General features: G+C 35.1%; 2 protein-coding genes and 1 non-coding gene across 3 annotated transcripts; 1 reads left to right on the top strand and 2 right to left on the bottom strand.

The window, feature by feature from the left end:
- Positions 1–7,195: 7,195 nt before the first annotated feature.
- TRNAE-UUC (transfer RNA glutamic acid (anticodon UUC)) lies at positions 7,196–7,267 on the bottom strand. The gene has a single exon. It is a non-coding gene; the product is annotated as a tRNA-Glu (tRNA).
- A 32,335-nt stretch (positions 7,268–39,602) lies between these two features.
- LOC127086631 (probable calcium-binding protein CML48) lies at positions 39,603–43,264 on the top strand. The gene is made up of 5 exons (XM_051027418.1): positions 39,603–40,158; positions 40,250–40,296; positions 41,683–41,858; positions 42,278–42,296; positions 42,812–43,264. Exons 1-5 carry the CDS (start codon positions 39,777–39,779, stop codon positions 42,920–42,922), a joined length of 735 nt encoding a protein of 244 aa, XP_050883375.1. The 5' UTR covers positions 39,603–39,776; the 3' UTR covers positions 42,923–43,264.
- Positions 43,265–47,806: 4,542 nt separating this feature from the next.
- Positions 47,807–55,765, bottom strand: LOC127082189 (uncharacterized mitochondrial protein AtMg00810-like). The gene is made up of 4 exons (XM_051022424.1): positions 55,564–55,765; positions 55,219–55,347; positions 48,300–48,437; positions 47,807–47,823 (listed from the first exon to the last, which is right to left on the bottom strand). The coding sequence occupies exons 1-4, from the start codon at positions 55,763–55,765 to the stop codon at positions 47,807–47,809; spliced, it is 486 nt and encodes a 161-aa protein (XP_050878381.1).
- Positions 55,766–72,089: the final 16,324 nt, after the last annotated feature.

Raw genomic sequence — 72,089 nt, 5'->3', positions numbered from 1 at the left:
CTGAAGACCTCCATGAAGAGGCAATTGACGGATAAAAGGGATTAGTAATCAATCCCCTGTTATTCAGTGCGTCGTTCTTTAAGATCACACTACGTGTCAATGCTTCAGAACAAAAACCCCAGATCTTTTGTCCGGTCAGTCAGTGGAGAGGGTTCCACCTTTCTGAACCCCCACGCCTTGTCATGAGCTCACCCCGTCCAGGGTTAAGAGCTATGAGGTCTTATCCTCATTACCCTTTTTGCATGAGCGTTCCTAAAACGCAAACAACTCATTGATTTTTCTTCTCCTAAGAACACGTTTACTCCTTCTACTACAGGCGAGTAAGTCTCCAACGGTCGAGCATCCGGTAGATTGCGTAGTAACGTCGTTCATCCCAAAACTTAACCCGTAGTTAGCCGAACTACGGCTTGCTCTGATTCTCATTCTAGATGAGATACGTAGGCATAAGACGCGATGTCTTAGCGAGCACACTTCCCCTTAACCCATAGGCAGCCGAGCTACGAAGACTCTGATTCTCATGTTCAGATGAGATACGTATGCAGTGGATGCGACATCCGTGCGAGTCACTTCCTTTTAACCCCTCCTTTAGTAAATAGTACATTAGATAAACCCACACCCTTTAGACAAGAACTACAAGAATGGATCCCGTAGAGTACTACGGATGCGTAGGGGTGCTAATACCTTCCCTTCGCATAATCGACTCCCGAACCCAAGATTTGGTTGCGAGACCTTGTTTTTTCCTTTCCTTTTTCCAGGTTTACTTTGAGCGTTTCCTTTCCCTCTTTTGGGATAAATAACGCACGGTGGCGACTCTTCTGTCTTTTCTTTTTCGCCGGTTGTTTTTTTTCGCAGGTAGGTTGCGACAATATCAAAGCAATGTTCTTCAAATAATCTTTAATCAAATGAAATTATAGAACTACTGTATCATATCGTCTTGTATCTTGAAAGATCAATTTTGAATTGACAATACTAGCATAAGAACTTTCAAGTACCTACAAAACAATTGATAATAATTTCTAGGTACTTTAGGTCCTTGTTGGTTAGTTCCCTTCTTTACCCACATATACTCACCATAAGGCATACTATAGTTTCTTATTTAGCAATATTTGGGGGTATGTCCTTTTGACTTATAATAATAACAAGTAGGTCTAAAAACATGATTTCTTTTATAGATATAAAAGTTGTTTCTATCATAGGGTCTTTTATGATGGTATACAACATGTACTTTCTTTGATTCTTTATTGTTGAATTTGCTAGTAGCCTTTACAAAGATAATTTGACTTGTACTAAGTTTATCAAAATTAGAAAAGTCAAGTCCATATTTATTACTTGAATATCTTAGACTACTTAACACATTTTCTAAACCAATTTGAAATTTTTCATATTTCTTGATCACTTGGTTTAGTTCAATAATTTTGGATTCATGATCTTGACATTTATTGCATATAGAATTTTTGATTTTTTTTCTAATTCCACTTTTGTGTCATTAGCCACACTTTCTAGATTTAAAACATTTTTCTTTTGTTTTGAGCATTATCTAAAAAGTTTAAAAAATTATTCATGTAATTGATGAAAAGCATTTTGTAATTCATCATATGAAGGTTTATCATCAATTTGAGAATCACTAAACTCATGTTCTTCATCACTTGAATGATATAATACCATCAATGCCTTATTTGCATGATCTCCATCTGAAATGAACTTATTTCATTGTATGCTACATATGATTTCTTTGGCCTTTTGTCCTTCTTGCTTTTTAATTTATTATTCTTTTCATATGTAGGAAATTGACTCTTGACATGTCATCTTTTTCCACATTCAAAGTAAGTAACCTTCCTTCTTGGTGCTTCTTTCAGACTTATTTCTTGTCATTTCCTTCTTTAATAACTTTTCAAATTTCTTATCACTAGTGGATTGAGATCCATCCTATTGATCACTATCATGGTATTTGACTATACCTTTTAAGGTAATATTTTTATAATTCTTTTCTTGATCTTCATGCTTCTCCAATCTTTCAAGTTCTATATCATGTTCTTATAATTTACCGAACAATGTTGCAGAAGAAATTTTAGAGATTTTTCTTTTTTGATATTGCTGTCACTTTTGGTTGCCATGTCTTTGTCAAAGATATAAGAATATTGAGATAAAATATATCATTTGTAAAATATTTTCCTAGAGCCACTATAACGAAAAACGCCTTTTTCCTGAGTTGAAAAAGAGGTTTTACCACGGTTTCACACACGAGATAACAAATGACATCATGAAAAGTGCACACTTTATCTATCGATTTTAAAAAATCTGGGTTCGATCCCCTGGGAGACTGTTAGATACTCAAAAGTGCTTATTTGAGCTATCAAATATGGGCATCTTTCACTCCATTTCCTTGCTAAAGTGTTCGAAACCACCTTTGTTTTTGATGAATTGCAATACAATGATAAACGATCTTGGTACCTTTGATTTGTGTGTTATTGTGCAGGAATTAGGCATGAAATAATAGAAAATGAAGCCACAAGAAAGTTGGCAAAGGGACCAAAAAAAGGATGCATTCATCAGCTTGCTCGCTAGGCGAGGGCTGTGGCGAAGAGCTCGCTAGGCGAGCGCCCAGCGAGAACCCAGCGAAGAGCTCCAGTATTTTACAGTAGCAAACATCAACAAACTCGCTAGGCGAGCAGCCAGCGAAGGGTGTAGCGAACACGTCCAGACTTGGTCAAAAGCGCAGCCAACACTCACTCGCTAGGCGAGCCATTAGCGAGCTCCCAACGAGCAATTCCAGTAGCAAAACCTCCTAAGCTCGCTGGAGCGAAGGGTGAAGCGTGGGCTTCGTCTAGCGAAGGTTTTGTTCGCCTAGCGAACATGCCAATCTGGCAAAGGACATTTCGTTGGGCGCAGGTGCCTCAGGTGCCTCATTTTGGGGCTCGCTAGGCGAGCCATTCTGCTCGCCTAGCGAGCATGACAACTCAGTAGCAGCACTATAAGTAGCAAGGACTACTTTTTGGAGCCATACTCTACACCTCCATACTTTTGTACTTTTGAGATATTTTTCCAGCATTGCTCTAGAGATACTTTGTGACCTAGAAATCATTTCTCTTCATCTCTTAACAATCTTTCATAAAAAGAAGGTGGATTCCCATCCAATCTCGATTATTCGACTCGGATGTTGATCAACCTTCTTCCGAAACTTGTTGACCAAGCTACCATGAAAATGAGTAGCTAAGTTCTTCATTTTTGTCAAGGTTAGATGTAGATGATCATTAGCTTTGTGTGTAAATGGGATGATCTTCATTTGTAAACTCTTTAATGGTGAATATATGGTGAAAACTTTGTTTTATTGAAAACTCTTTGTGTTGGTTTATGATCGAGAGATGTTTACCAACTCTTTACCTAGGTTTTCATCCAATCTTGTTTGTTAGCTAGAGATAGTAATGAATGATTTTGTTCACCATAAGGTTGAACCAAAAAGTTGTCATTTTGATAGATTGTGTTAGAGATAAACAATGGATCAAAATGGGAAAACTCACAATGTGTGTTAGAGATAAACACATTGGGAGGACTTTGTGAAATAGTTTATCATCTATTGGAGTTTATAAGTTTTGTTGATCGAACATATACATGCAAAGTGATCGTCGAACCCTAACTTTGGCAATATTTCTCAAATATTAAAACCAAATCTTTTACCGCATTTTATCACACTTTTATGCAAGATACCGTGACTAAAACCAAAAATCCCCTTGTTACTACGAGTTAAGAATTGAAACAACTGTTGAAAGGCGGTGATATCTCACAATCCCTGTGGAGACGATAACAAAAACCCGACACTAAAAATACAACCAACAGAGACCTTTATGGAATTCTGAAATGGTGATAACATATGTCCCATCACTTTTGACATTTCATCCACGGATATACCAGATTTTCACATCGATTATCTCATAAAATCGACAGGTAAAATAACTTTGAGTTTATTAAATCTAATGTGGATTGCTTATTTCACTAAACCATATACTGAAAATATAAATTCTCAAAATTGGTTAGAAAAATAATTATATGAACAATTGTGTTATATTTGAAGAACGAATTACATTGATTAGTGATTTTAAAGCATCATGCAACTCATCATTCATCTCGCGTTTTTTTATGGTTAAAATCTATTCAATGTTTCATTAAATAACAATTTATTAAATTATTATATTATTTATATAAAAAATTATTAAAAAATAAATTATCCTAGTTAATAATTCCACGTAATTAATATAATTTTTAAATCGTAATCATCACGGCAACTTATGTCATCAAAATTAAATGACCAAAATAGTTTTGTAATACGAGGACCAATCGTTTAAAATGCTAAAACTAGAGGATCAAAAATATATCTAAACCATTTTAATTTTTATTGTAATTGTGAAAATGTCATGTTGATTATACTATAAGATAATTATTGTTGTAGTCGGGCTAAATTGGATGCATGTAACTGTTATTATCACCTTTATTACAAAAAAAAAAAACTAGTTAAAAACTCATGTAATCTGAACATGCAAGATTATTTATATTTTGGATAGTCATATTGGAAATATAATTTTTACCTGTTTACCACAGTAAAATCATATGAAAAATGTAAAGTTAATGAACTATTAAAGCATCTAAAATGAAATAAAGTGCCTCATTAGCCACACATGGCTAAAACAGCTAAGACAAGTAAAAGTCTAGCATAGCATTCTTCAATAAAAGTCCACAACTATATACTACATAAATACAAAAAGACTGCATGCTCGTTTAATTTGTTAAAACACTTCCTGTTAAGTTCAGAAAATGAAGTGGAAGTAGTTGATATAGCTTTCATAATCTGCAATATTAAGATACGAAGGAGTCAATATTTATAGTAAGTGTGATTTATAGGTAAATTGATAACATGAAAAGAATACCTCAGAAAAAGCTATTTTCAAAAAATAGGTTTGATTCAGAAATGGAAGGAAGTAGGTCGTACCTGCATTACAATATTTATTTTTTAGTCCTCGTATAAATATATTAGTATATATAAGATTAAAATATATATGTAATTGTTTCCTAGGAATACTTCTTTAAAGAGAACATTCGCTCTTTCAGTTAAGATGTATTTTTTCTTATTATGAGGTTTTTTATCCTTGAAATAGTCACATTTAATTGACTATGACTAAAATATATTTAGACAAATATAAATTTATATAGTTTAATGATTTTCCTTGAGATTTGTTTATAATAGTAGAAAATGAGACAATTGATTATGAAAAAATTTGAGTTTTTTTTGGAAGTGGTGAAGTTGAGCCACTTTGTAATCTAATTTTTTTATTAGAGGAACAACTTTCTATTGATCCAAATATATAAAACATTGATTGATGCATCAACAATATCAATTCTAGTTCTTCAAGGTATAATTGGAAAAAATTTCTTGAAATCATAACAAATACAACAATTTTTCCTCCAAAAATTTGTTTTTGTGCAATCTTGTCACCACTCACAATAACCTTTAATGATTTGTCAAGAACTTTAAAATAAAATTTGTGTCATGGGAACCTTGCCCCATATAATAATCTTGGTTAATTGCAAGAGCTCAGCAAAATTAGAATATTTTTAATGTTATAAATAGAAGATTCTAGAATTGTAATTAGAATTTTGAATTTGAAAAGAATTTTTCTAACACCTAGTAACAATAAAATTGTAATCCGTTGGATGTTCCAGACAAGATAATATGTCGTTTATAATACAAAGCAATAGAAAGAGTGTTGCACGTTAAAATTTTACCAATTCCACCGTAATCATATTATGGGTAAGTTTATTTTAATTTTAAAAAAATAAATTTTTTCTTTGTATTTTTTAAAATGAATTTTACAAAAATGTTTTTTAAAATATTATAAGTTTTTCTAAATTTATTTTTTATAAATTAAAAGATTGAATTGTTCATTGTATAATATAAATATACATTATTGAAGATCAAAACATAGTCAAAATCACAATTTAAAAAAAAAATTATATCTCAAAAATGATTTTTAGAAAAAGCTATTTGAAATAGCTTCAAATTAAGTGATTTTTTGAAATTTTGATATCCGAAAAAAGTTTCGATAAAATGACAAAATACCTAAAATAACATTTTAAAAATAACTATTCAAACAAAATTTTCATTCGAAGCTTTTATGAAAAATTTCTTTATAATTTTTTTTTACACTAAAATATATAACACTATAAAAATCATTTCTAAAAAAAGTCAAAACAAACGGGCCTTATACCTCTATTTTTTTTAATCTTTAACTCCTTGCATAATTTGTTTAAAATACCCCTCCTTTTCATCACTAACTCATTGCATAATTAATACCCCTCCTTTTCATCACTAACTCATTGCATAATTTGTTTTAAAATACCCATTTGTTCTTCTACATATAAAAAAAACTCATATGTAACCGAAATGCATGTTGTTAAATGAAATAGAATAAAATAAACATGTATGTAGTATGAAATTAATATTTGATATAAAGAGAATTTAAAGCTTGTCAGTGATTTAAACAACTGTTAGAAGATATCTTTTTGTGCAAAAGGATTATATTGTCTTTTTTGTTAGTGGAAACCATAGATATCAATACCTTTGGTATTTATATCGAATTATTTATTAATAATAAAAAAAAATTCTTTATTATGTTTGTCTAATAAAGTCCCTAGAATAGATAGTCCGTTTAATGTATCAAGTGTGACTTAATCATGAGATCACATTAAACATAAAGACACTATTCTTAAAGTATCTATAATCAAGCTTTATTGTCAAGTGGGATAATATTAAAACATTAAGACTATTATGTATATAGACTGATGATCACATCTCATGGATAATGGATAAGGAGTTATCAAGTCTTAAACATAGGTATGTTAAATACAAATTTAATAAAAATATTAATTTAAATATATATAAAAAAGTAGTACGCATGAGTGTCATCACAATCCCAACTTTAAACAATTATTCTTTCTTAAGAAACAAACTTATAAGAAGAGAATCGACAATACAATATTTTTGTATTAAAATGATTTAAAAATTTGAAATCTATTTATACATTCACTTTGACAAATAGAAGAACAATTCTTTTCATATTTGAATGTCTATTAAATCTAAGACAAAAATAATTTTTCCATAATACAATAACATTGTCAAAGTTTTATATTTTTGAAAGATAAAAAGTTCCATTGCCGGGAATCGAACCCGGGTCTCCTGGGTGAAAGCCAGATATCCTAACCGCTGGACGACAATGGAATACTGGTGTTTTGCCAATTACAACCACCCAAACCACTATTTCAATTTTAATTATTCTTCTAACTGTTAAGAGTAATATTTATACTGGATTGACCCGCTATGAGAATACTATATAGAATGTTATGCAAAGTGTCATAAGTTATTCTCATGGTGATAGTGGTGTATACCACCCTTCGACCTGAAACCACTATCACTACGCCAAAAACTGGAATAGACAGCGCCCCTTAGAGGGCACTTTATTACAAAAGCGCACTCTAAAGTGAAGAGAAAAAATAAGGAGCGAACAACTGGAATAGACAGCGCACTTTAGAGGGCGCTTTTGTAATAAAGCGCCCTCTAAGGTGAAGCGAAAAAATAAGGAGGAGATAGAGGGACAACAATACAGGGCGCTTTTTAGAAAGCGCCCTCTAAGGTTACCCTTAGAGGGCGCTTTTAAAAAAGCGCCCTCTAAGTCCATGTGCATTTCCAGTTTATAAAGCGCTTTTGGAAAGCCTTAGAGAGCGCTTTTAGAAGCGCCCTCTAAGGCCCCCTTTAGAGGGCGCTTTGGTAACAAAGCGCCCTCTAAAGTGAAGCCAAAAAAAAATGGAGGGACAACAATAGAGGGCGCTTTTGTGAAAGCGCCCTCTAAGGTTACCCTTAGAGGGCGCTTTTGAAAAAGCGCTCTCTAAGTCCATGTACATTTCCAGTTTATAAAGCGCTTCTGGAAAGCCTTAGAGAGCGCTTTCATAAGCGCCCTCTTAGGCCCCCTTTAGAGGGCGCTTTTTTTCCACAAGCGCCCTCTAATGTCCCCTTTAGTAAACATTAAAATTATAACATACTGCGCGTTTTGTTATTTCACTATCTGTTATTAGCGTTCTTTTTCACGTTAGGGTTCTGAGGCGTTTTCCTTCCACCTCTGTTAGATCTACATGCGCGTTTCCTCCTTCTACCAATCAAAGGTACACGCTTTTCCCAATTACTGTTTTATGTTATTGCTTTGTTTTAGCTTTGCCCAATTTCTGTTTTACCTTATTACTGCGCGTTTCCTCCTTCTACGTTTGTTTCGACCATGATAGCGGATGCACTAGGAAATTGACGGTTGGTTTTTAGTGACCATGATTGCGGATGCAATGGGTTATACGACCTATGAACATCTGATTTTGTGTCAACACCAGTATCATTAGAAACCTAGGTCCAAATGTGTTTGAACTCTTCTGAAATTGTTTTTTATTTATTCTAATTAGTAATGGATAATACATGGATGTCTTCCAATCGATTGTCGAGAGAGTACGAGAATGGGGTATCAGAATTCGTTAAGTTTGCCGTTGCGCACGCCGAAGACCCCAGTAGAATGATATGTCCTTGCTTGGGTTGTTGTTATGGGAAACAGGTTGACGCAGTTCAGTTGACATCGCATCTAATGAGGCATGGAATTGATCGAAGTTATACATGTTGGAATTTGCATGGTGAGAAAAGTAACGAGAATGTTGAACCGGGGGATAGTACGACCTATGCCTCAAACTATAGTGGCGCAGATACATACGATTGTGATCGAGTTGAAGAGATTGCAGAAGCACTTGAAGGAGATCTTAAGGATTGTCCCGAAATGTTTGAGAGGTTGGTAAGTGATGCAGAGAAACCTTTGTATGATGGTTGCACTAAATTCACAAGATTGTCTGCGGTATTAAAGTTGTACAACTTAAAGGCGGGCAATGGGTGGTCGGATAAAAGTTTCACAGAGTTATTAGCCCTTTTGAAAGATATGCTTCCTGAGGATAATGTTCTTCCCAATCGAACATATGAGACCAAAAAGATGTTGTGCTCTATTGGCATGAGCTATGATAAGATACATGCATGTCCAAACGATTGCGTTTTGTTTCGAAATGAGTATGCATCGTTAAATGAGTGTCCTAAATGCGGTGTCTCGCGATATAAGAACAAGTTGTCTCCAGCAAAGGTCTTGTGGTATTTTCCTGTTATTCCGAGATTTAGACGCATGTTTCGTAGTGAAACCGATTCAAGACACTTGACCTGGCATGCAGATGAAAGAATTATAGATGGAAAGTATCGACATCCGGCAGATTCACCACAGTGGTTGAAAATTGATAATGATTATCCTGAATTTGGAGAAGAATCAAGAAATCTTCGCTTGGCATTATCTACTGATGGAATGAACCCACACGGTATCCAGAGTATCTCACACAGTACATGGCCTGTGATTATTATGATTTATAACCTACCTCCATGGCTATGTATGAAGCGTAAGTACATGATGTTGTCTATGTTGATTTCTGGACCTAAACAACCAGGGAATGACATAGACGTGTACTTGAAGCCCTTAATCGAAGATTTAAAGATTTTGTGGGAGACCGGTGTGGAGGTTTATGATGGATATAGGAAAGAAAGTTTCAACTTGAGGGCGATGTTGTTTGGCACAATTAATGATTTTCCAGCATACGGAAATCTATCAGGGTATAGCATAAAAGGTCAATGTGCGTGTCCTGTTTGTGAAGATAAAACAGATTGGAAGCGCTTGGAGTTTGGTCAGAAGAATGTCTTTCTCGGTCATCGGAGATTCTTAAATTCAAATCATCACTACCGTGGATGGAGAAAGGCGTTCAATGGAGAGACAGAACAAGGCAGAGCTCCACCTATATTGACGGGTGATCAAATTTTTGAAAAGGTGAAAGATTTGGATACTCAGTTTGGCAAGCCTTTTGCCCACACACTTGTCAAAAGTGGGTGGAAGAAGAGGTCAGTTTTTTTTGAATTGCCGTATTGGAAGTCCTTGTATGTGAGACATTTTCTTGATGTTATGCATATTGAAAAAAATGTATTTGAAAGTGTTATTGGCACGTTACTCAATATACAAGGAAAGTCTAAGGATGGCCTTAAGGCAAGAAAGGACTTGATAGCGATGGGAATAAGAACTGAATTAGGACCCTTGAAGAAAGGAAAACGAACATATCTACCGCCTGCTGCTTATACTCTATCTAGAAAGGAGAAAAAAACATTGTGTAAGTTTCTAAGTGAAGTTAAAGTTCCAGAAGGGTACTCTTCAGATATTAGAAGACTTGTGTCTATGAAAGACCTCAAGTTAAAGAGTTTAAAGACCCATGATTGCCATGTTATAATGGAACATTTTCTCCCAATAGGTATACGTTCTATTCTTCCAGAAAAAGTAAGAAGCTCTATAACTAAGTTGTGTTCTTTCTTCAAGTCAATTTGCAGTAAGGTGATCAATCCTGCGATCTTACCAATGTTGCAAAAAGAAATCGTTATTACTTTGTGTGAGCTTGAAATGTTTTTTCCTCCATCATTTTTTGACATAATGGTACATCTAGTTGTTCATCTTGTAAAAGAGACACAATTGTGTGGACCAGCTTATATGAGATGGATGTACCCTGTTGAACGTTATATGAAAATATTAAAAGGGTACGTGAAGAACCGAAGTCGACCAGAAGGTTGTATGGTTGAAAGATACATTGTTGAAGAAGCGATTGAGTTTTGTACTGAATATTTGTCTAATGTTCAGTCAATCGGACTCCCCAAGTCTCATCTTGTCGAAAAGAAAGAAGGAAAAAATCTAATTGGAAATAAAATCGTGGCAGTATCAAGGGTCGAACGGGATCAAGTGCATTTGTATGTTCTGCACAATGAGAATGAGGTTGAGCCGTATGTTGAAATTCACAAGGATGTTCTCCGAGGTTTAAATCCCAATAGAAATGAAAATTGGATAGTACGAGAGCACAATCGATGTTTTATACCTTGGTTTAAGGATCATATTTATTCAAAGTATTATTCAGATCCCGCTTCAATAACAGAAAGGTTGAGATGCTTAGCATATGGTCCAAGTTTCCATGTTTTTTCTTATAGCGCATACGCGATTAATGGATACACATTTTATACCAAAGAACAAGATGATAAAAGTACTATGCAGAATAGTGGTGTCACCGTGGTAGCTGAAGCAATGCACATATCAAGTGTGAAGGACTTAAACCCCAAATTTGCAAATCTGTCGTATTTTGGTGTTATCGAGCGCATTTGGGTGTTTGATTATGAGAAGTTTCAGATTCCTATATTTGGTTGCAAGTGGGTTGAAAATAATAACGGCATTCGAATGGATAAGTCAGGATTTTTGCAAGTGGATCTTAATAGGGTGGGATACAAAGATGAGTCTTTTATTCTAGCCTCTCAAGCTAGACAAGTGTTCTATGTCAATGATCCGAAAAGTACGAAATGGTCTATAGTTCTTTTTTCCAACAAAGTAATTGATGAAAACACTGGAGATCAAGGTGATATTGATGTTGAGATTGAATCGTTTACCAGAAATGATCAAGATGAGAATATTATATCAAATGATTCATATATTAGAAATGATCATAATGAGGGTATTTGGATCAATCCAACCGTCCGTGTTGTTAAGAGACATGTAGAACATATTCCAACCAAGAAAAGAAAGAGAACTTAGTGAAAAAGGTACAGGTCAAATGATTTTAATTGTTTTCTTTATTACAGGTAAAATGACTTTTATGATTTTAATTGTTTTTACATTTGTCATCTGATTTTAATTGTTTTCTTTTTTACAGGTAAAATGATGATGCTGGATATTTGTTTAGATGGAGATGCTCTATTGTCGTCAAGCCTCATTCGCGTAGATGATGATGCTGGATATTTGAAAGTATCCCTCTACGACAATGGAACATGTCCATCTAAACATATATCAATTCTATCTTCAAAAGATAAGGGTTCAATGTTGGCAAGTTACATTGGTTTCCTTGTTCGACAACATATTCCGATTACATGTGATAATTGGAGAAGTCCGGACTTGAAGGTTGGCAAAGAAAAAATATGGTTGGAGATACAGGTACTTACCATATATTGTTATATGTTTTTTGTTGCATCAACTTTGCAGCCCTGTATTGTAGGCAGAATTTAGGACTTCTCAAAGGTGATTTCTTGTTACTTTGTCGTTCATAAAATACACCACTAAATTCTATGCGTTTAATTTTTAATTTTTTTTCATCAGGCTTGTGTCTCAATAGAGGATGGGTATCTACCTAAAGTTACTTTTGTAGTGGTCCAAAAGAGACATCACACCCGTCTCTTTCCTGTCAACCCCAAAGAGACCGATAGAAGTGGAAATATTATGCCAGGTTTTTTCAATATATTTCTCAACGCAGCTGGTATATATTATCATTTGAATTTATCACTTTTTGCTGATTTTGTTGTTCTAAATTGTCAAAGGAACCGTGGTAGACACCAGCATTTGTCACCCTAGGGAATTTGATTTTTACCTTAACAGCCATGCAGGAATTCAGGTAATATTAGCTATGTCATTTAACTTTATGCCATTGTTTACTATTTGTTGCTCAATCGCCTTTTGACAGTTCTGTGTTATTTGCATTTGGACGTGTTCTTTTTGCAGGGGACTACTTATGCTGCCATCTGTTGTTTTGGTTGAGCCTTATTTTGTATGGATGTGCGATAGAACTACTAGACAGCTTTTGGATATACAGAACATGTTTGCCACCATGGGTGGATGGGCGTTTTTGTTTAGTATTGGTTAGAACTACTAGACAGCTTTTGGATACAGTGGTCACTGGGTGTTGGTTGCTATGTTTTATTCTCTTAATTGTAGTACTTTGAGAATATGTTGTTGTATATTGTTGATCAAAGAATCATATATTAATGTTGTATATATGGAGGATTAATGTTGTATATAAATGGATTCATGTTGTATATATCAATGGATTAATGGTGTATAACATTGGATTAAAGGATGAAATCAATATGAATTTTACACTTTTGCAGCATGCGAACAGGTTACCAATTAAATATATATCCACTGTTTTTCAAACAAATTTTTTTAAAATAACTAACACTTTAGAGGGCGCTTTGTCCAGAAAGCGCCCTCTAAACACTTTACATTGACAACTTTAGAGGGCGCTTTTTCCTGAAAGCGTCCTCTAAACACTTTACATTGACAACTTTAGAGGGCGCTTTTTCCTGAAAGCGCCCTCTAAACACTTTACAATGACAACTTTAGAGGGCGCTTCTTCCTGAAAGCGCCCTCTAAACACTTTACATTGACAACTTTAGAGGGCGCTTTTTCCAGAAAGCGCCATCTAAACACTTTACACTGACAACTTTAGAGGGCGCTTTTTCCAGAAAGCGCCCTCTAAGGTGTCCCTTTATGGACCACTCCAGAGGGCGCTTTTTTCTTAAAGCGCACTATAATGTGGCCATTTTAGACAGCGCTTTCTCCAGGAGAACAAAGCGCTGTCTTTACCTATGCCAGCGCCAGATTAGAGGGCGCTTAAAAGCGCTGTTATAGGCCAAAATAAGCGCCCTCTTTTCCCTTATTTGGCGTAGTGTATGGACCCTAGATGTAGAGTCGAGTGCCTTATTGCTGATCAAACATTGTCCGTAACTGGATGGCCATAAAGATAGTTGATGGGTACTCCACGAAGCATGCTAAGGGACATGAGTGACCTAGATGAAATTTGCCCATCCTGCATAACAGGATAAATGTCTATGAGCCCAATATTGAACTGGACAAGGATGACACGGTTTATGCCTTGTGTTCAATATAGACATAAGGGCAAAAGGGTAATTATACACATAAGTATTATCACAAAAGGATTTGTCAGATCACATGATATTTTTGTGTCTTGGGTAGTAGTAATGTGTTGCTAGATACCGCTCACTGTTTATTATGTTAAATACGTGATTTAATATAATTGCCAATGCCGCGAAAACCTACAAGGTCACACACAAAAGGACGGATTGATGAGAGATAGAGTAACTAAGGAATACCGTAATGTACGGTGCACTTAAATGAATTGTAGAACATCGTAAGGTACGATGTACTTAAGTAGAATATGAAATATGGTAAGGTACCACGCGCTTAAGTGATTTTGGCATATTATAAGATATGAGCCACATACACTTGAGTGGGCTTTTTTTAGCTTGCAGCCCACACAAGTGGTTCTATAAATAGAACCCTTGTGTAGAAGCATTTGTGCAGTTGCAATTTCGTTTCTCTCTCTCTCACTCAAAGTCTTCATTCGTAACAGCTAGTACTGAGATTGAAGGAATCAGTTCGTGTGGACTGAGTAGAGGTGTTGTCATCGTTCAACGTTCGTGATCGCTCCGTAGATCTGCATCAAAGGTTACAATCGCCACAAGAGGTAACGATTCTATCACTGGTCATGCCCATCCGTAAGGATCACTAAAGGAGAAATTTTAAATTCCGCTGCGTTATGGATCACTCTTCTCCTTCACTTTCTTCATAGACCAACCTATTTTCAAGGAAGTCAATCCCATATTTATTTTGATATGTCACAAACTTAAACTCTTTTAAACTTCTTATATTCTTTTTTAGTTGATTCTTGATTTCCATCAATGTTTAGTTGCTATATATCCTCATCAGAGAGTAACAACTCTACAATGATTTATAAAATAATGTCAAAAGTGTCCAAATAGCCATAAATAACATTTAATAGTGCTTATTTTGAACAAACTAAGATTATAAAAGTTATAATTCTAAGAAAAGTAGTCAGGTTCTTGTTAGCATATAGTGAGCATAATCCTTCTCTCTTGGTTTGTGATTATAAAAAGGCAATGTGCTTCCGATTTCGTATTTAGGGCGCTTCGGTAGTGAGTTTATAGTGTATCAAACTTTGTTTTACCTAATTGTGCTCAAAATGGTTGCATGGTACAACACTATAATACATAACAGAAGTGTATATACATGGAAACTAAAGCAAATGTATATTGTTACTTTATAAGTTTGACTAAGAAAATATTTTTGATATAGAGCATAGGCTTAGTAACTATAAAAATGTATTTTCTATCAATTCATTGAAGTTGATAATAATATTGTAACAAATAGTTTGTGTAAAAATAATCGTGAACCCTAATTATAAGTCTCTTTAATTGTTTCAACAAACTCTGTGTCATCTTGAAGAAAACTCATTGCAAAACAAGCTTTTTTTTGAATGTTTTAAATTTAAATTTCTCAATGGTCTTGATATCATCATAACTTGTAGGACCTTTCTTTACATCCAACAAAATCCTAAGATAATACAACTCTCCGGTTATTGGAGGGATCCAAATAAACCGATCAATTGTATATCCATTTTTCCGTGGTTTCTAATTTTTTTTTTGTTTAACATAAGCGAATTTTGACACAAATTATCCATAAGTAAAAATATTTGCCTCTTCAAACTCTCGGTTAGTAACCAACCAAGAAGTAAACATCGATTCAGTCACACTCAGCTTGAGAAGAACATTTCCAATTTGTGTATAATCTTTGTAGTACATAGAATTCTCTCCTTCTATGTAAAAAAGTTAACCTTCCAACGGTTGGTTTCCTACCATGAATTTAATATGAAAACATTCTCCACCAAGCCTCACTTGGTATGATATATCTAGAATCAAGGTATTGTTTGATTTCATCAATGTTTGTGCACATGATATTGTTGAAGTAGTTGTTGGAACAATAACAATAAAGATTCTATCAGAATCCTTGTTGATGTATTTGAAAATATATTTAATTGAATACTTTAATTGAACCACTCCATATTAATGTGTGCTTCATACTTCATCAACAAACTTGGGTTGTGGGAGACTACGTGACTGCTATGCATCTTGATTCCATTTTTCTTTACTGTATTGCAGTTATCTCTTCTTTTATAAACATGATAGTACTTGGAACACTTTTAAGGTGTGAAAAATACAAGAAATGGGGGTTTGAAATGGGTTTTACAAAACAAAAGTTTTTTTACCAACTCAAGAACACCACTTAAAAGTTAACAACAAAGAGATAAAAACACAAGTATTTTTATCTTGGCTCGCTTGAAACTCAAAGTTACTCAAGTCCACCCGCCAAGGTGATTTTTCCTTATACACAAGTACTTAATCAACTATAATCAACATATTACAATAATCACAAAGAATAACCTTCTTTGTCTTCTCAAGGATCCGACTAAACCCTAGTCTCCTTAAGGACTCACAAAGAATAACCTTCTTTGTCTTCTCAAGAATCCGATTATACCTTAGTCTCCTTAAGGACTCAAACAAATAGTTTGAATAATATTTTGTGTGTTACAAGTTGCTTCTATACAAGGAGATTTTACACAATTGAATTACAAACACTTAAATAAAATCTGTGTACAAAATTGATAGCTTTTCATAAAGAAATAGACTTGTCAAATTATTGTAGTGCTTCAACTTTTTCTTCAAGTCTCCAATTCTTACTTATATAATATAAGAAGAAGATCATTGGAGGGAAAAATGGGAAAAACTCATAGAGCGGTTGTCCACTGTTGGATGGTGAAAGGAGTGATATTGCATATTGTCATTCACCCACAAAATCAGTGACAAGTGTGATATATAGTATTGTCCTTGCCCATGAAATCAGGTAACGGAAAGGATATTCGATTTGTGCTATGTATTATTTGATCACATACCCATTTGATCTTATCTTTAAGTTCATTGGCTTATGATGAAAGTTGAGGAATCATGAAATGAAGAAACATAGAGTTGGATTCAGAAACTTCAGAATCTTTGGTCAGAACCTTGACAGTATTAGTAGTCTGGCTTGAGATATTCAGAATCTTCAGAATCTACAGTCAGAACCTTGATAACCTCGATCGTCTGACTTGAGATCTTCAGAATCTTCAGCTACGTAACACAACTTCAGAAGCTTGCTATTCTTCAGAAGTTTGGTGATCAGAGTCACGTCCAGAAGCACGAACTGGGAGAACGTTGCAACAACAACATAATGTCTCCTCATAAGCTTCTCAGGAGTGAATCAGTATAGAAGCAGAAAGATCATTGCAGCAACAAGTTTGAACATCTTTCAGAACTTCTTATAACTGGCGCAAAAGCGGATTTGAAACTTATTATTCATAAACTGATGACGTTGTACGTCATAAACTCATAATTAGAACTGATTGTTAAAGTTACACAATAACAAACCATTAGGGTATCAAAATTGTTCTCACACAAATACGACAATGTTATCATCAAAACTCAAGGTATAGGTGCAGAACCAAATCTTGTTCTAACAATCTCCCCCTTTTTGATGATGACAAAACATGTATTTTAATGAACAGTTTTGTACAGGGTAATCACAGAAGAATACATCTTACAGAAGCACAAAGCTCCCCCTGAGATGTATAGTCCTAAAAAGATAAAATCAGAATGAAAGAACACTTTCCTGATTAACCTTTTTGAAGTACTAGAGTAATTTTCAATAAAAATCTGGTTTGTCTTCAGAAGTTGCTTGATGTTGTCCAGAGCACTGGTTGGTTAACATCAATATTCTGATGAGCTTTACTTCAGAAGCTTGGTTGAATTCTTTTGAAGAAGCTTCAGGGTTGGTTATCTTCAGAAGCTTGAATTTTGGTTCTCTTGAATTTCTCTTTCAGAACTTTAAGAACCTGGTTAAGAATTATTCTTAAGATCTTGATTGCCAAGTCTGATTACTATGGAAGTTACACTTTCTCATAGTTAGATGTTGAGTTTTCCAATTCTTCAGAACTTGATGTCAAGTACCCAATGTTCCAAGTTTAGAACATGGTTATTAATTCCTTGAAGAATCATATGCTTGGATATTCTGATTCTCAGTCATTAGCATGAAAGTTTTCGGACTCAGATAGTAGACCATTTCATCAGAAACTGGTAACTTAGATTCTGATCTTTGAAACTTCACAAAAGCTTATGATATTTGAACTAAACCATTCCAGCCTACGAATTTAACCCTGCAAAACATTTAACAAACTATTCTTTGAAGTAGTTGTTAGCATAAACATTAAAGCAATGTTTGGGTTCTTAGTTAGGAATTTAGGTATATCAAGAATAATTACTAATCTTCCCCTTAGATATGTTTCTCCCCCTTTGTCATCAATCAAAAAGACATAGACAAATAAAAATAAAATAAATAATGGAAAGAAACAAAAACATGATTTTCATTAAACATGCCAAAAGGAAGAAAATATACAATTGAAAACGGGAATACTGAGAAAAACAATATAGAAAAATAAGAAGTATTCAAACATAAAAAGGCACACGCACACTTAGATAACAAACAAACACACACACATGCACACGTGCGAAGACTATTTTAGAAAGAAAAAACCTAAGGGTTTTAGGAAGGAGGAGGAGGCGGAAGAACAATTGGGTAGTCATCTGAGAGATTTAAGGGATCCACCAGGGGATCAATATTATCTTCACGAAAAATCTCCATGTAGTGTGTAAAACTTATGGTGGATCGATCTTTGTGAAGATGGGATAGTTTTCCGATGGGATATTACTACTGTTGATTTCTTTCTTAGATGGAGGAGTGCTTTCAAAAGTGACAGGTCTAGGAGGATATTTAGGCTGAACTAGTTGTAGTTGTTGAAACTGTTGTTGAACTTATTGTTGAGGAGCAACCATTGTTGAAGTTAAATGAAGAGGTTGAATAGTTGCAGATAGGTGTTTTAGGTTTGAAAGATGGGAATATTGTGCGCGTAGTGTGAAAATGTGAGTGAAATGAGTTTATATAGATTTTTTTTTGCAATGATGACAAGGTAAAAGTACGCAGTCATAGGGGAAAATGTAAGAGTTTTTTAACCTAATTCCAAGAATTGCGAAACCCAATGTGTCATGCTTTGATCACACATGTTCAGAAAGTGGGACAACTGTCACCATTTAAAAACACATGAAATCAAACGATATGACAACCATTTAATGCAACGACTATTTAGAATTGTGAAGACAAATTTATAAGATTGCTTATGATTAGAATCTTTCTGATTCATGAAAACTTCCTTACTTCATAAAGCTCGTGTTCAAGAGTCAACAAATAAGATTCTCAAAATATAATATAGAGTTCTGAAGGATTAAACATTCTGAAATACATCCTTTTCATTCTGGACATAAATCCATAAATAAGTTTTTCAGAATGAAAACGAATCTATCTTCAACAATGGGTTTTGTAAAGATATCAACCCATTGATGGTCTGTATCAACAAATTTTAGATGAAAAATACCCTTCTGAACATAGTCACGTAAAAAGTGATGTTTAATTTCAATATGCTTAGCCCTAGAATGCAAGATAGGATTCTTAGATAAATAAATAGCAGAAGTATTATCACAGAGAATATGAATGTTACACTCAGATATCTGATGATCTTCCAGCTGATCTTCATGTAGAGTATCTGAGTGTTGCATCCATAAGCTGCAATATATTCAATTTCGATTGTTGAAAGCGTAATTGATGACTGTCTCTTACTGGACCATGAGATTAGATTGTCTCCCAGAAATTGATAACTTCCAAAAGTACTTTTTCTTTCTATTCTGTCTCCAGCGTAGTCAACATCATAATAGCCTACTAATTTGTATTCACTTGATTTTATATTTTAAAAAAACAAGGTTAGTAGTACCTTTCAGATACCTAAAGATTCTCTTAACAACAGTTAAGTGAGCCTCCCTAGGATCTGATTGGAAGCGAGCACATAATCAGACACTGAATAAAATATCAGGTCTAGAAGCGGTTAGATAAAGGAGAAAGTCTATCATATTCTGAATAGCTTCTGATTTACCTTACTGCTTACCTTTTCTTTCTCCAGAATACATGTAGGATGCATTGGAGTCTTTGCTTGCTTGTATTCTGACAAGTTAAACTTCTTCAAAAGTTCCCTTGTATATTTGTTTTGATGAATGTATGTTCCTTCTAAATGTTGCACAATCTGGATTCCCATAAAGAACTTGAGTTCTCCCATCAGACTTATTTCAAATTCTGCCTGCATTAACTTAGCAAAATCCTTGCACAACGAAGCATTAGCAGAACCAAAAATAATATCATCAACATAATTTTGCACAACCAGAATATTATTCTTAAATGTTTTGCAAAAGAGAGTTGTGTCCACTTTCCCTGTAGTAAAACTATTTTCCAAAAGGAAGTTACTTAGTCTATCATACCAAGCTCTAGGAGCTTGTTTCAGACCATATAACGACTTTTTCAATTTAAAAACAAAGTCAGGATTTTGAGAGCTTTCAAAACCAGGAGGTTGATGCACATACACTTCTTCAGAAATATATCCATTTAAGAATGCAATCTTAACATCCATTTGATAAAGGATAATGTTATGATTGACTACAAACAAAATTAAAAGACAAATAGACTCTAACCTGACAACTGGAGAAAAGTTTTATATATAGTCTATACCTTCTTGCTGACTATAACCTTGTGCTACCAGTTGAGCCTTGTTTCTGACAACCTCTCCCTTCTCATTGAGGTTGTTTATGAAGACCCATTTGGTTCCAATAACATGGAAACCTTTTGGTTTCTAAATAAGATCCCAAACATCATTTTTGGTGAACTGATTCAAATCCTCTTGCATAGCCAGAATCCATTCATTATCCAAAAGAGCTTCATCGATAGATGTGGGTTCTATCAGAGATATAAAACTTAGAAGAGTCTCTTTAGAAGGTTTGAATGAAGATCTAGTTCTGACTGGAGCACTTTTATCTCCCAAAATCAGTTCTTCAGAATGAGAGGTTCTTGATCTACTATTCTTTTGATGAGTTGGATCAACAACAACTTCTGGTTGAGTTGCTTCTGAGTCGTTTGCTTCAGATTCTTTAGCTTTGCTTTCTGAGTCTTTTTCTCCAGAATCAGTATCATTGGATTCTGAAAGATTGATCTTCAAATCTGCAAATTTCTCAAATAACTTTGACTTTTCAGGGTCAAGCTTATCATTAAATCTAACATGAATTAATTCTTCAAAAATTCATGTTTCAGTGTTAAAGATTTTGTAGCCTTTGGAGCGTTCAGAATATCCTAACAATAAACACTTTTGTGCTTTAGAATCAAACTTGTCAAGATTCTCTTTAGTATTCAACATAAAACATTCACATCGGAAAGGTGAAAGTAAGAGATGCTGGGCTTTCTGTTCTTCCATAATTCATAAGGAGTCTTACCCAGAATAGGTCTGATAGATATTATTTTCTAAATATAGCATGTTGTGTTAACTGCTTCTGCCCAGAAAGGCTTAGCCATGTCAGTTTCTTGGATCATGGTGTGAACCATTTCTTGCAAAGTCTTATTCTTCCTTTCTAAAACCCCATTTTTCTATGGAATTCTAGGACAAGAGAAATCATGGGAAATTCCATTTGCATAAAAAATATTTTCAAAATGTTTATTTTCAAATTTGCCACCATGATCACTTCTGACTCTGACTATTTTGTAGTTCATTTCTGTTTGCACTAGTGAGTAGAAAGTAGAGAACACATAATGTGAGTCATCCTTGTGTTTCAATAACTTTACCCATGTCCAACGATTATAGTCATCAAGGATGACCAATCCATACTTCTTCCCATTTATAGAGGCAATTTTCACTGGTCCAAACAAATTAATGTGCAGAAGTTCTAACGGTCTAGAGGTAGAAACAACAGTTTTCGCCTTGAAAGATGTTTTAAAAAACTTGCCTTTCTGACATGCTTCACAAAGAGCATCTGAAGCGAACTTCAGGTTGGGTAAGCCTCTAACTAATCCAAGCTTATTTAGTTGAGAAATGCTTCTCATGTTAACATGGCCCAAACGTATGTGCCATACCTGTTGCTCCTCATTAACAGACATTAAAAATTTTACATTTTAATCCTCAAGATCAAAAAGTATGATTTTATAAATGGTGTTCTTTCTCTTTCCGTTAAAAAGGATTGTGCCATCTTTCTGATTGACAACCTTACAAGATTTTTGATTAAAAATGATATCATAACAATTGTCACTAAGTTGAATAATAGACAAAAGGTTATGCATCAGACCATCAACTAAAAGAACATTAGTAATAGAAGGAAGATTATTGTTATCAATAGTTCCAGAGCCAACGATCTTTCCTTTCTAGTTTCCTCTAAAACCAACGAAGCCTCCAGGCTTAAGTTCCAAATCTTGGAACATAGACCTTCTGCCTGTCATATATCGCGAGCATCCACAATCCAGGTACCATGACTGGTGTTTCAGCTAAGCTGCTAAGGATGTCTGCAACATAAATTATTTTATCCTTAGGTACCCATTTTCTGGGTCATTTCTTGTTAGTTTTCCCAGAGTTTCTTACAACTTTGGATCTTTAGCAGAAGGATAATCATGGGGAGTTTGTGCATGATACTTAGGTTTCAGAACTGAGTTCTTACCCTTTGTATGTTTCTGTGTCTGTGTAGAAATATCAATCTTAGTGCCAGCACACACGAAATGCGCATAGAGAGGTTTCGGTTTTACCTTCTGACTTTCGTCAGGTTTTATGGTTTATGTACAACCTAAACGTTTCTTTCCATTTCTGATAACTCCATAGATCAGAGAAGTTGTTTTGCTTCTATCTATGCTTTTAGCTAGAAACTACTGGAATACTCTGTCATATCTAATGATGCAATCAATACCAGACGCTTCTGAGATTATTTCCTCCTCTAGTTTTGAAATTTTGCTTTTCAAAGCAGAGTTGTTACTTTCTAAAGAAAATACTTTTTCATTTAGAGAGGAAATATCTTTCTTAAGCTCACTATGAGTTTCAGAAGTAACTACTTGGACTTGTTTAAGGTCCTTGTATTTACTCTGAAGACTCTGGTACTTTTCCAGCATTTCAGAGAGACATGACTCAAGATCAGAACGAGATAGGTTAGAAAATACCTCTTCAGAATCGGAGTCAGATTTTGATTCTGATAATACCTTGTCTTCTGGTTCTTCAGAACCTTCAGGATCATCTGTAGTTGCCATCAATACAATGTTGGCTTTTTCTTTGTTGAAATCTTCTTCTTCAGATTCGAAGTCATCCCATGTAGCCATCAGCCCCTTCTTTCCTTTAGAAAAATTATTCTTAGGCCTTATATCCTTTTTCAACTTAGGAAAATCATTTTTGTAATGTCCTGGATCCTTGCACTCAAAGTACATAACTTCTTTTCCAGAACCTTGCTTCTTCTGTCTAGACGAAGAATCAAAATGACCAGCAGTCCTTCTGGATCCTCTGAACTTCCCTTGACCATTGTGCATGTGCTTCCAGAGTTTGTTGACTCTCTTTGAAATTAGAGACAACTCATCATCATCTTCTGAGTCTTCATCAGATCCTTCTGATTCTTCCTTAGCTTGATAAGATTTTATCTTCTTAGGATTAGACTTTAAGGCAACATATTTACCTCACTTCTGAGATTCATCTTCCTCGAGCTCAATCTCGTGGCTTCTTAAGGAACTAACAAGTTCTTCAAGACTGATACTATTAAGATCATTTTTTATCTTCAAAGCAGTTACTATAGGTCTCCATTTTTTAGGAATACTTATGATAATCTTCATGACGTGGTCAGTTGTAGAGTATCCTTTGTCCAAAACTTTCAGTCCTGCAACAAGCATCTGAAACCTTTAGAACATAGTCTCAACTGTTTCATCATCTTCCATTTTGAATGTCTCGTACTTCTGGATTAAGGCTAATGCCTTTGTCTCCTTTACTTGATCATTCCCCCCATGAGTCATCCTCAAAGAGTCAAATATGGATTTGGAAGAATCTTTGTATGTTATCTTCTCATACTCAGTATAAGAGATATCATTTAGCAATATAGTTATGGCCTAATGGTGATTTTTGAAATCTTTCTTGTGTTGATTAGTCATAACACTTCTTGCTATATTATTTCCTTCAGCATTAATTGGGTGAATGTAGTCATCGACTACAAGATCCCAGAGATCAACATCGTAACCCATAAAGAAGCTTTCTATTCAATCTTTTGAATAATCAAATTTCTCACCATTAAAGATTGGTGGTTTTGCACTATAGTGATCTCTTTCATTATTGTTAACAACGTTAGCAATGTTAGCAACATCCATTATTTCTCACATAAACTGGATCGGTACTGAAGACAGTGAAGTGTTGATAAAATATTTATCACAATCAGAACCGGATCTCTGATGTCAATTGAAGGTGTGAAAAACACAAGAAATAGGGGTTTGAATTGAGTTTTACAAAACAAAAGCTTTTTTACCAACTCAAGAACACCACTTAAAAATTAATAACAAAGAGATAAAAACACAAGTATTTTTACCCTGGTTCACTTGAAACTCAAAGCTACTCCAGTCCACCCGCCAAGGTGATTTTATCTTATACACAAGGACTTAATCCACTATAATCAACAAATTACAATAATCACAAAGAATAACCTTCTTTGTCTTCTCAAGGATCCGATTATACCTTAGTCTCCTTAAGGACTCAAACAAACAGTTTGAATAATATTTTGTGTGTTACAAGTTTCTTCTATACAAGCAGATTTTACACAAATGAATTACAAACACTTAAAGAAAAACTATGTACAAAATTGATAGTTTTTCAAAAAGAAATAGACTTGTCAAATTGTTATAGTGCTTCAGCTTTTTCTTCAAGCCTCCAAGTCTTACTTATATAGTATAAGAAGAAGACTATTGAAGGGAAAAATGGGAAAAGCTCATAGAGCGGATGTCCACTGTTGGATGGTGAAAGGAGTGATACTGCATACTGTCATTCACCCACAAAATCAGTGACATATGTGATGTATAGTATTATCCTTACCCATGAAATCAAGTAGTGGAAAGGATATTCGATTTGTACTATATACTATTTGATCACGTACCCATTTGATCTTATCTTCAAGTCCATTGGCTTCTGATGAAAGTTGATGAAGTATGAAATGAAGAAACATAGAGATGGATTCAGAAATTTCAGATTCTTTGGTCAGAACCTTGACAGTGTCAGTAGTCTGGCTTGAGATCTTCAGTATCTTCAAAGTCTTCAGAATCTACAGTCAGAACCTTGATAACCTCAATCACTTTGGATGAGATCTTCAGCTACATCAGCTACATAACACAACTTCAGAAGCTTGCCATTCTTCAGAAGCTTTGTGATCAGAGTCACATCCAAAAGCACGAAATGAGAGAACGTTCCAGTAGCAACATAGCGTCTCCTCAAAAGCTTCTTAGGAGTGAATCAACACAAAAGCACAAAGATCATTGTAGCAGCAACATTGAACATCTTTCAGAACTTCTTATAACTGGCACATAAGCAAATTTGGAACTTATTGTTCAGAAATTGATGACGTTGCACATCATATACTCAAAATCAGAACAGGTTGTTAAAGCTACACAATAACAAACCATTAGGGTATCAAAACTGTTCTCACACAAATACAACAATGTTATCATCAAAACTCAAGGTGTAGATGCAGAACCAAATCTTATTCTAACATACTTACCATCTTTCATGCATGGGTATTTTTAGTATTCCAACCCACAGGGCCCATGAACCATGTGGCTCTTAACCAAATTATACAATTTAGGTTGTATAAAGGATCATGTACCTCAAAAATAATATTTTTTTCTATATCTTCTAGAGTCAGATACTTATTTACTGGATGGAAGAAAATAAGCATGTTTTCATGTGGCAAACCCCTATTTTATAACTCAGTCGTGTACATATATGTGAACATACAAAATTAGCATATTTTAAAATATATGAATTAAAATCAGACACCAAGTGTTATATATTAAATTAGGAAATATTATAATGGTAGAAACCCATTCATTTATCTAAAAATAATAATATAAGGGATAATTACAACTTAAACAAAAATCTTTGACTTACTTGCGATTACTTTCCCTAGAAATCCGTTCTTTGTAACGTCAGTCAGAAGGTTATCAGACTTCATTTTAAAAACTCTTGAAATGCTCTCTTGGCTATCTTGTGGTTTTAAACTTAATGTACCAAGTACTCTTTGAATTTGTGACCAACTTGGGTTGCATGTAAATGTGATGAATAAATTTAGAAATCCAACCTTACTACAAATCGCCATGCCATCATAGTACAATTGATCCATAAATATTCGCCCCTAACGTATGATGATGGTAAGATGACTCTTTTTCCTTTGTTTGAACCAGGTGTTTCACTTTGGTTTCCTTATTCATTTAGACTTATATACTTGGAAATGCTTAGCATGATTTGATTATTTCTGAGCCACTTTTAATCTCTCTGCCTCATTGATAACAGGAAATCACATTGGCATTTTTGACCCAATTAGCATGCATTTTAGTAACGCATTTATTTATTTTTGTAGTGTTGTGCTGGTAGTATCTCTACATTTCAGGGACAAGGCGTCAGAGACATGTGCAAGTGAAAAATGCGAGAAAATGACAAAGAAAAGTAAAAATCTAAAGACCTGACGATCATCATCCCCAACTGACGCCCGTCAGCCTAGTCAAAGATGGGAAAAAGAGGGTTGGCGCCCGTCAGCTAACCCAAAGTCCGAATTTTCGCTACCCACTCCTTTTTCACAGTCTCCCACCTCCCTTATTTTTCTCCACCACCTTTACCATGATTTAACAATTACCAATATGATTTTTGGTGTATAAATATGAGCTTTAGGATCCATTTGGTACGCAGAATATGATAGAGACATGATAGGATATAAAGCATGATAAGGATAAGATAGGATATAGACAGGATAAGACATATCATATGATGTGTTTGATTCACACATGATACTAAATATAATAACATTATTTATATATATATATATATATATATATATATATATATATATATATATATATATATATATATATATATATATATATATATATATATATATATATATATACTTTTTTAATCATTGAGTGATAAATGTAATTTAGCAGTTAAATTTTGGAGAATTTTCTGTACACTTAAATAATTTGTTATTCAATCTTGTCAGAATAATTTTTCTAAGTTTAATTTCAATCTTTTGTTGTTCTAGTTTTCCATTACATATTTTCTTTATTTATAATTTTTTCTAAGTTTAATTTCAATCTTTTGTTGTTCTAGTTTTCCATTACATATTTTCTTTATTTATAATTTTTTCTACTGTTTTCGTTTTATATATGTTATTAATAATTATTATGTTTAGTTTTTATGTTATGCAATTTTATAAGAGTAACTTAATCGTAACAGTTATGTCTAACTAATTCCGCAATTCTGCAATGTGAAGACCCTCGCTCCTACGTTGCTCTAATTAATAGTTAAAAATTATATTTAATATATAATTGTTTTTTGATTTGAATTTAATTTCAAGTTTTGAATTTTAAAAAGATACTGTGAACATAGTACGGTAGAGATGCCGATCTCGATTTGAAAGAACAAATCGATATCTAACTTAAAAAATTAAAATAAGCTTTCAATTAATAAATTCCTTGAAGAAAATTTATTAATAGATTAAGGAAAATTAATTTTTCAAAATAGTGGTTTTAAGAACACAATCGAACATGCGAAAGCGGATGTTTATGCGCTTAAAACCCGGTGTTGTGCGAGCGAAAGACGGTAACATATTTAAACTATTTTTTTCCATTAATAACTTTTCAATTAATTAAAAGTAATTAATTTTCCAAAAAGAAATGTTGCACTATGACATCTGTTATCACGAAAGCGGGCAATATATAGTACATACTTAACTCGGGTTTCGGCTACACGAAAGTGAAGTGATCCTCAAAAATAGTTCTTTTTATAAGAGAAAATAGTGTTTCGTATTAAGTATAAACTAACGACGTCGAAAGTTCCAATGGTTGACGAAAGCCACATTCTGGTATCCAAATCTCAATTTATTTCAAAAACAATTATTTCCCTTTTCCTTTTAAAACCAAATCACAATCTCGTTGCCTTAGCTAAACAGGGTGAAGGTAGACAATGGTACTTGACCATTAGTCCTTGTGTGATCGATAATCTTTTATACTAAAACCGATATTTCCCATGCACTTGCGGATCACCATCAAGTTTTTTGCATCGTTGTCAGTGACTAATTTTAGTCGACATCGTAACTCTGCGTTCACACTGTCTAGACTAAGGTATTATTTTCCCTTCATCCGGTCTATGCGAAGAACTCACAGTACCAGAACCTTAGTAGAATCAATCAACGAACCAGAAAGATAGGTGCGTGCCAGAAACTAGCTCAAGCTAATTAAAAGAGAAACGACAAAAGACACAAATCGTCACCCTCTCAAGGAGTTTGTCGTACCCTCCAATGATGAGCCCCTTTCAATTATTGTTAACCCGACAATCCAGGTTAACAATTTTAAACTAAAACCTTCTTTGTTGCAAATCGTGCAACAAAATCAATTATCAGGCAAACCCACAGAATATTCAAACTCGCACTTATCTGTCTTTGTGCAGTTTGTTGACACACTCATAGCCAATGGCATTAATATAGAAGCCATTCATTTACGTCTAAATTCCATTTGAACAAGGAATGAGTTGAAGAAGACATTTCTTACTAGGTACATTCCACCTATAAAACTACAGTCCCAAGGAACCAGATTACCATATTCACTCAAAATGATGGAGAATCTTTATTCGATGCTTGGTTATCAAAAAGTTTAACCAAATGTATTGGTCGCGCAATCGATGAATTCAAAAATTTACAAATTAAAAGTAAGAGAGAGAGAGAGAGAGAGAGAGAGAGAGAGAGAGAGAGAGTACATAAGGATTTGTTTAGACAGTTCCCCAATCAGCCTCGCTATGGGATAATGAAAATTAACCTTACTTTGCAAAATTCGTTTATAAGATAAATGTAGCAATCCAACCCTATAAACCCTATGTTTGATGTTGATTATAACACTTTCTCTTCCCTTGATCTGAGTTTTATCAAGTCACCCAATAATACCAATTTGATCCACCGTCTCACACTATTCCTTTGCAAGAAACTCTCAATCTTCAAAGCTTTCACTCAATCAGATCCAAATAGAGAATTATTATAACCCAAGATTTAATAAGATGATCCACCGTCTCACACTACTCCTTTGCAAGAAACCCCCGTTCTTCAAAACTTTCACTCGATCAGATTCAAATTGTGTAATCTTGTCCAAAACCTTCAAATACCTAATTGATATTGAAGGAAAACCCTAACTTGGTTTTCTTATTTGAAACTCACCAAAGATCTCAACCCAATTTACAGTTCCACAACCTAAATTGGACGTTATCAACATTGGTTCTAGATGGCACCCAAACAAAAAATGATTATGTGTAGTTTGTTTGTGTGTATGCATAGAACTTAGGTTGAAGATGAAGAGAACTCTTTGATAATATTGGTTTCATATATATATATATATATATATATATATATATATATATATATATATATATATATATATATATATATATATATATATATATATATATATATATATATATATATATATATATATATATATATGCCTGTGTGTGTGTGTGTGTGTGTGTGAAGCAAAAGGAATGCAAGACGTAAAAAAATGCAAATTTTCCAAGATTTTTAATGTATGTGCTGACCTATGTAAGTCATGTGATGGCACATACGACGTATGTGTCAACATATACAAGAGGCACATCAGACATAAGATATAGGCTTTAAAAATTACTTACATATGTCGACTCATAAATTTTTTTTCTTCTATGTGTCGACACATAGGCCTATTTTTCACATAAAAATCTATTTTTAATGCATGAAACATTTTCTAACCCATTTCACATCACTTACTCATTTGACTCAAATCATGAAATTCTCTTGATTCAAATCTAACTAACTTTATCCATTCATTCTTGGGCTTAATCTCAAGTACATATAAAATCCTTTTGTCATCTCATTTCAAACGATCTTAACAACCTTTACAACTAACACAATATTTACATTGTGATCTTGCGAAGAAAAGAAAACAAACACCCTCTGTTTGTGAAAGTTCAAAACTCTTGCATCTTCAACCTCAAGTTTAATTTCAAATCTTAATCATGAGGGATTTATAATTGATTGAGGGAAACTCCGTCTTGAAACTAATCATTCTTGAAGATTTGATTGAAATTTTCAGGTAGCTTGAGTGATTGACGTTGTTGTCATTGGTGTTGACAAACTCCAGTGAAGAGAAAGAAGTTTGTCTCTCCAGATTACCATGGTAGTGACTATGTGGAAGGATACGAAGAAGGTGAAGTTCCTCTCAAATCTTCAAACAGTTTATCACTAAAGGAATCGGTAGGATCAAAGGGTGATTTCTACACACGAAGGCTTTGAGAAGATTAGTGAAGCTGAAAGATTCAAGAAGCGTGAGTCGAAAGAGTTTGGCATTATGCTATATACAAGTCAAGATCCAGATTGGAGATTTATTTTTCTCAGCAATATTATGGATTAATGATTTTATAAACCCTTGCAATATTTGTCAAAATAAAAAGGAAAAATACATGTTCCAGTGGGAAGCCATTGAAGAGTGCAATAGGAAAAGCGAGGATGAATGCTAAAACACTATAAATCCTAGTGTACTCTCTCTCTCTCTCTCTCTCTCTCTCTCTCTCTCTCCCCCCTACTCTTGCATTTAATTTTCATAGGATATTGTATGCTTAGATATTTCAATTCTAGCATAGTTTATTGTTTATTCATTGGTATCGATTTATTAAGTAAGGTCAGTTTTTTTTGAATTAGTGCCTAATTGAGATGAATTGGTGATTAAATTCTGAGAAACAATTGAAGTTAGAATTCATTGATATTGAATCGTTGTATAAACACACCCCCGTTGAATATACAACTAAACCAATTGAATACCTTTGTGTATCATCATAAAACCATAAATTGGTATTTGAAGATTGAGTAAGTGTTAACGTGATCAAGTCCCAATAAAAGTGTAATCTTCATATTTTTGTTTCAAACCTTCCGCGCGCACTTTTAAGAAACCTCTGATATTCTATTTTTTTGGAAAATCAATTGAATTTTTTAATAAGGGTCTATTCACCCCCTACACACCTCTAGACAATTTTTCTAGTTCCATTTCTCACCTAACATTATCTGTAGTCAAGCTTTAATGTCACATAGGACAACAGTGATGCATGGAGACTATTATGTGAGTAGACTGTTGTCATATTATTGTGAAATGATATCGCTAATAACAGAACAAAGTTATGAGGTAAAGATTGAGTTTCTTGAACAAACACAAGAAACCCTATTAGGTTTTACAAAAAAGAGAGAAAAGGGAATAAAAAGAAAAGAATTGGTTAAAACTGCTTTACTATTCACTTACTCAATAGGGGTTCAAAGATTACAAGTGAATAACAACAATTAACCTTTCTCAACAACCTGAGAGAACTGGTTATTTATAGACTACTAAGCTAACTTAAGCAACAAGCTAACTTAAATAATTGGGATTAAACAAAGGCCTAATTTGATATACTAATTGGAATATAAGTTAACATATTTCAACAACATGATTGAACATACTTCAACTACAACAATGCACAACTTTGTCGAAATATAAAGTTATCCATGTCGAGATTAGAGTTTGATCCAAATTCTCACAAATCTCCACCTTGTAACAAACTCTACAAACATCAAGAGGACAAACTAGATTTCTTCGTGGAGCTTTATCAACTGCATACAATGGAAAAACATACAGCTTGGCAATGTCTTGGAGATCATATCAGCAGCATTGTCTTCAATCAAAACCTTCAGCACTTGGACTTCTCCGTGCTCGATTATCTCTCTAACAAAATGCAACTTCACATCGATGTCCTTGGTTCGCTCATGATAGGTTGAATTCTTTGACATGTGTATAGCACTTTGACTATCATATTTAACAGTGACAACTCGACCTTGAAGTTTCAGCTCTTTAGCAAAACCTTCAAGCCACAATGTTTCTTTCACAACTTCAGTGAGAGAAATATACTCTGCTTCAGTGGTTGATAAGGCAATAACCTTATGAATTTTCACTTTCCAACTGATTTTTGTGCCAAACATAATGAACACATATCCAGAAATAGATTTTATGGAATCCATACAACCTACATAATCAGAGTTGACAAATCCTTCAATTATGACTTTGCTATCACCACCAAAGGCTCCACCATAAATAAGTACTCTATTCAGAGACCAATTTATGTACCTTAGAATCCATTTTAATGCTTACCATTGTGCCTTCCCAGGATTGGCCATATACTTGCTTACAAGGCTCACTCCATACGCTATGTTTGGCCTCGTACATACCATAACATACATCAAAGAACCTACTATACTAGCATATGGAATGCTATTCATATAGGCTCTTTCGACTTCAGTACTAGGATTTTAAGTGAAATTCAACTTGAACTAAGGATTAGTCGATGTTACCATGGACTTTGAATTCGACATATCAAACTTATCGAGAATATTTTTCAGGCATGTCTCTTGAGATAAGCATAATCTCGACTACTTTCTATCTCTCTGGATGTCAATCCCAAGAATCCTGAAGGAAGCTCTCAGATCCTTCATGTCAAACTCCTTATCGAGTTTTAGCCTTCACCTTTGTAACATCTTCAAGATTGTTGCTTTCTATGAGGATGTCATAGACATAAAGCAACAAAATAACAAGTGAATTTCCCGGTCAAAATCTAAAGTAAACACAATGGTCGAACTGGCTCCTAGTGAAACCTATGTGTGCCATGAACTTGTCAAATCTCCTATTCCATTATCGAGGAGATTGTTTCAACCATATAACGACCTATTTAGCTTGCGCACATAATTTTCCTTCACCTTTTATGCATACCCTTTAGGTTGCCTCATCAGGATTGTTTCATCTAGATCACCATACAAGAAGGAAGTCTTCACATCCATCTGTTCAAGTTCTAGGTCAAACTTCTCCACCATAGAAAGCAACATTCAAATGGATCTATATTTTACAATAGATGAGAACACATCATTGAAGTCAACACCTTCTTTCCGAGTGAACCCCCTAGCAACCAACCTTGCCTTGAATCTCTTCGACATCACTCATTCGATTCCTTCTTTAACCTTGAAGATCCATTTACATCTGACTAACCTGGCCCCTGCGGGTTTCTCGATCAACTCCCAAATGTTGTTATCATGAAGAGATTTCATCTCATCATCCATGGCTTTCAGTCACTCAGTCTTGTTTCGACTCCTCCCAGCCTCCTTGTAATCTCTAGGTTCTTCATCAAGGGCCTAACTTGCAGAGATTAAGGTGAATGCTATGAGATATTCATAACCAAGTCTCTGAGGTGGATTGACGACTCTTCTTGGCCCATCTCTTTCCAACAGGTAGTTATTATCAGTCTCCTCATCTTCGACAACAACTTTTGCTTCTTCTTCGACTTCATCTGGGTTATGCAATTTAGCATCAACATGCTCCACCTCAACAAGAATCTCTTCTTGTTCCAGCTCTTCTTTAGAGATCTTGGTACTTCGACCAATGTTATCAATTTTCTTGAACGTCATTTCTGCTTCATTAAAAACTACATCTCGATTTGTGATACACCTCATGTGACCTGGCTCTAGACACCACATCCTATAAGCTTTGACTCCTTCAAGTTATCCAAGGAACATACATCTCAGAGCTCTAGGTTTGAGTTTGTCTTTCCTAATATGAGCACACACTAAATAGCCAAATACTCTAAGTAGGTCGAGATTAGGTCGATTTTTCGACCAGACTTCTTCAAATGTCTTCATCCCCAAAACTGTCGACGTACAATTATTTATCAAGTAAGTTGCAGTCATGACGGTCTCAACCTAAAACACCTTCTTTAATCTAGAACTAACCAACATGCATCTAACCCTTTCTAAAATGGTTCGATTAAACCTTTCAGCCAAACCATTTTATTGGGGAAGACCTACAATAGTTTTGTTCCTTGCAATACCATACGCAACACAATAATTGTCGAAAGCCTCATTTCAAAATTCAATACCATTGTCCATCCTCAACCTCTAGACCTTCTTGCCAGTTTGGTTTTCGACCAGGGTCTTCCAACTCTTGAAAATTTCAAAAGTTTCATCCTTAGCTTTCTAAATGAATGCCCATAACTTTATGGAATAATCATCAACTATGGATAGGAAATAATTTTCATCTGAATGTGAAGGATTCCTTGTAGGCCCCCAAATATTAGCATGAATGTAATCAAGAGATCCATGTTTTCTTTATTTACCTTTTTAAAACTTCATTCTACAGGATTTACCAAATACACAACATTCACAGAACTCTAGTTTTTCGACCTTGTCACCACACATCATATTTGTTTTCGACAATTCGACCAGACCTTTTTCACTGACATGACCAAGTCTCTTGTGCCATAGCTCAGTCTTCGACATAGGTTTTGTGGATGCCATATCTGTTGAACCACTTAGAACCTCAGCCTCAAGGGTATACAAGCCTTATTTATTCACGCCTCTCAAGACTTCCTTCGATCCCTTCATTACCCTTAGGATACTTTTCTCTCCTTTGAAAATATATCCTTTCTTGTTGAATTCACCAAGAGAAATCAAATTTATTTTAAGATCAGGTACATACCTGACATCAGTCAATAACTTTATTGACTCATCATGGAGCTTGAATCTCACAGATCCAATACCTGTAATTTTGTATACTTTGTTGTTTCCCAGCAACACTAATCCACCATCTTGATCACATAATTCCTTAAACACATCCTTGTTTGGAGTCATGTGCCAAGTACAACCTAAATCCATAATCCACTCCTTGCTAGAGTCACTGCTTGAAACCACCAGGACATCAGATGATTCATAACCATCTTGCACAATGACTGTATTACCATTATCCTTTCTCCCATGATTGTTCAGTTGATCAGGGGATAACTTTCTTGTATAAACCTCTTCCTTACAATGGTAACACTTAATAGCAGGAGCATTACCACCATAAGAATTCTGTATAACTTTACCCTTCTTCTTCTCAAACCTACCATCTTTCTTCAAGAATTTTTCCTTTAATGGATCCTTCACCACCTGTCAATGACTTGTGCTCATTTCGTTCGTTCAAGTCCTTAGAGTACGAGGCAGGTTGAACATCTTCAAAGGTAAACGAATTTATTCCATACAAGAGAGTTTCTTTGAAGTGAGCATGAGACTTAAGTAAAGCACATAACAAAAACAACGCTTGATCTTCATCATCAATCTTGACCTCGATATTATCAAGATTAGGAATCAACTTGTTGAACGTCCCAACTGCTCAGCCAAGACTTTGTCTTCACTCATCTTGAATGAATACAAAGCTTACTTCAGGTACATGCTTATCACTAAGGCTCAATACAATGGTATTGTGGGCTTTTTCGACCATCATCGTCTTCTCCTTCTCCAAGAGAGCAGCATCCATGTTCTTTGATCCTTTCAACACTTCTAACAAATCTTGCTGAACTAGTAGGGCTTGCATATTCAAGTGCCACAAACCGAAATCATTCACACCAGTGAATTTCTCAATCTCATACACTATTGACGACATCTTCTTCTCCATGCTCACTGCACCAGTTTATTATGAAACGATGTCGCCAATAACAGAACAAAGTTATGAGATAAATATTGAGTTTCTTGAACAAACACAAGAAACCCTATTAGGTTTTACAAAAGAGAGAGAAAATGGAAGAAGAAGAAAATAATTGGTTATAACTGCTTTTACTATTCACTTACTCAATAAGGGTTCAAAGATTACAAGTGAGTAACAACAATTAACCTCTCTCAACAACCTGATAGAACTAGTCTATTTATATATTACTAAGCCAATTTAAACAATTGAGCTTAAATAAAGGCCTAATTCGACATACTAACTTAGAATACAAGTTAACATATTTTAACAATATACTTGAACAGACTTCGACTACAACATGCACAACTCCGGTCAAAATATCAAGCTATCCCTGTCGAGATTAGAGTTTGATCCAAATTTTCACACGTATCTCACGGGTCATGGATATGAGATATCAAGTCTTCACATAAGTATAAATATTAGGAGTAATATTTATATTGGATTGACCCACAATGAGAATACTTCATAATGATAGTGGTGTATACCATCATTTGACCTGAAACCACTATGGACTTTAGATGTGGATTCAAGTACTTTATTGTAAATCAAACATTTTTCATAATAGAATAACCATAAAGATGGTTGACGGATGCTCCACAAATCATGTTGAGGGACATAGTGACCTAGACGATATTTTACCCTCATACATTTACATGAGTAATAATATCCATGGGTCACTTGATAGAGTATGATTGTAAAATGCATGGTCATAATCAAATAAGTCAATATGAGATATTGAGCTTATTTATTTATTATCAAATATACTCGGGATCAAGGAATATAATATTGGACTATACATGGGTGACATACACTAGCCTTGTGTTCAATATAGATATAATGGCATAACATGATCATTATCATAGAAAAGGTATGTCATATCACATGACATTCTCGTCACTTGGATACCACTCACTTTTTATAATGTTAAGTAAGTTATTTAATAGTATTGCAAACGTTACAAGAATCTAGATGGTCACACGTAGGGTCGTCAAAATGGGTCAGACCATTTCGGCCGACCTGCCAAGCCCGAAAAATCATAGGGTTTGTGTCTTAAAAATTATAGCTCATATTTTTCAGGGCTCTTTTAGCCCGACCCTAAAAAGCCCACTACTCATTAGGATCAGCCCGTATGGACCGCGTGTAGCCCATTAGACCCAGATAACTCTAAATTTTAAAAAAATATATTAATACTTATATTGTCTCACTCTAAAACAACACATTGATTTTTCTCACCTCACTAATTTTTATCTTTATTTTATTCTTGTTTTCTCTTTTAAATATTATACATTAATATAATCAAATCAATGTAATATTTGAGCCATATTACAATATTATTTTTTGGCCATGTCCTAAAAAGCCCGAGACCCATCAGGAGCGGTCTGTTTAGGACTGGGTAGCTCGTTTTGAGAGTTCTAATCACACACATAGAGTACTGATAATGGAATGAATTATTAAATTAAATAAGATTTAGTTTAATTATATGTTAATAGTATTTAATTTATTTAATAAATTAACACATATATAATTTATTTGATAAAATATGATTTAATTAAATAAAAGATAATTAATTGTTAATTAAATTAAATTTAATATAATGTAATTATTTATTTTATTCAATTAAAAGAATTTAATTAAATATAAATAAGATTGAAGTTAGTTTTGAAAAAGTATAAAATAAACGCATTGTGGTTTTAATAGCTCTCTATAAATAGATAAGTTTTTACCCCATAAATCATTAATTTAGTTTTTATTATTTTAAGGCTTTATTTGATAAAAATAGCGGTTGACTGATAAGTTAGCTTATAGTTTATGACTAATGACTGATAGGTTATATCTTATAATTGTTGGTTGATGATTGATAGTTGATAAGTTAATTGAAGTGTTTGGTAAAATTAACGGTTCAACTAACTTATAAATGTAAAATCGCATAAAAGACATTTAATACATATTTATTTTATTTTAAATTAAATTTAAAGGATAAATAAGGGCTTTTTTTAAAATAATAAGGATAAAAGTTGAAGAAAATATGATAAACTATAAGGTATAAGCTAAAATGCTATTTGAAATAGAGTCTGAAAGTAAGTTATATACTAGTAAAATAAGCTATAAATTCATGATGAAAAACGGTTACCAAACAGGTCTAAATTGTCATATGAGCTTATAAGCTATAATCTCAAAAAATTGACTTATCAAACAAAGCCTAAAAAACGGCTAGAAACAAAGCCTAAAAAACGGCTAGCACCGCCTTCCACTTTGCACTCACGTGGACTTCGTAGAGACGATGATATTTTCCACGTTCGTGATCATAGATAAAGTACGTTTCAATTTTTTATTTATAATCCTAACTATGTTTGCTTTGTGATTAATGATTTAATCAAAATTCGTTTATTGGGATTGTTCCGCTAAAAAATATTTTTTTTTTGAAAAATCCCTCATAAATCCATTCAGTAGAATAAATCCTTTATTGACGTATTATACCATATTAAATGAACAACGATACATAAGAAAGGAAAAGAGATAGTTTAAGCAATATGTTCTTGCTTTAATAATATGTGTACATTACATTTGAGATGACTCAAGGCTTACATTTATTCATGTTGAGTTCATCAAGTTAGTTACAAACTCTAGCTTTCATAACTAACTCGCTAACCATCTAATCAACTTTTTAAAGATAACAGACTTGTATGTAGGGATGGTAAAACGGGTTTGATCCATTAAACATGTTCATTTTTCTTGCACTTTAGTGTGGAATGGACAAAAGATTTAAACTCTCATCCTCTAATGTGCAGCTTGTCTCACCCCGTTTTGTGTGTTTTTGCGGGCATAAACATTAACATAATTTTATGTATTTATAGACTTAAAAGGTGCAATGGCTGCGAGCCTGCCTCGCCTGGCTCGTACTTTAGTGATGGACAAACTAAAATTTTAGGTCTGCACCCTTATCTATGTCTGCCCCCTTCTTTTTCCATTTTTTGCGGGCTTTTACAGCATGGATCTAAATGAGACGAGAATGGCCGTTTTCCAGCCCCACTTATTTATAGTTGATCTATTCTCCAATACATGACACTCATTCCGTTTCAAAATGATAATAGTTAGAAAATAAAATTTGTTTCAAAATAAATGTCATTCTCACATTTTAATGTAAAAATGATTGTGAATTTTTCAATTGTGTTTTTTAATTAATATTTTGTACACTAATTCCAACATATTTATAAGCTTAATTTACTAAAAGCATAATGTTTTATGACAATATTATTGTATTTTTTAATCTATTTGCAAAAATCTTAAACCACATTATTTTTAAACGGATTGAGTAATCTTATTTTAATATATTTATCATCGCTATGTTGAATTTTTCATATTTCTAGGATTAAAATATTCAAGAACACATTATATATCTAAAATTTTTTTTATAAAAATAATTTTCAAAATATTATAATATTTTTTAAATTTATTTTTTTAATTGAAAAAATAAGTTTAACATCCTATAACACAAACATACATTATTGAAGACCAAACAATAGTCGAAATTAAATTTTAAAAAAAAATTATATTTCAAAAATAATTTTTATTAAAAAACTATTTAAAATAGCTTCAAATTGTAATTTTTTAAAATTTTAATATTAAAAAAAATTCAATAAAATTATAAAATATCTAAAATAATATTTTAAAAATAACTATCTAAACCAAATTTTCATTTAAATTTTTTATAAATTTTTTTTATAAATATTTTTAAAATAAAATATGTAACACTATATGACTTATTTTAAAAAATTTAAAATAATGAACTCAATATTTCAAAGTATTTGAACATATTGAACTCAATTTTACGTGTCTGCCAGCGTTCTATTATTTTATTGTTGCGACTGCCATGTCGACTGCTATTATTGACCAAGTTGCCACTAAAAAAAAGCCTTTACTAGTATTTTCGGATTGAAACGTTAGAATTTAAACTTGCTCCTATTTTGTTACAAATGCAAAATAAACTTTATTTATAATTATAAGATTCTCATTGTTAATTGCTAGACCAAAAAAAAGTGCATTTAAAAACGTTAAGTTAATTTTGCTTATATTGAACACGTAACCGAGTAACTCAAAACAAAATAAACTTGTCTTCATATCGCTCTGGTTTTGAGTTTTTCTCTTTCAATTTTTCAATCAAATCGAAATCGAAGCTATCTAGTAGTTTATCTCCCAACCATGTCTTCTTCATACGGTCGATACAATTCTCAATCTTACGCTCCATCTGCACCCGAGTTACCTCCACCTTCTAACCACACCCCTCCTAGTAACTCCTACACCCAAACCTCACCCCCCTCTTCTAACTACAACAACTACCCATCCTATGGTTATCCTCCACCTTCTTCCTATGTTTCTTCATCTTCTGGATATTCCAATTTTCCGCCGGGAACAAACCCTGATGTTATTAGGAGCTTTCAGATGGTAGATAGAGATCGAAGCGGTTTCATCGATGATACAGAATTGCAGCAAGCTCTTTCTTCTTCTTTTCATAATTTTAACCTAAGAACTATTCGTCTTCTTATCTTTCTCTTTAAACATCCCAATGAGTCCCTCAGAATTGGTAACCTTTTTATTTTTATTTTTATTTTTTTACTTTTTTTTTCTGGGGAATTTTGTTGTTTTCAATTTTTAGTTGCTTTTTTCTGTTATAGGGCCAAAGGAATTTACGGAGCTTTGGAGTTGCCTTGGTCACTGGCGAGTAAGTCTCTTTTTCATTCTTTGTATGTATATTATCTACTACTCATAAATAGTTATTAGTTTTTTGTGAAACAATTTAGTTATTTGCATCTAGTGTTAAAAGTCCCAACTCTGTGTTTATAAATAGGGGACAGTCATCCTCTTATAAGGCGGTTTTTTAGTGTTGAGTTAGGTCCAACCACATTTTTCCAGCTATAGAACCGCACACCATTTATTTCCACATTTCAGTAGTCCTGAGCATGAGGGTGTGTGTTAAAAGTCCATCGAATATTATATATGGCTTGAATACGTGTTTATAAGTGGAGGCAATCTTCATCCTATAAGCTGGTTTTGTCTGGTTGAATTAACACCTAGAATGGAAGCCATATTGATAGAAAATAAGTGATTTATGATGAATTAGACAATATTTTCCCTTTAGATGGGTTTTTGAGTTGAGTTGGGCTTAACCCATTTTGAATTTGGAGTATGTATGGTTCTCCGGTAAAAACAATTGATTTGAGTTAAAAGTGAGTTAATGTAAAGTGATTTATGTTTGAATAACTTTATTAAAATTGAGTTGAACCATAAATTTCAAAGTAAAACACAAGTTTACACTCAAAAGATACAAATTATATTTTCAAGTAGAATCAATTTTGGAGGCAGAATCAATTCTACTTTAGAAGAATCTAACACTTCAAAATCATTCCAAAGTCAATTCTACACCTCTAGAATTACTTTTGATTTTTCTGAAAAGTTAAACCAATCATGCACTTAGATTTGGTGGTGTAAAGTCTATTCCAATGCTTATATGGCCAATGCAACTTGGGAAGATTGTTAGTTTCTTATGCAGGATTGTAAAGGATAAAATCCAGTGTAGCAAATTTTTTCAGTTCATATACTATTCTTGTAGCTAGCTTCCATCTAAAACACTAAAGCATGTTTTTTTTTTGTTATATACTGTCTTGTTTGAGTTTTGTCAAATTTTGTTACTTGGCCAGCTTCCATCTAAAACACCTTAGCATGTTTTGATGTTATGTAATTTAGTGTTGTCAAATATCGACCATGGCCAATTGCGGAGGCGGGATTTTTACAACCGTCATGGCCAATTTGTGAAAGATGGTGGGTTTTGGCTCTCAGCCATGGTCCGTCATCCGCCATCGATAACATTGATGTACCCTCCTTTCTGAGTTGTGCAAAATTTTGTTAAGATGGAATTGATTATTGGAACACATATGTTATGTCTTAGTTGACCAATAATGTGAAGTATTTTACATTATCACTAAACATTTGTGTCACCCCATTAGCTAAGTTCTTAACATTTTTAGTGAAAACTGTTACTCCTTCCGTCTCAAAATAAAAGTCTTTTAAGATTGTTGCACAGAGATTAACATTTGTACTTTGCTTGTAGGGCATATTTGAGAGATATGACAAAGATAGGAGTGGGAAAATTGATCCATTAGAGCTAAGAGATGCTCTGTATGGTATTGGCTATGCAGTACCTGCCTCAGTTCTACAACTTTTGCTTTCAAAGTACAGTGATGGAAGTAGTAGAAGGGTTGAACTCGGGTTCGACAGTTTTGTCGAGTAAGAAATTTTATCTGGATCTGTCAAGTGCTTATTTTATTACTCTAATTTTATTAGAAAAAAGTAAACTTCAATTTTCTCTTGAAAGATTCTTAGAGCTCTAATTTGGCCCTGAATTTTTTTTATACCACATTGTTCTTAAGATTATGCATGGAATGGAACAAATTGACATGAAATTATCATTTTCTTGTTTAGATACGTGTATAATGGAATAAAATAGTTGAAAGACTTGCTGTATACTGGGACTGACCAAACTAATGTCATGTAACGATAAAAATCATCCTTTGAGAATCATTTTGATGCTGCTAATATGTCAAGTGCCAAATTGATCTTTTGAAATATTTCAAGAACCAAATTGTAGTTTATTCTATTTGGAAATGTCCTCAAATATCTCACGTTCTGTTGTTGGGTTTGTGCAGGTGTGGGATGATTATCAAGGTAAAACTCATCGAGCTTTTGAAGCTAAGGACGTGCCTCTGATATCTATATTTCTTCATTTGTGTTTATTATTCTTCTCTTCCATACATTCTCCATGATTTTTAGTTCAAGTAACTGGTTTGGGACAGAGATTTTTATCCATTAACATTCTTGTGCATTGTCTTGATTATATATCGAGGTCTGGGAGCTAAGGACATGCATCTCTATATCTAAATTTCTTCATCTGTGTTTCTTATTCTAAACTCCTCTTCCATCGATATATGCCGATTAACCTCCTCCACGGTTTTAGTTTGAATGTCTGCTGCATTTGCATGCATTGTCTTGATTCTGTGATATGTGATAGGAAATAAACATCAGGGTGGCATTTTATATCCATTATATTTTGCGAAAGAAAATAGGAAGGCATAAGCATGTTGCAACATTTATTCGATTCACCGAGATTTGCATTTTCAGTCAAGTGTTGCCCCTCCAATTTACATGTTTGCTACATTGCTGATTATTTTTTCCATTTTCAGGGTCTGACTGACAAATTTAAGGTTAAGGACAGGCGTTACTCGGGATCAGCTACACTTTCGTATGACGAATTTATGTCTATGGTCATTCCTTTCCTTGTATCTTATGATTGAGAAGTTGTGCTCCTCATCTTCAAGTTTTCTTAGTTTTTGGTGCTACATTCAATTGATTGTTTTATGAGTTTGGTTGTGCATAAAATTTTAAGCTGTAATTATCTGTTCTATTCTGCTTTGTTTGAGCCATAAGCTAAGAAAAGTTATTAAACACATGTAAGTAAGCAATGTAATAAGTTGGACTGTAGTTAATAGAGCTTAAATGTGGTTATTAGAGATATGCAACAATGCTAGTACAGAGAGTTATGTTTTAACACTGGATTAAGTTGTTTGGATAACTCTATTTTACAGTAGTTCTGTAATGAACTGCATCTATAATTTGGATGTGTCTTTCTTTGGATAGATTATGTCGCAAAAAAGGTTGCTTTGTTGTACACTCATCAATCTACACTTCAAATATTCAAAATTGCTATATGTTACAAAATTCTTTAAAATATTCAATGATGCTATATGTCGCAAAAGACACTACCTTGCATGATTGTTGACATGTTTGTTTATTTTAGAAAATCAAGAAATGATCGTTGGAGCGTAGATATGGGACGACAATGCCATTGTTGGCATGTTGACAATTGATCATATAAAAATACTCTTGAATTTTCTGTTTTGCTATCGATTTAGATCCAGATGAAATAAAGCAATGAGTTTTTTCAATTTAGATGAATGTTTCTTCAATTGAAGACTTTATTGTCTTAATTAGAATCATCTACACTATTTTAAGAACTTATTTTTGGATTGATATTTCCCAGTAGAATTCAGTTATTTTTTCTATGGTTGCAATATTAGAATCTTCATCTTAATCGGCAACTGGATTGAAATCCAAACCTTCGGCGGAAGATGCATCTTCATGCCCCATAATCATAATAATCAATAGAAATTTCGTCTTCACCCCTTATCCCTTAAGTAATTACAATTATGGGTGGCAAACGGGCATATGTCCGCCCCGTTTAGGTCCGTTCTACAAAAACCCGCAAAAAAATAGGATGGGTCGGAGCGGACATAGTTGAGGATGCGGGTTTAAAATCTAGACTTGTTCCACAAAAAAGTGAGAGCGGGACGGGGAAAGCATGTGGGCATTGCACTTTTTAAGTCTAAAAAAGCAAAAGTTTATATAAATGCTCACGCTCGCAAAAGCCTACGAAAAAAAGGGAGCGGGGCGGACACATTAGAGGGTGACGGCTTAAATTTTTGCCCTGTCCTGCACTAAAGTACGGGCAAAATGAGCATGTCCAACGGGCCGAATCCGTTTTGCCACCCCTAATTACGATATTGCTCTTATACTACATTATGAACCATAGGATTGTGGAGACGAAGATCCATCTCATCCTTAAACTTTAAGAGTTTAATCCAAAGACAAAATCTTTAAAATTCATATTGATAGAATTGATAGGTAGAGTAGAGAGATGCATTTTCAGATCTAACTAATTTTTAAAAGTCTGAATTATTAGTAATAATTTGTTTCAAATGTTTGCATTATATATAGAAGACTAGTTGACCTATAATAGCAGTTTTTTTGTCAAATAGCATAATGACCTTTTAGAGGTGAACAAAGTGATATGCTCTTACATTTGATATTTTTACATATCTATCAACTAAGCTGCTTTAACAGAACACCTGCAATAGCATTTTGACAATACTCAAGTTGACACGTCTCATTCTTGAGCTTAGGCCTAATACTTAATATAATAAACCCACATCCCCATCAACAAACTCAAGGGGAGTTATAACAACTCTGGTTTGTGCCTTAGTGCTAGAAATGAGTAGAAGGGAGAGGTTTGGTAAGGGCATCAACCTACAAATGTGGAGAATATGAAGTTGTTTGGCAAAAACTTTCTCCCTTAAAAAGAAGAGATCAATCTCCATGTGCTTGATTCTAAAGTGAAGTTATGTTCTTTAGGGGACAGATGTCGAACACGATGCTCCATCTACGAGTACGACAAGATACACCATAAATAATACACTAACTAATAATAGATGATGAAGTAAAAAAGCAAGAAAGAACACAATCAAATTGTTTACCTAGTTCGGTGAAACTACACCTACGTCTGGGGGGTTGAGTCCACAGTCCAAGAAAAGAAATTCACTATTAGTAGTTTAATATATTTAGACTTACAAGCAACAACAAATCCTATGTTGTTCAATGCCTCTTCGTAACACTACCCAATGGCTTTCTATTTAGAGTCTATCCCTAAATATGAGAACCTACTCATTTTCTTCTCTGCCACAATCCCAACGATAGAAGCAAACAACCACTAAACCCTAGTGATCAACTTCAATCTTCACAAGATAAAGAATGTTGAAAGATATAACTCAACTAGACAAATCTTCTATGCCAAGTTACTGAAACATAGAGGTGTACATAAACAATGTTGATTACAACTCAACTAGACAAACCTTCTATGCCAAATTTCCGAAACATAGAGGTATACATAAAGATTCAACACTAATTCTATTAGGGCATTAACGTGAATACATAACACAAAACTTAAACACTCTAAGATATTTAATGGGAGTGTTTGCTTTCTAATTTAGGTTTGAGTTACATAAAACTTAAACACTCTAAGATATTTAATGGGAGTGTTTGCTTTCTAATTTAGGTTTGAGTTCTTTTATATAGCAATGTAACTTTGGGCTTTTCTCCTTGGATAATATCTTTGAATCCGTCTAGAATTAATGCAGAATCAGTTTAAAACGCAAGATTATAGCGCCTGTTGCATAAGGCTCAAATGGCGTACCAACATGCTATAACATCGTGTAATTCCCTAGAATGATTTCAGGATTATCGACTAACCCCACAAACCAACCACGAGTCTTTTCAACATGTTTTGTCCTCACTCACACGCTTTCCGAAAAACTTTCCAGAAGGTCATCCATCCAAATACTACTCCAAGTTAAGCACGCTTAACTATTGAGTTCTTATCTGTTAGGCTACCGAAAAGAAGGGGCATCTTGTTGGTATAGGTAGTACCTATTAATCCTTATAAGTCTTCCTTCAACCATACAGTCCCATACATACACAACCTCAAGATCCCTCTCATTCTGATGTGAATTCTGTAAGTTTAAGGAGTGCCTTAGAGGGGGGGGGGGGGGGGGGTGAATGAGGCACTTAGACGATTTTCCACGGTTTATTGAGTTTTACTTTCTTGAGATGCTTATGTGATGAAAAAGCAGTAAAGTGCGGAAAGTAAAGAACACCACGATGTATAGTGGTTCCCCTCACAGATTGAGAGTACTCCACTCCCCTTTCAACACGAAAGAGAATTCACTATCTGTTATGACTTGTACACGACAGACATAATCACCAAGAACAACCTCTTGTGATTCACCAAGTTGATATGAGAACAATCCTCTCAAACTCAACTCTCTTGCTTCCAACAATCCTGGACAACAAGGTGTTTACAAAACACACAATCTTATTTTTTAACAACTCTAAAAAATAAGATATGGATTACAACAATAGATTGAATGTAAAGTTTGTAGTATAATGATCACTCAAAGTGATATATCAATTTGTTTGATCTTCTCTTCCAATGAAAATAATTCACAACACAAAAATATTAGATTGCTCAAGAATTTTCTGTTTTGAATGATATGAAAATATGCAGAAAAATCTTGAATGAAGATTTAAAACAATAAGTCTGAATTCTGAAAATTCTAAGAGATTGATTGGAAGAGGTGAAATTTGAATTTGAAGGATCATGTATTTATATGCACATAACACCTCAAATGAAACATGGTAGTGTTCTAAAAGAATCATGAACAATTGTCAAAGATGAAATGAAAAGATTCCATGAAAAGGTGTATGAACAGCCACTGATTTTTCAGAAACGCACAATGGTAAATCGATTTACATAATGGGTAAATCGATTACCCTGTTGCAACGTTTAAAATTTTTCAAAATCTTTCAGTGGTAAATCGATTTCCCTAAGAGGTAAATCGATTTACCTAGTTAAAAAACTTAAAATTTCGCTTCTGGAAAAGTAATGCTCCAGTGGTAAATCGATTTCCCTAAGTGAAAAAATTAATTTTTGCTTTTAAAAAATTTGTAAGCTTCAGTGGTAAATCGATTTCCCTTAAAGGTAAATCGATTTACCCAGTTTGAAAAATGAGAAATATGATTCTAAGACATTTTCCATGCACTATAAAAAGTTATGCAATAGCCATATGAATACTTGAGCATCTAAGACTTTTAGTGAAAGTAAGTATTCTCATCATACCTTCTTGAAGTGAAAAGCTTAACTTCTTGAATCAAGATGCTTTATCATAGAATAAAACCTTTGCCTTCTTGTTGCTTGGAGTTTTGTCTTCATCAAAAACATTCATCATAGAGAAGCTTGACTTCATATTCTCCCCCTTTTTGATGATGACAAATAATCCTCTATGATGCGTGCAATTTCCGGAAACGAAAATTTCTCCCCCTGAGATGTATAACTCCCCCTAAATTTGAGAAGCTTATGATCATGTTGGCTTGATCATCTTGAAGGAGATTTGTATCATTTGTACCTTAGGAAATTCACAAGCATACAAGCATAATTCATAACACCTTTCTCCCCCTTTGACATTATCAAAAATAAGGGAAAGATGGGTGAAAGATAATCACATGACAAATATAAAATAGAATATACAACATAACTTGTAACAAATACCCTTAAGAGGTTAGAAAGCACAAAAAGAGAAAAGTTTCAGGGGTAAATCGATTTACATCATGGGTAAATCGATTTACCTAGTTCAAAATATGCCAAATACGAAAAAAACAATGCTACTGTTTTATGGGTAAATCGATTTACAACATGGGTAAATCGATTTACTCAGTGCCAAATATGCCAAATACAAAAACCAGTGCTACTGTTTTATGTGTAAATCGATTTACATCATGAGTAAATCGATTTACTCAGTGAAAAAAGCTAAAAAACCACATATTTTTAACAAAGATTCATGCAAGAGACACCCAATGAATCATGTAAAAGAAAGGAGTAGAAGTGGAGATCCATGAAATAAATTGCAAATGTAAATAGATGAGTTGGAAATGTATGTGCACCTTTGATTATTGATATGTTTTTGCCAAATTATATGTCACATTCATCTAGAATCCCAAGTTCCCTTCGAATTTTGTAAAATGGTTCTTGCGCCAAAGGTTTTGTGAAGATGTCGGCAAGTTGATTATGAGTATCCACAAATGTGACTTCGACATCTCCTTGAATCACGTGGTCACGAAGAAAGTGATGCCGAATGTCAATATGTTTGGTTCTTGAGTGCATGACCGGATTCTTTGTAATGTTTATTGCACTTGTGTTGTTACAACGAAGAGGAATGCATCCAAGATCGAGTCCGTAGTCACGAAGTTGTTGCTTTAGCCAAAGTATTTGAGCGTAACAGCTACCTGCGGCTATGTATTCTTCTTCGGCAATGCTTAGAGCAACACATGCTTGTTTCTTGCAAGCCCACGAAACTAATGCATTTCCAAGGATGTGACATGTACCACTAGTACTTTTTCTATCTGTTTTACAACCTGCATAATCTGTGTCAGAATAACCAATTAACTTACAAACACTACCTTTAGGATACCATAAGCCAACGTTGGTTGTTCCTTTGAGATACTTCATGATTATTTTGACCGCCGTGAGATGTGACTCCTTTGGATTTGCTTGGAAGCGAGCACATAAACACACGCTAAACATTATGTCAGGACGGCTTGCCGTCAAATATAATAAAGAACCAATCATACCTCGATACTTCGTAATATCAATTGACACACCCGATTCGTCTTGATCAACATAGGTTCCGGAGCCCATTGGTCTTGACATTGCTTTACAACCATCCATTTCAAATCTCTTTAACAACTCTTTGCAATACTTTGATTGGTTGATAAAGATTCCGTCTTTTAGTTGCTTGATTTTCAATCCAAGGAAGTAGTTCATCTTTCGCATCATAGACATTTCAAATTCACCTTGAATTATCAACGCAAATTCTTCACATAGTTCTTTGTTGGTTGAACCGAAGATTATGTCGTCTAAGTAGACTTGAACAAGTAAGGTGTTCCCTTTTATCTTCTTGATAAATAAAGTCTTGTCTACTTTGCATTTTTCAAAACCTTTTTCACATAGAAAATTACTTAGACGATCATACCATGCCCTTGGTGCTTGTTTTAATCCATAGAGCGCTTTCTTCAATTTGTATACATGTGAAGGATGCTTGAAGTCTTTAAAGCCCGGGGGTTGTTTGACATAGACTTCTTCATTGATGTAGCCGTTCAAGAAGGCGCTTTTGACGTCCATTTGAAATAACTGAAAATTCATTGAACATGCGTAAGCAAGTAATAAATGAATAGCTTCTAACCTTGCAACCGGAGCGAAAGTTTCTTCAAAGTCGATTCCTTCTTCTTGATTATACCCTTGAGTGACCAATCTTGCTTTGTTTCGAACAATTATTCCATTCTCATCAAGTTTGTTCTTAAACACCCATCTTGTTCCAATGATGTGCTTACCACTTGGTCTAAAAACAAGTTCCCGAACTTGATTTCTCTCGAATTGGTTTAATTCTTCTTGCATAGCAACAATCCATTGATCATCTCCTAGAGCTTCATCAATTTTAGAGGGTTCTATTTGCAAAGCGAACACCATGTTTAAGCATGCATCCTTGAGATTCAATCTTGTAGCAACACCTTGACTAATGTCACCAATTACTTTGTCAATAGGATGATCTTTATGAGTCCTCCATTCCTTAGGTAGATCATTTTCATTTGACTCTTGTTGAATCGGTTCTTCTTGATTTTGGTTTGAAGTATCTTCTTTAGGAATTTCTATAAAATCATCATCATCACAAACAATAATTTCCTCTTTCAAGGGGTTAGATTCGTCAAACTTAACATGCATGGATTCTTCTATATTTAAAATTCTTTTATTATAAATTCTATATGCTTTATTTGTAAGAGAATAACCAAGAAAAATACCTTCATCCGATTTTTCGTCGAACTTACCAAGGTTGTCTTTGTCATTGTTAAGGACAAAGCACTTCCATCCAAAGATATGAAAGAAAGCAATGTTGGGTTTCCTTCCTTTGAAGAGTTCATATGGAGTCTTCTTTAGGATAGGTCTTATGTTAACTCTATTACTTACAAAACATGTCGTGCTAACTGCATCCGCCCAAAAATACTTAGGAAGATTTGAGTCGCTAAGCATTGTTCTTGCAAGTTCCACCAATGACCTATTCTTTCTTTCAACTACTCCATTTTGTTGAGGAGTCCTTGGATACGAGAAGTTGTGAAATATACCTTGATCTTCACAAAAGTCTTCAAAAGAAGTATTATGGAATTCTCCACCATGATCGCTTCTTATGGAGGCAATTGTTAATGATTTCTCATTTTGAATTTGCTTTGCATACTTCTTGAATGCTTTGAATGCATCACTTTTCTGCACTAAAAAGAATGTCCAAGTATATCTAGAATAATCATCAACAATAACTAAAGCATATAAGTTACCTCCGAAGCTTCTTGTTCTTGATGGACCAAATAAGTCCATATGTAACAATTGTAGTGGCCTAGAAGTGGACACCACATTCTTGGATGTGAAAGTTGATTTGGTTTGCTTCCCTTTTTGACAAGCATCGCAAAGTATATCTTTGATGAACTTTATCTTTGGCAATCCAATGACAAGGTCATGTTTTACTAACTTATTCAAGTGCTCCATGTGAATGTGAGCAAATCTCTTATGCCATAACCATGAGTCGTTGTTATTTGCCATAAGACACTTAACCTTCAAAGAGACATCATCAAGGGAAATCATGAAAATATTATTAATTCGCTTACCTATAAGCATTACCTCTCGTGTGACTTCGTCTTCAATTAAACATTCATCTTTTGTGAACCTTATTTTGAATCCTTTGTCACAAAGTTGGCTTATGCTTAAGAGGTTGTGCTTTAGTCCTTCGACATATAGCACATCTTCGATGGATATAAAATTTGGTGCACCTACTTTGCCTATGCCAAGAATTCTTACTTTGTTGTTATCTCCATAAGTAACATAACCCTTGGACTTAAGCATTAGATCTGAAAATTTGTGCACATCACCAGTCATATGCTTGGAGCACCCACTATCCAAATACCAAAGATTTGATGTGGCCTTCAAGCATACCTACAAAACAAAATTAAGTTTTGTTAGGTACCCAAATTGATTTGGGTCCTTTATAATTAGTACCTTTCTCAACCCATACATAATGCCCCTTTGTTACACTAAAGTTTCTAACATAGCAAGCATTAGGTGTATGGCCAATAATACCACAATAAAAACAAGTTGGTTCAAAATTGCTTTTATATCTAGGAACATATGACTTTTTCTTTGTAAACCTTTTCTTTTTAGGATGTTGATGCACAACTTTTGGTGTGTTGACTCTTTCTTTTGGAGATTGATCCTTAGGCCTAACAAAGATAGTTTTATTTGAACTTGGTTTAGAAAATTTGGAGTAACCAAGTCCACTTTTGTCATTTGAGTACCTTTGTTGGCTAAGAACCCCTTCCAAACCAATTTGTCCTTTTTCATACCTTTCAAGGACTCTTTTAAGTTGGACAATTTGGAAAGAGAGAGACTCACACTCTAGACATACAAAATTCTTCTTTTCACTAATCATCTTTTGTTTTTCATTTTCAAAACCTTTTTCCAAAAATTTCAATCTTTTCTTCCAAGGAAGAAATTTGTTTCTTTTGAGATGATATATTTTTATAAAGAATTTTGCATTTATTTAACAATTCATTAATTGCATCTTGTGTATCATCATCAAAAAGAGAAAAATCATTACTAACCTCTTCTTCATCATCAGAATGATGAGAAGTCATTAGCGCCAAGTTTGCACATTCCTCTCTATCCGATCCGGATGAAGAACTAATTTCATTGTCCTCCCATGCAAGATATGCCTTTTTGTTCTTGAAATCCTTCTTGCTCTTGAATCCGCCTCTCTTTGAAAGTTTAGGACATTCCGGCTTTATGTGGCCTTGCTTTCCACATTCGTAGCATATTACATCTTGCGTAGATGTGGTGGTCTCCTTTTTCCTGAAATGTCTATTCTTTTTAGCGTTAAAAGATTTATCATTTTCGTTAAAGAACTTACCAAGCCTTTTAACAAGGAGCATAAATTTCTCATCTTCCTCCAATGCGTCATCATCTTTATCTTCTTTTGAGTCTACCTTCAAGGCAATCCCTTTAGATTTCTTTTCTTGATTTTCATGTTTCTCAAGCCTACCAAGTTCTAACTCATGTTCTTGAAGTTTGCCAAAGAGTGATGCGGACGTCATTGTTGAAAGAATTTTCTTTTTGGAGATAGCCGTCACCTTCGGTTGCCATTCTCGAGTCAATGATCTTAGTACTTTAAGATTAAGATCGTCATTTGTAAATGTTTTTCCGAGAGCAATCAAGTGGTTAGTCAAGTGAACAAATCTCTTTTGTAGCGCCACGATGGATTCTCCAGGCAACATTCTAAACATCTCATATTCTTGACTTAATGTATTCAACCTTGATCTCTTTACTTCGGAGGTGCCTTCATGTGTTTCCACTAAGGTGTCCCATATTTGTTTCGCCAATTTGCATTGAGATATGCGGAAGAACTCGTCCATGCTTAAAGCACTTTGAAGAATGTTTATTGCTTTCTTTTCATTTAAGATTTTTTTCTTATTATCTTCATCATACGAACCCTTTATCTTTGGAGTACCAATGCCATTGACCACACTCATAGGATTATGCGGACCATCTTCAACGGCTTCCCATATGCCTTCTCCTTGGGCTTCTAAATGTGCCTTCATGCGGATCTTCCAAAAATCAAAATATTCTCCAGAGAAAAGTGGTGGTTTGTTACTACTTCCACCGTCTTTGAAAACCGGATTCGTGTTTGCGGAAGCCATGCGGATCTTTTAGGAACAGGTTACCTATAACCTGCTCTGATGCCAATTGTAAGTTTAAAGAGTGCCTTAGAGGAGGGGGGGGGGGATGAATGAGGCACTTAGACGATTTTCCGAATTTTCCACGGTTTATTGAGTTTTACTTTCTTGAGATGCTTATGTGATGAAAACGCGGTAAAGTGCGGAAAGTAAAGAACACCACGATGTATAGTGGTTCCCCTCACAGATCGAGAGTACTCCACTCCCCTTTCAACACAAAAGAGAATTCACTATCTGTTATGACTTGTACACGACAGAAACAATCACCAAGAACAACCTCTTGTGATTCACCAAGTTGATATGAGAACAATCCTCTCAAACTCATCTCTCTTGCTTCCAACAATCCTGGACAGCAAGGTGTTTACAAAACACACAATCTTATTTTTTAACAACTCTAAAAAATAAGATATGGATTACAATAATGGATTGAATATAAAGTTTGTAGTATAATGATCACTCAAAGTGATATATCAATTTGTTTTATCTTTTCTTCCAATAAAAATAATTCACAACACAAAAATATTAGATTGCTCAAGAATTTTCTATTTTGAATGATATGAAAATATGCAGAAAAATCTTGAATGAAGATTTAAAACAATAAGTGTGAATTCTGAAAATTCTAAGAGATTGATTGGAAGAGGTGAAATTTGAATTTGAAGGATCATGTATTTATATGCACATAACACCTCAAATGAAACATGGTAATGTTTTGAAAGAATCATGAACAATTGTCAAAGATGAAATGAAAAGATTCCATGAAATGGTGCATGAAGAGGTGTATGAACAGCCACTGATTTTTCAGAAACGCACAGTGGTAAATCGATTTACATAATGGGTAAATCGATTACCATGTTGCAACGTTTAAAAATTTTCAAAATCTTTCAGTGGTAAATCGATTTCCCTAAGAGGTAAATCGATTTACCTAGTTAAAAAACTTAAAATTTCGCTTCTGGAAAAGTAATGCTCCAGTGGTAAATCAATTTCCCTAAGTGGTAAATCGATTTACCTAAGTGAAAAAATTAATTTTTGCTTTTAAAAAATTTGTAAGCTTCAGTGGTAAATCGATTTCCCTTAAAGGTAAATCGATTTACCCAGTTTGAAAAATGAGAAATGTGATTCTAAGACATTTTCCATGCACTATAAAAAGTTATGCAATAGCCATATGAATACCTGAGCATCTAAGACTTTTAGTGAAAGTAAGTATTCTCATCATACCTTCTTGAAGTGAAAAGCTTAACTTCTTGAATCAAGATGCTTTATCATAGAATAAAATCTTTGCCTTCTTGTTGCTTGGAGTTTTGTCTTCATCAAAAACATTCATCATAGAGAAGCTTGACTTCATATTCTCCCCCTTTTTGATGATGACAAATAATCCTCTCTGATACGTGCAATTTCCGGAAACGAAAATTTCTCCCCCTGAGATGTATAACTCCCCCTAAATTTGAGAAGCTTATGATCATGTTGGCTTGATCATCTTGAAGGAGATTTGTATCATTTGTACCTTAGGAAATTCACAAGCATACAAGCATAATTCATAACACCTTTCTCCCCCTTTGACATTATCAAAAATAAGGGAAAGATGAGTGAAAGATAATCACATGACAACTATAAAATAGAATATACAACATAACTTGTAACAAATACCCTCAAGAGGTTAGAAAGCACAAAAAGAGAAAAGTTTCAGGGGTAAATCGATTTACATCATGGGTAAATCGATTTACCTAGTTCAAAATATGCCAAATACGAAAAAAACAATGCTACTGTTTTATGGGTAAATTGATTTACAGCATGGGTAAATCGATTTACTCAGTGCCAAATATGCCAAATACAAAAACCAGTGCTACTGTTTTATGTGTAAATCGATTTACATCATGAGTAAATCGATTTACTTAGTGAAAAAAGCTAAAAAATACATATTTTTAACAAAGATTCATGCAAGAGACACCCAATGAATCATGTAAAAGAAAGGAGTAGAAGTGGAGATCCATGAAATAAATTGCAAATGTAAATAGATGAGTTGGAAATGTATGTGCACCTTTGATTATTGATATGTTTTTGCCAAATTATATGTCACATTCATCTAGAATCCCAAGTTCCCTTCGAATTTTGTAAAATAGTTCTCGCGCCAAAGGTTTTGTGAAGATGTCAGAAAGTTGATTATGTGTATCCACAAATGTGACTTCGACATCTCCTTGAATCACGTGGTCACGAAGAAAGTGATGCCGAATGTCAATATGTTTGGTTCTTGAGTACATGACCGAATTCTTTGTAATATATATTGCACTTGTGTTGTCACAACGAAGAGGAATGCATCCAAGATCGAGTCTGTAGTCACGAAGTTGTTGCTTAAGCCAAAGTATTTGAGCGCAACAGCTACCATCGGCTATGTATTCTGCTTCGGAAGTGCTTAGAGCAACACATGCTTGTTTCTTGCAAGCCCACGAAACTAATGCATTTCCAAGGATGTGACATGTACCACTAGTACTTTTTCTATCTGTTTTACAACCTGCATAATCCGCGTCAGAATAACCAATTAACTTACAAACACTACCTTTAGGATACCATAAGCCAACGTTGGTTGTTCCTTTGAGATACTTCATGATTCTTTTGACTGCCGTGAGATGTGACTCATTTGGATTTGCTTGGAAGCGAGCACATAAACACACACTAAATATTATGTCAGGACGGCTTGTCGTCAAATATAATAAAGAACCAATCATACCTCGATACTTCGTAATATCAATTAACACACCCGATTCATCTTGATCTACATAGGTTCCGGAGCCCATTGGTGTTGACATTGCTTTACAACCATCCATTTCAAATCTCTTTAACAACTCTTTGCAATACTTTGATCGGTTGATAAAGATTCTATCTTTTAGTTGCTTGATTTGCAATCCAAGGAAGTAGTTCATCTTTCCCATCATAGACATTTCAAATTCACCTTATGCTATCAACGCAAATTCTTCACATAGTTCTTTGTTGGTTGAACCGAAGATTATGTCGTCTACGTAGACTTGAACAAGTAAGGTGTTCCCTTTTATCTTCTTGATAAATAAAGTCTTGTCTACTTTGCCTTTTTCAAAACCTTTTTCACATAGAAAATTACTTAGACGATCATACCATGCCCTTGGTGCTTGTTTTAATCCATAAAGCGCTTTCTTCAATTTGTATACATGTGAAGGATGCTTGAAGTCTTCAAAGACCGGGGGTTGTTTGACATAGACTTCTTCGTTGATCTAGCCGTTCAAGAAGGTGCTTTTGACGTCCATTTGAAATAACTGAAAATTCATTGAACATGCGTAAGCAAGTAATAAACGAATAACTTCTAACCTTGCAACCGGAGCGAAAGTTTCTTCAAAGTCGATTCCTTCTTCTTGATTATACCTTTGAGCGACCAATCTTGCTTTGTTTCGAACAATTATTCCATTCTCATCAAGTTTGTTCTTAAACACCCATCTTGTTCCAATGATGTGCTTACCACTTGGTCTAGAAACAAGTTCCCAAACTTGATTTCTCTCGAATTGGTTTAATTCTTCTTGCATAACAACAATCCATTGATCATCTCCTAGAGCTTCATCAATTTTAGAGGGTTCTATTTGCGAAACGAACGTCATGTTTAAGCATGCATCGTTGAGATTCAATCTTGTAGCAACACCCCCTAAAAGCTGCTAGGAGTGTCTCATTGTCATGCCACGTGCATCGACAACAACTCCCCCGCCCTCGGGTGTTACATGTAACCATTCTCCATCCTCTCCGGCCTCGGGTGTTACATTTCCACCAGCTTCCGCTTGGTTCGTCCCCGAACCACATCGTACTCGGAGAGGTCTAACTCAGATACCATTTGTAACGCCCCAAAAATGCTTTCAGGATTACCGACTAACCCCACAAACCAACACTTGTCTTTTCAGCATGTTTTATCCTCACTCACACGCTTTCCGAAAAACTTCCCAAAAGGTCACCCATCCAAATATTACTCCAAGTCAAACACGCTTAACTATGGAGTTCTTATCTGTTAGGCTACCGAAAAGAAGATGCATCTTGGTGGTATATGTAGTGTCAATTAATCCTTATAAGCCTTTTTTTCTACCATGTAGTCCCATACCTACACAACCTCAGGATCCCTCTCATTCCAATGTGAATTTGGTTTTCCCTAGAAGCTGCTAGGAGTGTCTTATCATCATGCCTCGTGCACCGATAACCATTCCCTCGCCCTCAGGTGTTACATGTAACCATTCTCCTCCCTCTCCGGCCTCGGGTGTTACACATCGCCTCCAACATGTGACCTTTCAGTAACTTCATATAGCTTTAGAAATCTAGAGCAATCTTGAACACTTTAAGACTTCTCTAAGTTGTTATTTTGCTAAAATGCAGTCAATCCAAAGGGTCAATCCAATAGGAACAAGAATCTCCCCCTTTGGTAAATTATGGCAAAATAACTCTTCAAGATACATAACACTTCTTCCAAGTGACAACCAGTAGAAGTACTAGATCTTCAGAGCATTTCAGCAACATCAGCTTCCATGTATCAGAGTTAAGCACCAACAATAACCGAAGTCATAAGCATCAACATTCATATGTTTTCACTTAGTCCATTCAATTTGCGTCAAACTAAACAGACAATCATGTAATCACTCACAAGCTTAGTCATGCATGAATCTAGTATCTCATAGTTAGTAACATACAATCCTACTAACTAACATATATTAGCATGCAATCATTCACATACTTACTCATGTACATAAAAACCAGTTAGTAGTTGATATCATTAAATACTACTAACAAAGGTAATGTTGTTTTCACAAATACAGGGATCAAGACCAGATGTCCTTCCCGATGTTCTAGCATGGAGCACACCATTAGCGCTATCCATATAGGTTTGGTACTAAACAAATACATGTTGCCTAAGCAACACCACCACTCCCACTTTTTGCCATAATTTTACAAAGGGTTAGTCCTTTAACAAAGTCAATATGCATAGATAATAACATACACAAGATCAGTCATGCAAGGGTTATGTTAGCACATACACATCCAGATCATGAAAAATAGCTAGCATCAACATCAAAATACGCACAATCATAAGACTTACCTTAAAAGTACACATATAAAATAGGCTATAAAGCCTTTACAAGTCCAAATACGGGCAAAAAAACTAGGACTATCAGTCTAACTTGACAGGATCAAAATCAATATTCAAGCTTCTCAAGATCTTCATCTAAATCAGAATCAATTGCATCCAGATTCATTAGATCCTTCATAATATCTTCTTCCTTCCTTATATACTCAATATTCGGTTTCTTGACCAAAATTTTCTTGGTGCCATTTCCACCAGACGTTTCAACAATTGAAATGTACTTCTTAACTTCTATAGCCTCCTCGACTTTGTTCAACTATAACTCCAACATATCAATAACCTTCTATGAAGCTCCAATCTCATGGACAAGATTGCTTCCACTAACTTGATCTTGATTCATGTTGGAAGAATGATTTGTAATCTGAGAGTAGAATAAGGCAATATATATGGTTCTCTTGCTTGTAAAGCCAATCCAATTATACCACACCTTATATAACCAAGGAAAACTCCTTATTTGATGTGCCAAAGTGGTCTTAGGGGAGAGAAACATTTTTTCTCTTTTGGCACAACTCCCCAACATTGATTGTTATGGACTCTGAAGAGTGAAAATACCAAGGACACTCCTTAGTATTTTAAATTAATTTCCATCCACAACTTTAGTGAGAATGTCCCATACCAATGTTATGACATAATGTCCTACATTATACTTATTCAACACATGCTTTAGCCTGAGCAATTTCTTATCACGGTTTCCAACTGTAGACATTTCATCTTCACCGGTAGATAATATTACTCTTCCTTGCTCCTTGATAACCCAAGATATTATGTTGTCAACAAAACTCTTCCACTCATATGGATTGTCACCATTGTAACTTAGCATGAGGTTCTCCTTGCTTGTTACACCAACTTTCTTTGATAGTTGTACCACTTCCTCAAATATCAATGCCTCTATTGGCATATTCCTTTTAATTTATGTTATTTTGTGATACACACATATTCCCTTAAGTATTTTCTCATTTGGCCTTTTATGAATATTGAACATGATTACCAAGGAACTTGTTTCAGCAGCTTTCTCGACTTTCCTCTAAGTAGAGCACTTAGCTACCATCATGTTTCTCAAGATATCTAGTACTTCTTGAATAACTTTGATGACATCCTTGTAATTTATTTCTTGGGTATCACCTAAGTATTCCTTCATCTGCTTTTCTTGACACTTAGGAATGTAGCTCACCTCTTTCATCATGCCTTCCTCAAGCTTGTAACACCTCAAAATTTGCCCTCCTCTCTTGGGACTAGCTTAGCATATTGCATATCATTTTGTAGGTCATTAGGCATTGCATATTTGCATATCATGTGGTTACATGGAACAAGTCATCCTCCTAAGTCTTGATCAGAAGATAAAGAGGTTAAGATGCAAGCTAAGGTTTCATGGACTGATCATTAATCATCTGAGGATGTGTGATTCAAATTAGGGTTTCTTGGTTGTCAAGGAGATTGAGCTTCATCTTGGTTGAAATGATACATCATCATCATCATGGTTTTATCATCACCAAGAGATTCCTTATGCTTGATCATATTCCTTGAGATTAGGGTTTTGACCACTGGTCAACCCTAATCAGTTGTATTGGGCCAATCAGGGCTTGGCAAGGAGATGGGGTTTTCAGTGGATATGGGGATCATCATATGGTTATATTGAGCTTATGGAAGCTAGGGTTTCATCATTGAGCCATTTCATCAGGAGTTTGAGGCTCAATTTGATCAGTCAAGCTGAAATTCATCTATCAGTCAGAAAAAGTCAATTGTGGTCAACTGTGCCTGAATTCATGGATTTGAAGGAGGGAGAGGGTTAGAGACACTTCATTCATGTCTAAACAAGTTTCATTTGACATTTCAAACATCAAGAATGAAGAAAATAAAGTCAGATGGAAACTTTCCAAAAATAGAAAGTGACTTGTAATTGAAAATTGCCAAAAATGGAAAGTTTTTCTCCTCAAAATTACATGTCCAAAAATGTTTCAAATGAAATTTTGTTCAACATGAAAGTTGTAGATCTTGCTCTCACCTTTCCAAAAAGTCCAAGAACATGAATTTCTCATTTGTGGTTGGCAAGATATGGATTGATCATTGTCCAAAAAAGTTGAATTTCAAAGTGGCATAACTTTTGATTCACAAGGCCAAATGGAGTGAGGTTTCTTTGAGCAAAATTCTTTTGATGTCCTCTATCCAAAACAAGCATTGTATGTCATGAAAACTCATCACATAAAAAGTCCATTTTTCAAGTGGACCAATTTTGAAAAAGGGAGGGAAAAAGGTGTTTTTGAGAAATAAGCCTTGTTTTCACATGATTCCAATTGCATTAGCTCACCAATACCATTTGAAACTTGCTGCAACAAAAAAATTCTACTGTTACATTGGGTTTGCATAAGTGAGGGTGGATTGGCTAATTACCATTTAGCATAAAAGTGCATTTTCACTAATCACTCACATTTGGCTAAACTTGATTAACAAAATGGATTAGTGCATCATATAAATGGTTAATCATAACAGAAAATCAGATTAACATTCATTCATCTCAGATCTAGATCCAAAATTGCACAATTCTCTCAACTTTTCATCTTCACTTTTTTGCAATTTCTTCACAAGCCTAGCCAAGATCTTCATTGTTTCATCATCTACAATCATTGTTGAAGCTAATTGAAGCAAGATTTCATCACTATCAAGCCAAATCGTGGACTGTTAAAGTGAGGTGCAACAATGGCAAATGGAGATTTCATCAAGATCGTGCGTAATTGAGCAACAAACCTTGTTCCATTCACCTATCCAAGCATCATAGAAGTTCTGTTTTCACATTTCAAGGCTTAAAACGCGCGATTCAACACCTGTGCTTCAAGGAAGGTCAGATTTCGACCTTAATAATTCATGAAATTGTTTGATGCTTTAGATAGATCTCTTAGAGTAGGTAAATCTGCACTTTGAACCGCTGATTTTCGTTGAGAAATGAGAGAGATATATGGATTTGAACATTCATGCATGAAGATGTTTGCATTCGATTCTCTTAAATTAGGATGAATTAGGCTTAATGAATGTGATATTGTTGATGTACGTTGTGAGACCTTTCCATTGATATAAGGTTTGTGTGATTTGGTGAAAAATGTTCATGAGCATATGAAGGTGATGAACGCGTGATGAATGTTAAAAAAAATTTCCAGAATCTTGTTTTGATCCAAAATTGCGCTTGCCTACATGCTGAGTGGTGTTTGTTGTACAGTAGCGCACGCTACTTTTTAAACTTGGACATGCTTCGATTCCGCTTGAGTGCAATTTCACAAATTGCCTTGCCATTTATTTTCATATGCTTCACATAACTTCACATGCCTTCATTTCTTTTTTTTATTTTTTTCATTACTTCCAAAATTCATATCTCATGAAATAATTGTCCAAATTAACTGAAATTTTTTTCACCATGATCCTTGTAATCTCTAGTTTTTTTGTGATTTTTGTGGAAATTGTGCACGTGTGATTTTTGGAATGGCTTAGGGTTTGTTCATGTGTATTCTTTCTTGCACATTGCTTGGTATTTTGATCATGAAATGATGATGCTTAATTGGAAATTCCTGAAATTTTGTGTGCATGATCTAGACATCTTAAGGAGCATTTTGGTATGTAGTTTGTGATTTTATCATTCCTGGTTTGTGAGATATGACCTGATCATTAGAGGTGTGACAATTTGTGTCACACCATGTCTTACTTGATTTCATGGTTTTTGTTACCATGCCATATGAATTTGAAATGAGCTGAAATTTTGCATGTTGATACTTCTGGATGTTAGGTTCACATGTGAATGTTTGTAGAATTTTTGGATGTGTTTCCAATTTGATTGAGAATTTCCTTTCTGTTTGACCAAATGTGGACTTTTTGTGAGTCATGATTTTAATTGATTTGTGAAATTCTTGATATGTATTGGATGGACTTGAAATTTTGTGGAGTGATTATAGACACATTAAAGTTTGCCATGGTTTTGGTTTGGTGCATTTATCATGTTCCTACACTGTTTTATGCTTGCTTGAAGTTGATACATGATATTGTGCCTTGTTTGGACTTGTATGAGCATGCTTTAACTTGATGAATTTAATTGACTTGCTTCCCATTGTCCAATTGGCTTGAAATTTGGCGTGTATATCATGTCATAAGTGCTGTTTAGCCATGAATTTTCCTGGGATTTATTGAATTATTTTTGATTGGATTTGAATTGATTCATTCTGTTTGGTCCTATGAGGTTCTAAATTGCATGTTTGACCATGATTGATGTATGAAATGAAATTGATGAATGATATGAACATGAGACCAATTGGATTTGTTTTTAATTTGATTGAACTTGATTTTGGACAATTTTCATGTTCTGTTTTGAAATATTGATCCCATTTTGACCCTAGGCTTTGTCCTAGGGGTTTGCTTCTCATGATTGAGTTGTGTTTTCAGGACAAAAGGCAAATGGAATGGAGGAATTAATTCACTTGGCTTGAGTTGCTTGTTTTGATTGATGTTGATTAACATTAAGTTTGTTTTGTAGGTGGCTTCTAAGTCATTTGTGTTGAGCATTGGCTTATGCTTTGCTTGATGCATTGCTTATGTACAGTTAACTGTTGACTTTTAGTTTGTCTGTTTGACTGTTTAAGCTGTGTACTGACTGAATTAGATTGATTCAGGTACCTTAGTTGCTATAGTTCATTGTGAACTTGCTTGTGCTGCTGCTTGGTTGTGTTAACTAATTGAGGTAGAATCACTAACTCCATGTAGTCTGGAAGACCTGGCCTGTTACTTGGCCAGGCACCTGTCTGAAGTCCTCCTTAAGAGGCGATGTTTGTGCTTGTTTATTTTTGTCCCCAAGCAGGAAAAGACCTTTGTTAAGGCAATTGGCAGACACAAGAGGTGTGTAGTCCACCTCCTGCTAATCTGTTGAGTCATCCCTTGGCTCACATTACATGTTGATGCCTTGTGGATCCTAACCCAAGATCCATGTACAGTTGTACAGTTGAGTCAGTGTCATAAGTGTAGAAGGGTTCCCACTTTCTGAACCCACACTTCTTTGTCTAAAGCTCTCCCTGGCCAGGGATAAGAGCTGTGAGGCACACCCCTCACTTCCATTTCATCTGGCTTCACCTTGACTCTCAATGTCAGGGTTAAGAGCTAATATCACCTGATACAGTTGGTTTGCTTTTGCAGCCTAACCCTTTGTTTGAGCCCACTCTGTTTGGATATAGTGTGTGCTATTTGTGATTGTTTACTTTGATTGCTTTGCCTGTTTAGGATTAGCTTGCTGCCTGTGCAAGTTAGGATAGAAACCATAACATAGGGCAATGATGCATGATAACATCTAGGCTCGAGTACAGCTCCCTAGTAGTGTGTCTCCCTTTGTATCTGGTTAGGTTAGAATTTCTTTCCCGTTCAGGGGAACTACGTTGCCCTGATCCTCATACCAGATGAGGTACGTAGGCAGGAGGTCGCACGAGATCTCTCCGGGCACCCTTTTTGTTTTTCAACCCTTTTTCTTTTTGTGTGTGTTTGCTTGGCAGTTGCTAGGTTCGAGTGCCTGACTCCTTAGTAACTTGTTGTTGTTTGTTTCTTCTTGTGTGTCGGGATATGGATGTAAGATCAGCGATTGGCTGTCCGTATCCTGATTGTGTTTGTTTGGTTCGGAAGCCGATGTAAGTCCAGCGATTGGCGTTCGGGTTCCATGTTTGCCTGTGTTTGTGTGTGTTTTGTTTGGCGTGCGTGAGCCGAACTACGGCAGCTCTGATTCTCGTTCCAGACGAGATACGTAGGCATAGGATGCGATATCCTAGCGAGCCCTCTCCCCTCTTCCTCCACCTGTGTTGTCTTCAGTGTGTGTGTGTGATGTTTGTTTTAGCAACCTTAACCTATCTTTTGAACGTGGATCCCGTCGAGTACGACGGATGCGTAGGGGTGCTAATACCTTCCCTTCGCATAACCGACTCCCGATCCCATTCTCTTTGGTCGCGAGACCATGCTTTTCCCAGGTTTACTTCGAGCGTTTCCTTTCCCTCTTTTGGGATAAATAACGCACGGTGGCGGCTCTGTGTTGTTTTGTTTCAGCCCGCCGGTTGTTTTTCGCGGATGCGACAGCTGGCGACTCTGCTGGGGACTAGACAGTTGACCTATTGCTGGTCCATCTTCCCTAAGCGAGTCTCTCCTAGCGTTCTAGGATAGCTTAGGTTGCTTGTGCCGCTTTATTTATTGCATTTATTATTCTGTTGTGTATATATTTGCATAGATACTTGCATGCATCATACTATCATGTCGCTGTCCTCTGTACAGGTGGTTCCGTTGTTTTGGGGTGGGTGTTCTGAGTGGGGCTAAAACCCAGGCCCGAGTATACACCTAGGATTAGTGTGGTCTCACGTTCCTCACATGCTGGTTGGGCATGTTGTTGCAACGTGACATACCACAATCCGGACGAGGTTCATCTGAGAGTGCTCTTCCTCAGTGGGGTTTTCCACTTTGGTTGGGTTACCTCTTTTGAGCTATTGACTTCGGTGACCGATCATTTCCCAGATCTTTGGTTTAGACGATATTAAGAGAGCTGCAGCGGCAGACCCGAAAGGGCAAACCCGTTGAGTATCTTTGCCCGATTGTCGAGACTATTATCCGCCTTAGGATGACCTGATTAGAATTTACCTGTGAGGGGAGGGTGATTCTTACAGATGCATGTTCTGTCGGTGACTTTGATGGTGACTATTGGTTCCGTTGATCAGAGTCCTATTTATAAGTCGGATTTATGGGCATTTATTTCCGAGACGCCGAAGTGCTGTCCGTGTTATTTATCAGTGGGGATCCGTTTATTTCAGGATTCCCCGGGCCGATTCAGAGATTGTTGTGGATATCTGTTCAGAGATTGTGTGATGATGATGGTGATGTATCTTTCAGTTCCGTTTATTTCGGAATCCCAAGTCGGACTTCTGGTTAATCAGTACCTCAGATGGTTGGTGATCAGTTCAGAGATCAGGGTTCAGTGCAACAGATGTTCAGATCAGATGACTTGGAGGATGGCACAATGCATTGCATTCATTCATCAGCATCATCACATTCTGCATTTATCTGCATCTAACACATGTTTATCCATATGCAGGGACATTTTTGATCGAGATCCTGGTTGAGAGACTTCTTGCTCAGATATGAGGCCCGGTTTGAAGGACGATGTGGTCTACAGTTTCTTTGACCCAGAGATCAGTGTGCTGAAGGATATGATTGCTTTGATTACACCCGACCATGTGGGGATGTTCAGAGAGGCATACGGGGGTATTCTGAAGATGGTTTTCAGACTCACTGACAGAGATAGGAGCGCCATCCATACTCTCCTCCAGTTCTATGATCCTGGTTTGAGGTGCTTCGTCTTCCCAGATTACTTATTGGGGCCTTTGATGGAGGATTATGCTGGTATCTTGGGCATTCAGATCAGAAATCAGGTTCCTTTCTATTCTACTAAGGAAGAGCCTGAAATTGGAGGAATTTCCCGTGCTCTTTATTTGAGTCCGGAGATGGTTAAGGGGAGTCTGAAAGAGAAGGGGAAGTTGCCTGGTTTCCATCTGAGTTTCCTAGAGGCTAAGGCCAAAGAGCATGCTGAGTTGGGTAACTGGGAAGCTGTTTGTGCTTTGATTGCTGTGGGCATTTATGGGATTATTCTGTTTCCTAATCAGAAGAGCTTCGTGGATATTAATGCCATTCGCTTGTTTGTTCAGAGGAATCCTATCCCTACCTTGATCGGAGATGTCTATTACTCGGTCCATAACAGGAACGAGAAGCGGCGTGGGGGATTGATTCGATGTTGCACTCAGTTGCTATACAAGTGGTTTATGGGATATTTGCCTACCAGGGGTGCTTTTGTTCTTCTTGGCCAAAATGTCAATTGGGCGACCAAGCTGATGGGTTTGAGGGCCAAATACATAGCTTGGACTCACAGTAGTGGGAATGGACAAGACTTCATTTGCAGTTGTGGGAGTTTTCCCAATGTGCCACTTATAGGAGTTCAGGGTTGCATTAATTATAACCCGACACTTCTTAAGAGACAAATGGGATTCGCTATGGAGCTTCCTCCTTTAAAGAGTGAGATTCAGGAAACTTTGTACTTCCCGGTTGAGGGCAATCAGGCCAGGTTGAAGCAGGTATCTGATGCATGGCGCAGTATTCAAAGGAAAGGCAAGTTTTCTTGGGGCAGAGCCAATAACAGGTCTTTTCCTCCGTTCGATGACTGGCTCAGTAAGAGAATGGAGCTTACTTGTCTACCGTTTCCTATGGTTGATCCTGTAAGAACAAAAATTGTTCTACAACAGATTCCATGATTTTGATGATAACAAAGGATGAAACCAAAAATGGCACCCTAACGAAAAGTTTCTAAGTGTGCAGGGTTCTAAGGAAAGAAGGAAGAAATTATCAGATACAAATTATCAGAAGACCAGAAGCATCTGAAGTAGAAACACGTTTGAGAAAGTCTAACTCTGAGCAAAACAGCAAAGTATCAGAAGCATCTGAACAAGAAGTACGCTCTAGAAGTTCTGACTTTGAACAACGTATGTCAAACTCCAGAAGTTCTCAGCGCTATCTAAAGTAACCATCAGAACTCAAAACAGATCAACATCAGAAGTTAGATAGCAAGATTCCAAGATCTCCAGAAACACGAAGACTCTGATTATGGAATTGCTAAATAAGGAAGAGTAACGTTAACTTCAAGTAAAGTTATGGAAATGGACTTCCTAATACAGAAAGAGACGTTAACTCCAAATTCAAATGAATAGGAACTATTTTTGGAAAGTAGTCATTCAAGAAGAGAAAGTTGCTTTGGCAACAAGCAAAGTTATGGCACTAATTATTATTCAAGAGTCATTACCTGCTATGATTTTTCAACGGATCCTCCTCTTCTATATAAAGGACTGCAAATCAACATTGAGAGACACAAGTACAATATCACAAGATTTTACTGAAACATCAATTTTTGAGAGGTTAGAGAAAGCAAGCATACAAAAACAATCTTCATCTCTCTCAACATTTCACCAAGCTTTTGCTTGAAACGTTAAACACCTTGTTCTTACTGTTGTAATATTTACTTATCTTAGAATCACTCTAAATTACATAAGCTTTTATCTTTGTTGTATTTCCTCAAGTGACTCTGTGTAGTCTGTATACTTGAGAGGACTAAGAGATCTTTCTCTTAGACGTTATTTGTAATCAATCTTTCAAGATTAGTGGATTAAGTTCTTGTTGAAGGCGAAATCACCTTGGCCGGGTGGACTGGAGTAGCTTTGTGTTATAAGCGAACCAGTATAAAAATCCTTGTGTGATTTTTATTTTGAAAAAGCGCTTATTTTCCAAACAATTCAAACCCCCCTTTCTTGTTTTTCTCACCTTCAATTGGTATCAGAGCTCCGGCTTTGTTATTGATTTTCTAATCAAACACTTAACAGTGTAGAGAGATCCAGAACGAGAAAAACTATGGCCCACACAAATGAAAATGATAGTTACAATGCTAAGCCTCTTGTCTTTGATGGAGAGAAATTCGATTACTGGAAAGATAGAATCGAAAGTTTCTTTCTAGGCTATGATTCTGATCTCTGGGACATTGTCACAGATGGATACAAACCTCCTGTCACAGAGGATGGAGCTGAAGTTCCCAGAAGTAAAATGTCAGATGATCAGAAGCGAGTTTTCAAGAATCATCACAAGGCCAGAACCATACTCCTCAATGCTATATCTTACAACGAGTATGAAAAGATCACCAACAGAGAAACAGCCAAAGACATACTTGACTCTCTGAGGATGACTCATGAAGGAAACTCTCAGGTCAAAGAGACAAAGGCTCTGGCGCTTATCCAGAAATATGAAGCTTTCAAAATGGAAGATGATGAAGCCATAGAGGCAATGTTCTCTAGATTCCAAACTCTGATTGCAGGTCTCAAAGTTCTAGACAAAGGATACACAACTGCAGATCATGTCAAAAAGATAGTCAGAAGTCTGCCAAAGAAATGGAGACCCATGGTTACTGCTCTGAAGCTGTCAAAGGATCTGAGCAATATCAGTCTTGAAGAACTTGTCAGCTCCCTCAGAAGCCATGAGATAGAACTAGAGGAAGATGAGCCTCAGAAAAGGAACAAGTCCGTAGCATTAAAGTCCAGATATGAAAGACGCAAACCTGACAGAACCAAAGCTCTCCAGGCAGAAACTGAAGATACTGATGACTCTGAACTAGAAGATTCTGATGATGAAGAAGAATTGTCCCTCCTGACCAAAAGAGTTAAACAACTCTGGAAAAAGAGGAACAACAACTTCAGAAGACCAAGACCCAGAGGGGATCGATCAGAATCAACCTCAAAAGGTAAAACTAACAAAGATATTACTTGTTATGAATGTAAAGAAACAGGTCACTACAGGAATGAATGCCCCAAGCTAAAGAAAGACAATTCTAGAAAAGAAAGCTTCAAGAAAAATACCTTCAGGACAAAGAAAGGATTGATGGCTACCTGGGATGATAGTGAATCTGAGTCATCAGAATCTGACTCTGATGAAAAGGCCAACGTGGCACTTATGGCTACCACATCCAGGAGCAGCTCAGATGAAGAATCTGAAGAGGTATTTTCTGAACTCTCTCGATCTGATCTAGAATCATGCTTTTCAGAAACTCTTAGCTCATATCAGAAATTAAAACAAAAGCTTAAAAACATAAAAGGCTGTTTTAAAGCAAAATTTGAAGAATGTGGCAAGCTTGAGATGACAATTCTAGAGCGGGAAGATACAATCAGATCTTTGACATTAGAAAGAGATGGAGCTAAAAGAAAAAGCTTAGAATTAGAAGAAGCATTGTCTCAAGCACCACAAACTTCAAATAAATTAATTTATGAATACGAAGAAGCCTTTCAAGAATTTCTGAAAAATGGAATAGGTAGGAGTATTATGGCATCCATGATTTATGGAGTTAGTCAGAACAATAAAAAGGGAATTGGGTATGATCCTAAGGAAGTTAAAACTTCTTCTAGTGACCAACTTAAATCTCCATTTTCATATCACTACACACACACACAAGAACAAAAATTTGAAAATGCTAGAAAACCCAAAGTTATAAGAAACTCTGGGAAGACTAATCAAAAAGGACCCAAGAGATTCTGGGTACCGAAAGATAAGATTGTTTATGTTGCAGATATCCTATGCAGCAAAGTTCAGACACCAGTCATGGTACCTGGACTCTGGATGCTCGCGACACATGACGGGAAGAAAGTCTATGTTCCAAAGTCTGGAACTTAAAGACGCTGGATTTGTAGGTTTCGGAGGAGATCAGAAAGGAAGGATCAGAGGCTCCGGAACTATTGGTAATGGTACTCTTCCCTCTATATCTGATGTCCTTTATGTAGAAGGATTAATGCATAACTTATTATCCATAAGTCAATTAAGTGATAATGGTTATGATGTAATCTTTAATCAAAAAACATGTAAAGCCATAAATCAAAACAATGGTTCAGTCCTATTCACAGGTAAGAGGAAAAACAACATTTATAAAATCAATCTTTCTGATTTAAAAGAACAAAAAGTCAAATGTCTGATGACTGTTCACGAAGAGCAATGGGTGTGGCATAGACGTTTGGGACACATTAGCATGAGGAAACTTTCTCAGCTAAATAAACTCGAGTTATTCAGAGGCCTACCTAAACTGAAGTTTTCTTCAGATGCTCTGTGTGAAGCATGTCAGAAAGGAAAATTTTCAAAAACAACCTTTAAAAAGAAAAATGTTGTTTCTACCTCTAAGCCTCTGGAACTTCTCCACATTGACTTATTTGGTCCTGTGAAAACAGCATCAGTCAATGGAAAGAAGTATGGACTAGTCATTGTTGATGATTACAGTCGCTGGACATGGGTGAAATTCCTAAAGCACAAGAGTGAGTCTCACTCTGTATTTACTAGTTTCTGCTCCAAAGTGCAAAAAGAATTTGACTCTAAAATTATTAGAGTCAGAAGTGATCATGGTGGAGAATTTGAAAACAAAGATTTTGAGGAATTATTTGACTCTAATGGAATATCCCATGATTTCTCCTGCCCTAGAACTCCACAACAAAATGGAGTTGTAGAGAGGAAGAATAGGACACTCCAAGAGATGGCCAGAACCATGATCAATGAATCTAATGTGGCAAAGCATTTTTGGGCAGAAGCTGTAAATACAGCATGTTACATTCAGAATAGAATCTCTATAAGACCTATTCTGGAAAAGACTCCCTATGAACTGTGTAAAGGAAGAAAACCAAACATTTCATATTTTCATCCTTTTGGATGTTCTTGCTTTATCTTAAACACTAAAGAACATCTGAACAAGTTCGATTCCAAAGCACAGAAAGGTATTATGTTAGGATACTCAGAACGCTCCAAAGGCTACAGAGTATACAACACAGAAACCAAAATTGTGGAAGAATCAATTCATGTCAGATTTGATGATAAGCTTGACCCTGAAAAGTCAAAGCTAGTTGAAAATTTTGCAGATTTAGAAATCACTCTTGCAGGATCTGATAAAACTCCAGAAGCAACTGTCACTCAGAACTCTGAAGAAATTAAATCCCCAGAAATCCCAAGGAAAGTTAAAAGTCGTATCAATGTATCTGAAGATTTGATTCTGGGAAACAAAGACGAACCTGTTAGAACCAGATCTACCTTCAGGACCTCTGAAGATACTCCTCTGGGACTAGTGTCTCTGATTGAGCCTACGTCCTGTGATGAAGCACTTCAAGATAACGACTGGGTTTCAGCCATGCAAGAAGAATTAGATCAATTCACAAAGAATGATGTCTGGGATCTTGTTCCAAAGCCCAGAGGCACTCACGTTATTGGAACCAGATGGGTATTTAGAAACAAGCTGAATGAGAAAGGAGAAGTCGTCAGAAACAAAGCTCGACTGGTAGCTCAAGGTTATAGTCAACAAGAAGGTATTGATTATAATGAAACTTTTGCTCCAGTCGCAAGGTTAGAATCTATTCGTCTTCTTGTATCTTTTGCTATTAACCATTCTATTAAACTATATCAAATGGATGTCAAGAGTGCATTCCTTAATGGTTATATATCAGAAGAAGTGTATGTCAACCAACCTCCAGGTTTTGAAAATTCAAATTTTCCAGAACATGTTTTTAAACTTAAAAAATCTTTATATGGACTTAAACAAGCTCCCAGAGCTTGGTATGAACGTTTAAGCAATTTTCTTCTGGAACACAATTTTATCAGAGGGAAAGTTGACTCCACACTCTTCTGTAAGAACCTTAACAATGATCTCATGATATGCCAGATATACGTTGATGATATTATTTTTGGTTCAGTTAACGCCTCTGTTTGTCAAGAATTCTCTAAGTTAATGCAGGCAGAATTTGAAATGAGCTTAATGCAAGAACTAAAGTTCTTTCTGGGAATTCAAATTAACCAAACTTCAGAAGTTACATATGTTCATCAAAGCAAATATATTAAATATGTTCTGAAGAAATTTGACATGGCTGACTGCAACTCTGCAAAAACTCCAATGCATCCAACATGCATTCTTGAAAAGGAAGAAGTAAGCGCAAAGGTTTGTCAGAAGCTCTATCGAGGTATGATAGGCTCTCTTCTCTATCTGACTGCTACTCGTCCTGATATTCTCTTTAGTGTCTGTCTCTGTGCTAGATTCCAATCAGATCCTAGAGAATCTCATTTAACAGCAGTTAAGAGAATTCTCAAGTATCTGAAAGGAACTCCTAACCTGGGCCTGATGTATAAGAAAACATCAGAGTATAGACTTTCTGGTTACTGTGATGCAGATTATGCAGGAGATAGACTAGAACGAAAAAGCACATCTGGAAATTGCCAGCTTCTGGGAAACAATCTAATATCCTGGGCTAGCAAAAGACAGTCAACTATCGCTCTATCAACTGCAGAAGCAGAATATATCTCAGCATCACTGTGCACAACTCAGATGCTCTGGATGAAGCATCAGTTAGAAGATCTGCAAATCTTTGAGAGTAACATTCCTATCTTCTGTGATAATACTGCTGCCATTTGTCTAAGTAAGAATCCCATTCTACATTCCAGAGCTAAACACATTGAAATAAAACATCATTTTATCAGAGACTATGTTCAGAAAGGGATAGTAACATTGAAGTTCA

Source organism: Lathyrus oleraceus, chromosome 5, assembly GCF_024323335.1.
Source record: "Lathyrus oleraceus cultivar Zhongwan6 chromosome 5, CAAS_Psat_ZW6_1.0, whole genome shotgun sequence".
In the NCBI taxonomy this organism is placed as follows: Eukaryota; Viridiplantae; Streptophyta; class Magnoliopsida; order Fabales; family Fabaceae; genus Lathyrus; species Lathyrus oleraceus.
This window is presented reverse-complemented; position numbering and strand designations above follow the sequence as displayed.

Bases quoted from the DNA above. Each gene is read 5' to 3' on its own strand.
- LOC127086631 (XM_051027418.1), top strand. From the start codon at position 39,777: ATGTCTTCTTCATACGGTCGATACAATTCTCAATCTTACGCTCCATCT. The intron at 40,159-40,249 runs GTAACCTTTTTA...TTTCTGTTATAG, and splicing joins CAATGAGTCCCTCAGAATTG to GGCCAAAGGAATTTACGGAG. The intron at 40,297-41,682 runs GTAAGTCTCTTT...CTTTGCTTGTAG, and splicing joins GTTGCCTTGGTCACTGGCGA to GGCATATTTGAGAGATATGA.
- LOC127082189 (XM_051022424.1), bottom strand. From the start codon at position 55,765: ATGGGAAAGATGAACTACTTCCTTGGATTGCAAATCAAGCAACTAAAA. The intron at 55,348-55,563 runs GTATGATTGGTT...CGGATTATGCAG, and splicing joins TGATATTACGAAGTATCGAG to GTTGTAAAACAGATAGAAAA. The intron at 48,438-55,218 runs GTAGCTGTTGCG...ATTCTGACACAG, and splicing joins AGCAGAATACATAGCCGATG to ATTATGCAGGTTGTAAAACA.